The 60,948-nt window shown below is 53.3% G+C and overlaps 1 protein-coding gene across 1 annotated transcript; it reads right to left on the bottom strand.

Moving 5' to 3' along the window:
- Nucleotides 1–1,482: 1,482 nt before the first annotated feature.
- On the bottom strand, nt 1,483–40,405 carry LOC147110271 (epithelial sodium channel subunit beta-like). Its single transcript, XM_086000067.1, has 13 exons — nt 40,309–40,405; nt 32,805–33,125; nt 29,934–30,207; nt 21,512–21,702; nt 18,984–19,087; nt 18,062–18,225; nt 16,914–17,012; nt 13,089–13,206; nt 11,373–11,451; nt 8,557–8,614; nt 5,046–5,107; nt 3,891–3,966; nt 1,483–2,284 (listed from the first exon to the last, which is right to left on the bottom strand). The coding sequence occupies exons 2-13, from the start codon at nt 33,122–33,124 to the stop codon at nt 1,919–1,921; spliced, it is 1,911 nt and encodes a 636-aa protein (XP_085856193.1). The 5' UTR covers nt 33,125; nt 40,309–40,405; the 3' UTR covers nt 1,483–1,918.
- Nucleotides 40,406–60,948: the final 20,543 nt, after the last annotated feature.

Raw genomic sequence — 60,948 nt, 5'->3', positions numbered from 1 at the left:
TACACACTGCAGCCACGGTGCGCCGGTGGTGGAGGGAGTGAATGTTTAAGGTGGTGGATGGGGTGCCAATCAAGCGGGCTGCTTTGTCCTGGATGGTGTCGAGCTTCTTGAGTGTTGTTGGAGCTGCACTCATCCAGGCAAGTGGAGAGTATTCCATCACACTCCTGACTTGTGCCTTGTAGATTGGAGTCCCATGTAGGTCAGACCAGATAGGGGTTGGCAGGATCCCTTCCCTGAAGTGCATTAGACAACCAGTTTGGGCTTTTTACGACAATCCGGCACTTTTCGGGATCATTTTCCATGGCGCCGTCCCACAAATGACCACATTCAGCAAATTCCAGTTGCCGGGTTGGGAGTTGATCTCCAGAATCAAACCCACTGCCCTGCCCGTGTGGACAGCCCGTGCACTGCAGTAACGTTGTGGTTGGTCCTGGCAATGCCCAAGGTCGGTTTGGTTTCCCCCAAACTTGTCAGAAGTTTCTGGAATGTTGACGCCAACAAGAAACACACTGCGTCAGACTCTCGGGAATACTCATTTATTTCCATCTTATCCAATAATGCGTTTTCAACAAATAGATACATTTTTTTTTTATTCTCTCGAAGCAAGCAAGTTTTAAAAACCCTTATTTTTAAAATTAGCCTGGGTCCCTGTTCAATCCATCAAGATTTGAAGTATATTTGTGGCTAACTATGTCAAACTACAAGATTGTGTACTTTCAATATAGTCAATATTCACTACATTCAATATAGTGTCAGCTGGGGCTCAGTGGGGCAGCACTCTCGCCTCCGAGTCAGAAGGTTGTGGGTTCAAGTCCCACTCCAGAGACCTGAGCCCATAATCCAGGCTGACACCCCAGGGCAGTACTGAGGGAGCGCTGCACTGTCGGAGGGGCAGTACTGAGGGAGTGCCGCACTGTCGGAGGGGCAGTACTGAGGGAGCGCCGCACTGTCGGAGGGGCAGTACTGAGGGAGTGCCGCACTGTCGGAGGGGCAGTACTGAGGGAGCGCTGCACTGTCGGAGGGGCAGTACTGAGGGAGCGCTGCACTGTCGGAGGGGCAGTACTGAGGGAGCGCTGCACTGTCGGAGGGGCAGTACTGAGGGAGCGCTGCACTGTCGGAGGGGCAGTACTGAGGGAGCGCTGCACTGTCGGAGGGGCAGTACTGAGGGAGCGCTGCACTGTCGGAGGGGCAGTACTGAGGGAGCGCTGCACTGTCGGAGGGGCAGTACTGAGGGAGCGCTGCACTGTCGGAGGGGCAGTACTGAGGGAGCGCTGCACTGTCGGAGGGGCAGTACTGAGGGAGCGCTGCACTGTCGGAGGGGCAGTACTGAGGGAGCGCTGCACTGTCGGAGGGGCAGTACTGAGGGAGCGCTGCACTGTCGGAGGGGCAGTACTGAGGGAGCGCTGCACTGTCGGAGGGGCAGTACTGAGGGAGCGCTGCACTGTCGGAGGGGCAGTACTGAGGGAGCGCTGCACTGTCGGAGGGGCAGTACTGAGGGAGCGCTGCACTGTCGGAGGGGCAGTACTGAGGGAGCGCTGCACTGTCGGAGGGGCAGTACTGAGGGAGCGCTGCACTGTCGGAGGGGCAGTACTGAGGGAGTGCTGCACTGTCGGAGGTGCCGTCTTTCGGATAAGACATTAAGCTGAGGCCCCGTCTGCCCTTGATGGCACTATACTAAGTAGAGCAGGGGAGTTTGTCCTGGGGCCAATATTTATCCCTCAACCAACATCACTAAAACAGATTATCTGGTTATTTATCTCAGTGCTGTTTGTGGGAGCTTGCTATGCGCAAACTGGCTGCTGTGTTTCCTAAATTACAGCAGTGACTACACTTCAGTAAGGTCGTAAATGTTTTTTCTCAAGCCCGTTGGGAAGTCCACCACCAACGTCTGCAGAACGTGGCTCAAAACATCCCTCTCTTAACTCTCGTCACAATCCCAAGTCTTGGCGCCCTGGTTGATCGGGTGGATCTGGAGCGAGTCGTACTGAGGAGGGGGCGTCCCCGGGATCGCCAGGGCACACGGCCTTTCTATACGGGCTTCAGTGTGGTCTGGTTGGAACGCGGCATTTGTGTGGTCTTCGGTCGACTGGGCCACGGTTGGCGGAGGGTCGGAGTAGTGCACCCGAGCTCGACGGGACCTGCGCTCCGCGGACCACTTCACCACCTTGATGACGGTGATCCACAGGCAGTCGATGATGATCTCGGTCAGCTCGATGATGCACAGGATGGAGCCACCCATCCAGAACCCAAACTGGCCGCCCAGTTTGGAGGGAAGCCAATCAATCTGGAAAAGAGTCAGAGAACCATCAGGAAAAGCTTTCTCTTACAGTATAAATGTATACAGGGAACGTGAAGAGGCTATTTGGACCATCAAGCCATACCCCATGTACAGTCTCCTCTACCTACTCATTGAATCTCCTCCCACACCCCATGTACAATCTCCCCTATCACAGACTCTACCCACCCATTGAATCTCCTCCCACACCCCATGTACAATCTCCCCTATCACAGACTCTACCCACCCATTGAATCTCCTCCCACACCTGGGTAAAAGGAAACAATTCACTCTCATCTGGTACTGTGCACCCAGTGTGTGTCCCGGTGTCTGGTACTGTGCCCGTGTGTGTGTCCCGGTGTCTGGTACTGTGCCCGTGTGTGTGTCCCGGTGTCTGGTACTGTGCCCATGTGTGTGTCCCGGTGTCTGGTACTGTACGTGTTGTGTGTCCCGGTGTCTGGTACTGTACGTGTGTGTCCCGGTATCTGGTACTGTGCCCGTGTGTGTGTCCCGGTGTCTGGTACTGTATGTGTTGTGTGTCCCGGTGTCTGGTACTGTATGTTGTGTGTCCCGGTGTCTGGTACTGTATGTGTTGTGTGTCCCGGTGTCTGGTACTGTGCCCGTGTGTGTGTCCCGGTGTCTGGTACTGTACGTGTTGTGTGTCCCGGTGTCTGGTACTGTACGTGTTGTGTGTCCCGGTGTCTGGTACTGTATGCGTTGTGTGTCCCGGTGTCTGGTACTGTATGTGTTGTGTGTCCCGGTGTCTGGTACTGTGCCCGTGTGTGTGTCCCGGTGTCTGGTACTGTACGTGTTGTGTGTCCCGGTGTCTGGTACTGTATGCGTTGTGTGTCCCGGTGTCTGGTACTGTACGTGTTGTGTGTCCCGGTGTCTGGTACTGTACGTGTTGTGTGTCCCGGTGTCTGGTACTGTATGTGTTGTGTGTCCCGGTGTCTGGTACTGTATGTGTTGTGTGTCCCGGTGTCTGGTACTGTACGTGTTGTGTGTCCCGGTGTCTGGTACTGTACGTGTTGTGTGTCCCGGTGTCTGGTACTGTACGTGTGTGTCCCGGTGTCTGGTACTGTATGTTGTGTGTCCCGGTGTCTGGTACTGTACGTGTTGTGTGTCCCGGTGTCTGGTACTGTGCCCGTGTGTGTGTGCCGGTGTCTGGTACTGTATGTGTTGTGTGTCCCGGTGTCTGGTACTGTACGTGTGTGTCCCGGTGTCTGGTACTGTGCCCGTGTGTGTGTCCCGGTGTCTGGTACTGTACGTGTTGTGTGTGCCGGTGTCTGGTACTGTACGTGTGTGTGTCCCGGTGTCTGGTACTGTATGTGTTGTGTGTCCCGGTGTCTGGTACTGTACGTGTTGTGTGTCCCGGTGTCTGGTACTGTACGTGTGTGTGCCGGTGTCTGGTACTGTACGTGTGTGTGCCGGTGTCTGGTACTGTATGTGTTGTGTGTCCCGGTGTCTGGTACTGTATGTTGTGTGTCCCGGTGTCTGGTACTGTACGTGTTGTGTGTGCCTCCTGCACACCTACACTGTGAAGGATGTGTGGAGCCCACCGATACTGGGGAAGGAATGAGGATTGCAGAGGGTGATGTACACTGTAGGAACTTACTGTCAGGGCAGGGTCCTCCTGTATTGTCCTGTAATTAATCTCTTGGAAGTAGAGGTTTAATTTCAGGATGCTTTTCCTGTAAAACAGTTAAAGTCATGATTAAATGCTGTTTCAGACAGTTTTATTCTCAGATATTCTGCCCACTTACATGTTGAAGCAGTGTCTGTTATCTATCTCCTCAACGCTCCAGTACATTATTTCCCATTTTCCCCGAGGTCAAATTTTAAGGTTCTGCCCCCTTTGTGCTGGACTTCCCCCACCAGAGGAAATAGCTTCTCTCGAATTTTTTAATCATTTTAAACACCCCAATTAAGTCAACCATGGCAGTCAAATGTTTTGATATCGCACCTGCGAAGCACCTTGGGACGTTTTTCTACATTAAAGGCACTATATAAATGCAAGTTGTTGTAAACCCTAATCTTTGGGGTTCAGCTGTATATTGGAGCGTGCATTCCCCACTGTGTCTGCTCCTCGCCGCTCCCGGGCAGGTCACCAGTACAGGATAGCAAGTGTCCTCTCCAGAATGCTCCTAATATATAATAGCTGCTCACGATGCGGTGGTCTCTACATTGGGGAGACCAAACGCAGATTGGGCGACCGCTTTGCGGAACACCTCCGTTCAGTCCGTAAGGGTGACCCTGAGCTTCCGGTCGCCTGTCACTTTAATTCACCGCTTCACTCCCGCTCTGATCTCTCTGTCCTCGGCCTATTGCATTGTTCCAATGAAGCTCAACGTAAGCTCGAGGAACGGCACCTCATCTTTCGATTGGGCACTTTGCAGTCTGCCGGACTCAACATTGAGTTCAACAATTTCAGATAATTATCCCTGCCCCCATTTTTCATGCAGTATGATTTTTGCCACTCCCATTTGCAACTTTTTATCTTTCCTGCCTAAAGCACAGGATGTTCTTTCAATTCCTTCCTCCCCTCCGAACCCCCCCCCCCGCCCCCGTCTCTGCACCTGTTTAATATCTGTTACATCTCCAGCTTTTTCCAGTTCTGAAGAAGGGTCCCAGATCTGAAACGTTAACTCTGTTTCTCTCTCCACGGATGCTGCCTGGCCTGCTGAGTGTTTCCAGCATTTTCTGTTGCTCCAAATATATTTCAGGTTGTGGGAGCCTGCACCCAGATATTGGGCTAACTCCGGCAACTCACCTGTTCACGGTCACAGTGGTTGAGTAATCCCTCTCGTAGGACAAGACGTGGTAAATCCAGTCCTGCAATTCAGATCAAGAAACACATTGAGAGACTTTTCTTGAAAGGTTTTTGGAGCAAATGCTCCGATGGGGCACCAGGTTTATCTGGCGGCTCGCTGAGTCTCAAAGACCAGCACCCCCGCTCCCCCCACCCCAGTTTCCGTCCCTGGGCTGTGCTGAGATTGCTGAGGACAGAATAAGTTCTATACCTGGCGATAACCTTGAGTCAGGGAAAGGAGAAATCAGCCAAGCTTGTCGCCCTGGGTCATTAGTACATTAAGGAGAGCTTGCTGTGCACAAATTGGCTGCAGCACTTCCCACATTACACCAGTGACCGCACTTTAAATGTACTTTATTGACTGTAAAGCGCTTTGGGACGTCCGGAGGTACGCGAAAGCTGCTCATATAAATGCAGGTTCGTTCTTGTTTAGCCAGTGCCTCTGTTTGGACAGTGTGTGCGTGCTCACTCTCAGACCACCTGACCAGGGAATGAACGACAGATGCAGCAAGTGGGCCTGGCTGGGCCGAGGTGTAACTGGCAGGTCCCGGACACTGAATTCACAATCAGTGCAACGCAGGGAGGCAACCTGCACTCGGACTGTCTGTTTAAAAAGAAATAAATGTCAGTGGAGTGCTCCAGGAGTGGCTCATTCACACAGCCTCGGGCTGTGGATTATCTCTTTAGAGCCATAGAAATTTTAGCACTGAAGGAGGCCATTTAGCCCATCGTGTCTGAGCTGGACCTTTGTTGTATCAGTCCAACACTAATCCCACTGCCCCGCTCTCTCCCCATAGCCCTGTATCAATCCCAAACTAATCCCACTGCCCCGCTCTCTCCCCATAGCCCTGTATCAACCCCTAAACTAATCCCACTGCCCCGCTCTCTCCCCATAGCCCTGTATCAATCCAACACTAATCCCACTGCCCCACTCTCTCCCCATAGCCCTGTATTAATCCCAAACTAATCCCACTGCCCTGCTCTCTCCCCATCACCCTGTATCAATCCCAAACTAATCCCACTGCCCTGCTCTCTCCCCATAGCCCTGTATCAATCCCAAACTAATCCCACTGCCCCACTCTCTCCCCAGAGCCCTGTATCAATCCCCAAACTAATCCCACTGCCCCACTCTCTCCCCAGAGCCCTGTATCAATCCCCAAACTAATCCCACTGCCCCACTCTCTCCCCAGAGCCCTGAAGTAATCCCACTGTCCTGCTCTCCCCATAGCCCTGTATCAATCCCAAACTAATCCCACTGCCCCGCTCTCTCCACATAGCCCTGTATCAATCCAACACTAATCCCACTGCCCCGCTCTCTCCCCAGAGCCCTGTATCAATCCCCAAACTAATCCCACTGCCCCACTCTCTCCCCAGAGCCCTGTATCAATCCCCAAACTAATCCCACTGCCCCACTCTCTCCCCAGAGCCCTGTATCAATCCCCAAACTAATCCCACTGCCCCACTCTCTCCCCAGAGCCCTGAAGTAATCCCACTGTCCTGCTCTCCCCATAGCCCTGTATCAATCCCAAACTAATCCCACTGCCCCGCTCTCTCCCCATAGCCCTGTATCAATCGGCAAACTAATCCCACTGCCCCGCTCTCTCCCCATTGCCCTGTATCAATCCCCAAACTAATCCCACTGCCCCGCTCTCTCCCCAGAGCCCTGAAGTAATCCCACTGTCCTGCTCTCCCCATAGCCCTGTATCAATCCCAAACTAATCCCACTGCCCCACTCTCTCCCCATAGCCCTGTATCAATCCCAAACTAATCCCACTGCCCCGCTCTCTCCCCATAGCCCTGTATCAATCGGCAAACTAATCCCACTGCCCCGCTCTCTCCCCATTGCCCTGTATCAATCCCAAACTAATCCCACTGCCCCGCTCTCTTCCCATAGCCCTGTATCAATCCCCAAACTAGTCCCACTGCCCCGCTCTCTCCCCATAGCCCTGTATCAATCCCAAACTAATCCCACTGCCCCGCTCTCTCCCCATAGCCCTGTATCAATCCAACACTAATCCCACTGACCCGCTCTCTCCCCATAGCCCTGTATCAATCCAACACTAATCCCACTGCCCCGCTCTCTCCCCATAGCCCTGTATCAATCCCAAACTAATCCCACTGCCCCGCTCTCTCCCCATAGCCCTGTATCAATCCAACACTAATCCCACTGACCCGCTCTCTCCCCATAGCCCTGTATCAATCCAATACTAATCCCACTGCCCCGCTCTCTCCCCATAGCCCTGTATCAATCCCAAACTAATCCCACTGACCCGCTCTCTCCCCATAGCCCTGTATCAGTCCCAAACTAATCCCACTCTCTCCCCAGAGCCCTGTATCAATCCCCAAACTAATCCCATTGCCCCGCTCTCTCCCCAGAGCCCTGTATCAATCCCCAAACTAATCCCACTGCCCCACTCTCTCCCCAGAGCCCTGTATCAATCGCCAAACTAATCCCACTGCCCCGCTCTCTCCCCATTGCCCTGTATCAATCCCAAACTAGTCCCACTGCCCCGCTCTCTCCCCATAGCTCTGTATCAATCCCCAAACTAATCCCATTGCCCCACTCTCTCCCCATAGCCCTGTATCAATCCCAAACTAATCCCACTGCCCCGCTCTCTCCCCATAGTTCTGTATCAATCCCCAAACTAATCCCATTGCCCCGCTCTCTCCCCATAGCCCTGTATCAATCCCAAACTAATCCCACTGCCTCGCTCTCTCCCCATAGCCCTGTATCGATCCCCAAACTAATCCCACTGCCCCACTCTCTCCCCATAGCTCTGTATCGATCCCCAAACTAATCCCATTGCCCCACTCTCTCCCCATAGCCCTGTATCAATCCCAAACTAGTCCCACTGCCCCGTTCTCTTTCCATAGCGCTGTATCTTCCTCTGCTTCCAATGTTCCCTTAAAAGATCCAATAGTCTCGCGACTTCAACCACTCCCTGTGGCGAAGCATTTGAAGCTCCAATAACTCAGAGTAAAGAAATGTCTCCTAACCTCTCCCTCACTCTCCGTGATAATTGTAAATTTAATTTAGAATCCCTTTCCTAGTTTGCGCGAAGTTGCTGGGATGCAACAAGCTCTTGACCCCGCTCAGTGACCCCCCTCCCCCGAGACGTGCAGCTGTGTCGCGGTCCCTGTACCGTCCCCTCCCTGGGTGGCCGTGTGTGACCTGAGTGTTGGCAGCACTGGTGAGGCTGGCCTGGTCCCCACCACTGCTCCACCTCCCAGCAACAGCCGGGAGCAGGAACCCCGGCTGATCTCTTTTCCCCCCCCCCCCCTCAGACCAGGGGCACTGACAATAACCATCCTCATGATATCAGTGCAAGCTGGGGGTTGGGGGCGGGGAATGAACCCTGGGATCCTCCTGGTCCGAATAACTCAGTACCACACAAGGCGGCGCAGTTACTGACTGAGCCACTGGGGGCGGCGATGAGATATTCTTCAAGATGCGCTGGGAGCTCCGGCCTACCTCAGAGGATTCGGATGGCCAATCTGCCATAGAGATGGTCAGTCTGTACTGGGTCTCACTGTAGGGAAAGAAGATGCTTGAGTGAGTTACGCCAAACACATCTCGGGCTGTCTTTATCCCTCAGCCATTCTTAGTCAATTCGTCTTAGTATCTCTTATTCTTTCTTACTACTCCCCATTGTCTGTCTCTCTTTCTCTCCCATCCTCTCTCAATCTCTCCTCCCTGCTCTCATTTTCCCTGTCTCTCATTCATCCTTTCCCACTCGCTCTTCAGCTCTCTCATTCACTCTTCATTCCTCCTCTCGCTTCCATTTCTGCTCATGAAACCTTCATAATATCCCCAAAATACAATGACTTCACAATTCTTCTCCTGATTTACAAGCCCCTCCATTGCCTCGCCTCCCCATGGCCTCGCCCCCCCATGTCCTCGCCCCCATAGCCTCGCCCCTCCATGGCCTCGCCCCCCATGTCCTCGCCCCCTCCATGGCCTCGCCCTCCCTGCCCCTGTAACCTCCATCCGCCCTATATCCCAGCATGCACTCTCTACGCTTATGACACTGGCCTCTGTTTCTCATCTCGAGGGGCACTGAGGTTAGTTGTCGTACCTGTGCTGCCGCCCTGGCTAAGACCGGCTATCGCTGCACAGACTATGGATGGAAGCTGGGATCTTGCTGCTGTGTGTGACTCAGTACCAGTCGTGTATTCACCACTCTGAGCTCTGGGGAGACCCCAACAGGTGCTATTTTTAATGGTCGCAATGGGGCAATTAAAGATTACTCAACGAGCTTGTGCAATAAGTCTTGGCGTATTGGGCCCAAAGACCCTTGAGCCTGTTGTGCGGGAGTTTAGGGAGAAGTGGGAATCCCAATACATAAGAACATAAGAAATAGGAGCAGGAGTAGGCCTTTCGGCCCTTCGAGCCTGCTCCGTATTCAATGAGATCATGGCTGATCTTCTGCCTCAACTCCATTCACCGGCCCTATCGCCATATCCCTTGATGCCCTTACTAGTCAGAAATCTATCGACTTCTGTTTTGAATCTACCCAATGACTGAGCCTCCACAGCCCCCTGGGGTAGAGAATTCCAAAGATTCACCACCCTCTGTGTGAAGAAATTTCTTCTCATCTCAGTCCTGAATGGCCTACCCTTTATCCTGAGGATGTGGCCCCTGGTTCTAGACTCCCCAGCTAAGGGAAACATTCTCCCACCATCCATCCTATCAAGCCCGGTAATAATTTTGTATGCTTCAATGAGATCCCTTCTCATTCTTCTGAATTCAGGAGAATACAGGCCTAGTTTACGCAATCTCTTGTCATACGACAGTCCTGCCATCCCAGGAATCAACCTCGTGAACCTTTGCTGCACTCCCTCTATGGCAAGTATATCCTTCCTTAGGTAAGGAGACCAAAATTGTACACAGTACTCCAGGTGTGGTCTCACCAAGGCCCTATATAATTGGAGTAAGACTTCTTTACTCCTGTACTCAAATCCTCTTGTAATGAAGGCCAGCATACCATTTGCCTTCCTAATGGCTTGCTGCACCTGCACATTCACTTTCAGTGACTCATGTACAAGGACACCCAGGTCCCTTTGAGCATCTGCATTCCCCAATCTTTCACCACTTAGGAAATACACTGCCTTTCTGTTTTTTCTACAAAAGTGAATAACTTCACATTTATCCACATTATATTCCATCTGCCATGTTCTCGCCCACTCTCTGAGCCTGTCGAGATCCCCTTGAAGCCTCTTCACATCCTCTTTGCAACTGACACTGCCACCTAGCTTTGTATCATCAGCAAATTTGGAAATATTACATTTAGTTCCCTCATCCAAATCATTGATATAGATTGTGACTAGCTGGGGCCCAAGCACCGATCCTTGCGGTACCCCACTAGTCACAGCCTGCCATCCTGAAAAAGACCCGTTTATCCCTACTCTTTGTTTCCTGTCTGTTAACTAATTCTCAATCCATGCTAGTATATTACCCCCAATTCCATGTGCCCTAATTTTGTTCACCAACCTCTTGTGTGGGACCTTATCGAAGGCCTTCTGAAAATCCAAATACACCACATCTACTGCCCCTTTGTCTACTCCACTAGTTACATCCTCAAAGAACTCCAATAGGTTTGTCAAACAGGACTTCCCTTCCATAAATCCATGTTGACTCTGCCCAATCTTACTATTAGTTTCGAAGTGCCCAGTTATTGCATCCTTTATAATAGATTCCAGCATTTTCCCAACTACTGATGTGAGGCTAACAGGTCTGTAGATCCCCGTTTTCTCTCTCCCTCCTTTCTTAAATAGCGGGGTTACATTTGCTATCCTCCAATCTGCAGGAACCGTCCCACCTGATCTACCCCCCACCCCGAGTATTGGGGCTCGTCAGCTTTACATATTTGGGGGGGAGGCACGTGGATGCGCCCGCTGTGGGGGGTGCGGGGAAAGATGGGGGCCCGAGGACATGGGGTTCGGCACTGGTGCCCCCCCCCCCCAAAGTTTCAAGCTCTTTGGCTGATTGGTTCCCTTTTTAACGGGGCTGATCTGAAAAATTGGTCGGCACCAGTTGTGGGGTCTTGCCGTCCCTGACCAAGTCTCGGGGGGGGGGGGTCGGCGGGTGGCGTTTTGGGGGGGGGGGGCACTGCTTCGCTCAGAGAGTGACCCAACCTTGAATGGAATCCAGGAGTGGAGGCAAAAATCTCTCGAGTCATTCAGGAGGCTGTGCACCGGGGTGGAGGAGGGGCATAGGCTTCTACGGAAAGATGGCCCGAATGGCCGCCCTGGACTGTGTGTGTGGGAGTTGAACAGGGCAGTACTCACTTGCAGGGCTGCTTGCAGTTCTCCAGACAGTCTGAATCCTCTGCTTCTATCTGCTCCTTCAGAAGGTAATAACAGTAACCTAGTGGATATGGAACAGTAGAGTTTAGAATTCACAAAATCACAGCACAGGAGATGGTCATTCAGCCCGATCTCTGCAACTGGTGCTCGCTCCACTAATCCCAGTCACCTGACTTATTCCCATAATCGTTTATATTTTCCTTCTTTGAGTGTTGTTGTTATCTAATTCCCCCATCTGGGAATGAATGCCATAATCCAATAACTCCCTGAAAAATATCCTCCTCCCTTCCCACTTTATACGGCCACTTCTAAGCCTGAGTTTTTCCCTCTTTTATTGGTCATTGATCAGTGAAAATAATCTTTCAGTATTTCAAATATTCACAACAACCCTTATCTACACCAGCCAGGTGTAAGACACTCTCTATATGCAGAGACGGGACCCTGCCAGTTTAAGACACCCTCTATATGCAGAGACGGGACCCTGCCAGCTTAAGACACCCTCTATATGCAGAGACGGGACCCTGCCAGCTTAAGACACCCTCTATATGCAGAGACGGGACCCTGCCAGCTTAAGACACTCTCTATATGCAGAGACGGGACCCTGCCAGTTTAAGACACCCCCTATATGCAGAGACGGGACCCTGCCAGTTTAAGACACCCTCTATATGCAGAGACGGGACCCTGCCAGTTTAAGACACCCTCTATATGCAGAGACGGGACCCTGCCAGTTTAAGACACTCTCTATATGCAGAGACGGGACCCTGCCAGTTTAAGACACCCTCTATATGCAGAGACGGGACCCTGCCAGTTTAAGACACCCTCTATATGCAGAGACAGGACCCTGCCAGTTTAAGACACACTCTATATGCAGAGACGGGACCCTGCCAGCTTAAGACACACTCTATATGCAGAGACGGGACCCTGCCAGTTTAAGACACTCTCTATATGCAGAGACGGGACCCTGCCAGTTTAAGACACACTCTATATGCAGAGACGGGACCCTGCCAGCTTAAGACACACTCTATATGCAGAGACGGGACCCTGCCAGTTTAAGACACTCTCTATATGCAGAGACGGGACCCTGCCAGTTTAAGACACACTCTATATGCAGAGACGGGACCCTGCCAGTTTAAGACACCCTCTATATGCAGAGACGGGACCCTGCCAGTTTAAGACACTCTCTATATGCAGAGACGGGACCCTGCCAGTTTAAGACACTCTCTATGCAGAGACGGGACCCTGCCAGTTTAAGACACCCTCTATATGCAGAGACGGGACCCTGCCAGTTTAAGACACTCTCTATATGCAGAGACAGGACCCTGCCAGTTTAAGACACTCTCTATATGCAGAGACGGGACCCTGCCAGTTTAAGACACTCTCTATATGCAGAGACAGGACCCTGCCAGTTTAAGACACTCTCTATATGCAGAGACAGGACCCTGCCAGTTTAAGACACTCTCTATATGCAGAGACGGGACCCTGCCAGTTTAAGACACTCTCTATATGCAGAGACGGGACCCTGCCAGTTTAAGACACTCTCTATGCAGAGACGGGACCCTGCCAGTTTAAGACACCCTCTATATGCAGAGACAGGACCCTGCCAGTTTAAGACACCCTCTATATGCAGAGACGGGACCCTGCCAGTTTAAGACACTATATGCAGAGACGGGACCCTGCCAGTTTAAGACACTGACTTACCCCAGTTTGGGTGGTCCTTGTTGTTGCAGTAACGTGCCCCCTCTGGGAGAGGGTAGTTGTGATAGCCACACCCACAGTACTTCACCATGTGATCCTGGAGACAGGACCGGAGACAGGTCTGAGGATAGAATACAAACAGAACATTAGAGAAACCAACATCATAGAGGCTTCATTCCCAGAGTACACTGGAAGTAAATTTACTACAGTTTACTGACCTCCCAATAAAGGTACACAACTCTATTTCAAATGGCCTCTGTCACTTCCCTCCCTTCCCCTAGCCTACTGGGCCAAACTTCCTCTAAGGTTCCCCCCTGCCCTAGCCCTGAACTCGCATCTTTCTCCAGTTTCTCTCCGATCTCCCCTCTTGCTCTCTCTGCGCTCATCTTGTCTATGAGATCCACCTCCTGCTCCCTCGACCCTATTCCCACCAAACTGCTGACCACCCAACTTCCTTTTCTGGCTCCCATGTTAGCTGATATTGTTAACGGTTCTCTCTCCTCAGGTACTGACCCCCCTCTCCCTCAAATCTGCCGTCATCACCCCTCTCCTATAAAAACCAACCCTTGACCCCTCCATCCTTGCAAACTACCGCCCCATCTCCAACCTCCCTTTCCTCTCCAAAGTCCTTGAACGTGTTGTCACCTCCCAAATCCGTGCCCATCTTTCCCGGAACTCCATGTTTGAATCCCTCCAATCAGGTTTCCGTCCTTGCCACAGTACCGAAATGGCTCTCATCAAAGTCACAAATGACATCCTTTGTGACTGTGACAAAGGTAAACTATCCTTCCTGGTCCTTCTCGATCTGTCTGCAGCCTTTGACACGGTTGACCACTCCATCCTCCAACGCCTCTCCACCGTTGTCCAGCTGGGTGGGACTGCACTCACCTGGTTCTATTCTTATCTATCTAATCGTAGCCAGAGAATCACCTGCAACGGCTTCTCTTCCCGCTCCCGCATCGTTACCTCTGCTGTCCCCTGAGGATCGATCCTTGGCCCCCTCCTATTTCTCATCTACATGCTGCCCCTTGGAGACATCATCCGAAAACACAGCATCAGTTTCCACATGTACGCTGACGACACCCAGCTCTACCTCACCACCACTTCTCTCGACCCCTCCACTAATTTGTCAGACTGCTTGTCCAACATCCAGTACTGGATAGAAACATAGAAGATAGGAGCAGGAGTCGGCCATTCGGCCCTTCGAGCCTGCTCCGCCATTCAACGAGATCATGGCTGATCATCCAAACCCTAGCACCCGGTCCCTACACCGACAGCCATCCCACCCAAGCCCTATCCCCGTAACCCCACGTATTTAATCCCCCCTAACACTAAGGGCCAATTTTTTTTTATCATGGCCAATCAACCTAACCCGCACATCTTTGGACCGTGGGAGGAAACCGGAGCACCCGGAGGAAACCCACGCAAACACGGGGAGAATGTGCAAACTCCACACAGACAGTCACCCGAGGCCGGATTTGAACCCGGGTCCCTGGCGCTGTGAGGCAACAGTGCTAACCACTATGCCACCGTGCCGCCCTGAGTAGAAATTTCCTCCAATTAAATATTGGGAAGACCGAAGCCATTGTTTTCAGTCCCCGCCACAAACTCCGTTCCCGAGCCACTGACTCCATCCCTCTCCCTAACATCTGTCTGAGGCTGAACCAGACTGTTCGCAACCTTGGTGTCATATTTGACCCTGAAATGAGTTTCTGAACACATATCCACAGCATAACTAAGACCGCCTATTTCCACCTCCATAACATCGCCCGTCTCCGCCCTTGCCTCAGCTCATCCGCTGCTGAAACCCTCATCCATGCCTTTGTTACCTCTAGACTTGACTATTCCAACGCACTCCTGGCTGGCCTCCCACATTCTACCCGACGTAAACTTGAGGTCATCCAAAACTCAGCTGCCCGTGTCCTAACTCGCACCAAGTCCCGTTCACCCATCACCCCTGTGCTCGCTGACCTACATTGGCTCCCTGTTAAGTAACGCCTCGATTTCAAAATTCTCATCCTTGTTTTCAAATCCCTCCATGGCCTCAACCCTCCCTATCTCTGTAACCTCCTCCAGCCCCACAACCCCCCCCCGAGATATCTGCGCTCCTCTAATTCTGCCCTCTTGAGCATCCCTGATTATAATCGCCCCACCATTGGTGACCGTGCCTTCAGTTGCCTGGGTCCTAAACTCCGGAATTCCCTCCCTAAACCGCTCCGCCTCACTACCTCTCTTTCCTCCTTCAGGACGCTCCTTAAAACCTACCTCTTTGACCAAGCTTTCGGTCACCTGCCCTAATGTATCCTTATGTGGCTCGGTGTCAGATTTTGTCTTATAACACTCCTTGTGAAGTGCCTTTGGATGTTTTACTATGTTGAAGGTGCTACATAAATACAAGTTGTTGTTGTTGTTGGAACAAATCCCTTCCCATTCATTCCCACTGTACAGAATCCCAACGTACCAAACCCCTTCCCAATGAAAGTCAGTGTCTGTGGAACTGTACCCCAGTGAGAGTCAGTGTCTGTGGAACCCGTACCCCAGTGAGAGTCAGTGTCTGTGGAACCCGTACCCCAGTGAGAGTCAGTGTCTGTGGAACCCGTACCCCAGTGAGAGTCAGTGTCTGTGGAACCCATACCCCAGTGAGAGTCAGTGTCTGTGGAACCCGTACCCCAGTGAGAGTCAGTGTCTGTGGAACCCGTACCCCAGTGAGAGTCAGTGTCTGTGGAACCCGTACCCCAGTGAGAGTCAGTGTCTGTGGAACCCGTACCCCAGTGAGAGTCAGTGTCTGTGGAACCCGTACCCCAGTGAGAGTCAGTGTCTGTGGAACCCGTACCCCAGTGAGAGTCAGTGTCTGTGGAACCCGTACCCCAGTGAGAGTCAGTGTCTGTGGAACCCGTACCCCAGTGAGAGTCAGTGTCTGTGGAACCCGTACCCCAGTGAGAGTCAGTGTCTGTGGAACCCGTACCCCAGTGAGAGTCAGTGTCTGTGGAACCCGTACCCCAGTGAGAGTCAGTGTCTGTGGAACCCGTACCCCAGTGAGAGTCAGTGTCTGTGGAACCCGTACCCCAGTGAGAGTCAGTGTCTGTGGAACCCGTACCCCAGTGAGAGTCAGTGTCTGTGGAACCCGTACCCCAGTGAGAGTCAGTGTCTGTGGAACCCGTACCCCAGTGAGAGTCAGTGTCTGTGGAACCCGTACCCCAGTGAGAGTCAGTGTCTGTGGAACTGTACCCCAGTGAGAGTCCGTGTCTGTGGAACCCGTACCCCAGTGAGAGTCAGTGTCTGTGGGACTGTACCCCAGTGAGAGTCAGTGTCTGTGGAACCTGTACCCCAGTGAGTGTCAGTGTCTGTGGAACCTGTACCCCAGTGAGAGTCAGTGTCTGTGGAACCTGTACCCCAGTGAGAGTCAGTGTCTGTGGAACTGTACCCCAGTGAGAGTCAGTGTCTGTGGAACTGTACCCCACTGAGAGTCAGTGTCTGTGGAACCTGTACCCCAGTGAGTGTCAGTGTCTGTGGAACTGTACCCCAGTGAGAGTCAGTGTCTGTGGAACTGTACCCCAGTGAGAGTCAGTGTCTGTGGAACCTGTACCCCACTGAGAGTCAGTGTCTGTGGAACTGTACCCCAGTGAGAGTCTGTGGAACTGTACCCCAGTGAGTCAGTGTCTGTGGAACCTGTACCCCAGTGAGAGTCAGTGTCTGTGGAACTGTATCCCAGAAAGACTTGCCTCTTGAGAACAGTCGCTGGGTTGTGTGTGAGGCGGCACCTTCAGGAGGGGAGAGGAAGAGCTGGAAAATGAGACCGGAATGTGTCTGATTAAAGGGCTGTGGTACCTGCATTGTGTAGGTGGTGTTGTAAAGGGTCTTCACATTCACATCTGATCCATCAAACGTACAGTGACTGTAGGAACCACCCAGACGCACTATTTCATCCTGGCCAGAGACAGAAGACATAAGAACATAAGAAATAAAAGCAGGAGTAGGCCATTCGGCCCCTCGAGCCTGCTCCGCCATTCAGTAAGATCATGGCTGATCATCGACCTCAACTCCACTTTCCCGCCCGATATCCACATCCTTCGATTCCCCTAGAGTCCAAAAATCTATCAATCTCTGCCTTGAATATACTCAATGACTGAGCCTCCACAGCCCTCTGGGGTAAAGAATTCCAAAGATTCACCACCCTCTGAGTGAAGAAATTCCTCCTCATCTCAGTCTTAAATGGCCGACCCCTTATCCTGAGACTGTGCCCCCAAGTAACATATGAACAGTTAAGAAAGACTTGCATTTCTATAGCGCCTTTCACGACCTCTGGATGTCCAAAGCGCTTTACAGCCAATGAAGGACTTTTGAAGTGTAGTCACTGTTGTAGTGTAGGAAACGTGGCAGCCAATGAGTGCACAGCAAGCTTCCACAAACAGCACTGTGATAATGACCAGATAATCTGTTTTAGTGATGTTGGTTGAGGGATAATTATTGGCCCCAGGACACCGTGGAGAACTCTCCCTGCTCATCTTCAAAATAGTGCCATGGGATCTTTTACATCCACCTGAGAGAGCAGACGGGGCCTCAGTTTAACGTCTCATCCGAAAGACGGCACCTCCGACACTGCAGCACTCCCTCAGCACTGCACTGGAGCATCAGCCTGGATTTTTGTGTTCAAGTCTCTGGCAGTGAGGCCTACTCTCACCGAATGCCGGGGAGGATGGGTGAACCCGATGGCTCAAGAGAGTGTGGCACTGAGTCAAACAGGCTAAGGAAGATCCCGGTCTGTGCTGACTTGGCTGTTGTCAGTGGGGCCAGTGCTCCAATTGAGAAGCCAAAATGGAGGGGTGGCGAGCTGTAGAAAGGATCATCTCTCCTTCCCCTCACCTCCGCTGCCTGGTTTGTATTTCGCCCCAGCTCCTAGAGGTCAAAGGGCCGAGCCCCCCACCCACAGGCCCCACCCCCCCAATCTGTCACCCAATGCCGAGCGCTAGTCCTACCACAAAGATGCCAATGGAGGTCTCTGTGCCTGCCCTGGCGTACAGGCCCAGGTCCTGGAGGAACGGGTGGGTGTTCTGCTGGTGCAGCATGAGCCTGGCTCCAGCAGCGATGGAGAGGAAGGGGTTGTAATCCTCCTGAGAGATATCCAGCACCAGCTTCAGCCCTGCATACGAAGATCAACAATCATTTCAGGACAGATCCTCTTGGCTCTGTCACCAGGAAGACTGGAAGAACATTCATCTCCACGCATACACTAACACTGGGTAAAAAAATGCTTTTATTCATTCTCGGCCTCTATTACCCATCCCCAGTGACTGTGAGAAGGTGGTTTGATATGACTGAGTGCCTCGCTCGGCCACTTCAGAGGGGCAGTTAGTCAACCACGTTGGTGTGGGACTGGAGTCACATGTAGGCCCAGACTGGGCAAGGACAGCAAGTTTTTCCTGGGTCTCTCAATTGGACACTGGCACTTGATTTGACACGAGAGAGAGAGCGAGAGAGAAATAGATGTAAAGAGAGAGATGAACAGAGAGATGGAGAGAAAAGGAGGGAGAGACACAGAGAGAGCAAGAGGCGGAGGTGGGGAGAAACAGAGAAAGACGTGGATAGACAGAGCGAGAGAGACAGATAGAGAGGAGAGACACAGAGAGCAAGAGGCAGAGGGGAGAAACCGAGAGAGACGTGGACAGAGAGACGGAGAGAAAGAGAAATGGAGAGAGAGACAGATGGACACACACACACAAAACACAGTGCAAGTGTTTCTGAAGTGGAAGATGAGGATTATTTTAAAGCTATGAAGAGAGACTGGACACTTCGGGCCGTCACTGGTGGATTATGGGACTGTTCCGCTGGTGCAATGAACGTGAAACCTCGGATCGGAGAAAGTGTAATCGCCGGCACAAAAACAAAGGCAGATTGTACCGAACTCTGCGCCGGGATTGGATGTTACCAGTGCCTCTCCGTCTGAGCCCCAGTTGAAGATGTAACAGTTTCCGTAAGTCGGATGCATCAACTGCGTGAAGTTCCTGAAAGACGAGAGAGCAGAAAGAGGCGGTTTTATTCTCGGTTTTCGTCCCCGTCCCCTGCTGACGTTCTTGGCTCTTGCTGTGCTGAATTCCTATTGGACACGCTGCTCCTATTCCCCCATTGGCTCAGTGACCATCCTGGTCTGCATTGTGTTGGCTGGCAGCAGCCGAGAGGGCGGTGGGAGCGCCGAGAGGGTGGTGGGAGCACCGGGAGGGCGGTGGGAGCAGCCGAGAGGGTGGTGGGAGCGGCGAGGGGGTGGTGGGAGCACCGGGAGGGCGGTGGGAGCAGCCGAGAGGGTGGTGGGAGCGGCGAGGGGGTGGTGGGAGCACTGGGAGGGCGGTGGGAGCGGCGCGAGGGCGGTGGGAGCGGCCGAGAGGGCGGTGGGGGCGGCCGAGAGGGCGGTGGGGGCGGCCGAGAGGGCGGTGGGGGCGGCCGAGAGGGCGGTGGGAGCAGCCGAGAGGGCGGTGGGAGCGGCGAGGGGGCGGTGGGAGCACCGGGAGGGCGGTGGGAGCGGCGGGAGGGCGGTGGGGGCGGCCGAGAGGGCGGTGGGAGCGTGGCGAGGGGGCGGTGGGAGCACCGGGAGGGCGGTGGGAGCGGCGGGAGGGCGGTGGGGGCGGCCGAGAGGGCGGTGGGAGCGGCGAGGGGGCGGTGGGAGCACCGGGAGGGCGGTGGGAGCGGCGGGAGGGCGGTGGGGGCGGCCGAGAGGGCGGTGGGAGCGGCGAGGGGGCGGTGGGAGCACCGGGAGGGCGGTGGGAGCGGCGGGAGGGCGGTGGGGGCGGCCGAGAGGGTGGTGGGAGCGTGGCGAGGGGGCGGTGGGAGCGGCGAGGGGGCGGTGGGAGCGGCGAGGGGGCGCCGAGGGGGGTGGGAGCACCGAGGGGGCGGTGTAAGCGTCGAGGGGGGGTGGGAGCGCCGCGAGGGCGATGGGAGCGGCGAGGGGGCGCCAAGGGGGGTGGGAGCACCGAGGGGGTGGTGTAAGCGCCGAGGGGGGGTGGGAGCGCCGAGGGGGGGTGGGAGCGCCGAGGGGGGGTGGGAGCGCTGAGGGGGGGTGGGAGCGCCGCGAGGGCGATGGGAGCGGCGGGGGGGCGGCGGGAGCAGCGAGGGGGGCGGCGGGAGCGCCGAGGGGGCGGTGTAAGCGCCGAGGGGGGGTGGCAGCGCCGCGAGGGTGATGGGAGCGGCGAGAGGGCGGTGGGAGCACCGGGAGGGCGGTGGGAGCGGCGAGGGGGCGGTGTAAGCGCCAAGGGGGGGTGGGAGCGCCGCGAGGGCGATGGGAGCACCGGGAGGGCGGTGGGAGCGGCGAGGGGGCGGCGGGAGCGGCGAGGGGGCGGCGGGAGCGCCGAGGGGGGTGGGAGCACCAAGGGGGCGGTGTAAGCGCCGAGGGGGGGTGGGAGCGCCGCGAGGGCGATGGGAGCGGCGAGGGGGCGGTGGCAGCGGCGAGAGGGCGATGGGAGCGGCGAGGGGGCGGTGGCAGCGGCGAGAGGGCGGTGGGAGCACTGGGAGGGCGGTGGGAGCGGCGCGAGGGCGGTGGGAGCGGCGCGAGGGCGGTGGCAGCGCCGAGATTGGGGTCAATACCCCAGGGGTGGAGAGGCTCTGTCAGGGGTGAGCCCTCTATGCACTCTGCTTGGACAGCAACGAGGGAATCCCATCCCATTGAATCATGGAATTCAGCCCGTGCAGTGCTGGTGCTAGCCCTTGACTGGAACCACCTGTCCACAGTGGTCACTTGTGCGGGGGACTGGATTTCAGGGGGTACCCATGGAGCCGTGCCTAACGGAATGGAACCCCGGAGGACAGGACCTGGGGAGAATATCAAATACCCTTCCTCTAAGACTTGGGCACCTCACGTCTTTATTCTTTTCCTATCATTCTCGGGGTATGGCTGTCGCTGGCAAGGCCGGCATTTATTGCCCGTCCCTAGTTGCCCCTTGAGAAGGTGGTGGTGAGCTGCCTTCTTGAACCGCTGCAGTCCGTGTGGCGAAGGTACTCCCACAGTGCTGTTGGGGAGGGAGTTCCAGGATTTTGACCCAGCGACGATGAAGGATCGGCGATATAGTTCCCAATCAGGATGGTGTGTGACTTGGAGGGGAACTTGGAGGTGGTGGTGTTCCCATGCGCCTGCTGCCCTTGTCCTTCTAGGTGGTAGAGGCTGCAGGTTTGGGAGGTGCTGCTGAAGAAGCCTTGGTGAGTTGCTGCAGTGCATCTTGTAGATGGTGCACACTGCAGCCACGGTGCGCCGGTGGTGGAGGGAGTGAATGTTTAATCTTTATGGAATTGGGAAATTACTGATCCCGTCAGTGAAATGGTGCAAAACCAGTGTTAGGAATATCACGCCCTCAGTGACCCTCCCCCATGTGGCGGTCCAGTGGCTTAAGACCCTTTAAGACATGGTGCTTCCTTCCAGTGGCGGAGGGGGTCCCAGAACTTACTCAAGGTTACAGGGCTGCCCACCGAACAGGCAGGTCAGAATGAAATCCTCGCCCCGCTCGCCCATTGCCAGGCGGTCTGATGGAGGCACGTTTGACAGGATGCTCATGTAGTGCAGGGAGTACCACTCACTCATCACCTCGAGCACTGTGCTGAAGTTCCTGTATATACAGCCCGACCGGTCCTCATTGCACTAGAAGGAAAGCCCAAACACGGAGTCACACTCACTGTGCACACTGCACCCATCGTACCTACACTGTGCCCACTGCACCCGTCGTACCTACACTGTGCCCACTGTACTCATCGTACCTACACTGTGCACACTGTACTCATCGTACCCAAACTGTGCACACTGCACCCATCGTACCTACACTGTGCCCACGGCACCCATCGTACCTACACTGTGCACACTGCACCCGTCGTACCCACACTGTGCCCACTGCACCCGTCGTACCTACACTGTGCACACTGCACCCGTCGTACCTACACTGTGCACACTGCACCCGTCATACCTACACTGTGCCCACTGCACCCGTCGTACCTACACTGTGCACACTGCACCCATCGTACCTACACTGTGCCCACTGCACCCGTCGTACCCACACTGTGCACACTGCACCCATCGTACCTACACTGTGCACACTGCACCCGTCGTACCCACACTGTGCCCACTGCACCCGTCGTACCTACACTGTGCACACTGCACCCGTCGTACCTACACTGTGCCCACTGTACTCGTCGTACCCACACTGTGCACACTGCACCCATCATACCGACACTGTGCACACTGCACCCGTCGTACCTACACTGTGCCCACTGTACTCGTCGTACCCACACTGTGCACACTGCACCCGTCGTACCTACACTGTGCACACTGCACCCGTCGTACCTACACTGTGCACACTGCACCCGTCGTACCTACACTGTGCACACTGCACCCCTCGTACCTACACTGTGCACACTGCACCCGTCGTACCCACACTGTGCCCACTGCACCCGTCGTACCTACACTGTGCACACTGCACCCGTCGTACCTACACTGTGCACACTGCACCCGTCGTACCCACACTGTGCACACTGCACCCGTCGTACCTACACTGTGCACACTGCACCCGTCGTACCTACACTGTGCACACTGCACCCGTCGTACCTACACTGTGCACACTGCACCCATCGTACCCACACTGTGCCCACTGCACCCGTCGTACCTACACTGTGCACACTGCACCCATCGTACCCACACTGTGCACACTGCACCCATCGTACCCACACTGTGCACACTGCACCCATCGTACCCACACTGTGCACACTGCACCCGTCGTACCTACACTGTGCACACTGCACCTGTCGTACCAACACTGTGCACACTGCACCCATCGTACCCACACTGTGCCCACTGCACCCGTCGTACCCACACTGTGCCCACTGCACCCGTCGTACCTACACTGTGCACACTGCACCCATCGTACCTACACTGTGCCCACTGCACCCATCGTACCGACACTGTGCCCACTGCACCCATCATACCTACACTGTGCACACTGCACCCGTCATACCTACACTGTGCACACTGCACCCATCGTACCCACACTGTGCACACTGCACCCATCGTACCTACACTGTGCATACTGCACTCATCGTACCTACACTGTGCACACTGCACCCATCGTACCCACACTGTGCACACTGCACCCATCGTACCTACACTGTGCATACTGCACTCATCGTACCTACACTGTGCCCACTGCACCCGTCGTACCTACACTGTGCACACTGCACCCGTCGTACCTACACTGTGCCCACTGCACCCATCGTACCTACACTGTGCACACTGCACCCGTCGTACCCACACTGTGCCCACTGCACCTGTCGTACCTACACTGTGCACACTGCACCCGTCGTACCCACACTGTGCACACTGCACCCGTCGTACCCACACTGTGCACACTGCACCCGTCGTACCTACACTGTGCCCACTGCACCCGTCGTACCTACACTGTGCCCACTGCACCCGTCGTACCTACACTGTGCCCACTGCACCCGTCGTACCTACACTGTGCCCACTGCACCCGTCGTACCCACACTGTGCCCACTGCACCCGTCGTACCCACACTGTGCACACTGCACCCGTCGTACCTACACTGTGCCCACTGCACCCGTCGTACCTACACTGTGCCCACTGCACCCGTCGTACCTACACTGTGCCCACTGCACCCGTCGTACCTACACTGTGCCCACTGCACCCATCGTACCTACACTGTGCCCACTGCACCCGTCGTACCTACACTGTGCACACTGCACCCGTCGTACCTACACTGTGCCCACTGCACCCGTCGTACCTACACTGTGCACACTGCACCCGTCGTACCGACACTGTGCACACTGCACCCGTCGTACCTACACTGTGCACACTGCACCCGTCGTACCTACACTGTGCACACTGCACCCGTCGTACCTACACTGTGCCCACTGCACCCGTCGTACCTACACTGTGCACACTGCACCCGTCGTACCTACACTGTGCACACTGCACCCGTCGTACCTACACTGTGCCCACTGCACCCGTCGTACCTACACTGTGCCCACTGTACTCATCGTACCTACACTGTGCACACTGTACTCATCGTACCCAAACTGTGCACACTGCACCCATCGTACCTACACTGTGCCCACGGCACCCATCGTACCTACACTGTGCACACTGCACCCGTCGTACCCACACTGTGCCCACTGCACCCGTCGTACCTACACTGTGCACACTGCACCCGTCGTACCTACACTGTGCACACTGCACCCGTCATACCTACACTGTGCCCACTGCACCCGTCGTACCTACACTGTGCACACTGCACCCATCGTACCTACACTGTGCCCACTGCACCCGTCGTACCCACACTGTGCACACTGCACCCATCGTACCTACACTGTGCACACTGCACCCGTCGTACCCACACTGTGCCCACTGCACCCGTCGTACCTACACTGTGCACACTGCACCCGTCGTACCTACACTGTGCCCACTGTACTCGTCGTACCCACACTGTGCACACTGCACCCATCATACCGACACTGTGCACACTGCACCCGTCGTACCTACACTGTGCCCACTGTACTCGTCGTACCCACACTGTGCACACTGCACCCGTCGTACCTACACTGTGCACACTGCACCCGTCGTACCTACACTGTGCACACTGCACCCGTCGTACCTACACTGTGCACACTGCACCCCTCGTACCTACACTGTGCACACTGCACCCGTCGTACCCACACTGTGCCCACTGCACCCGTCGTACCTACACTGTGCACACTGCACCCGTCGTACCTACACTGTGCACACTGCACCCGTCGTACCCACACTGTGCACACTGCACCCGTCGTACCTACACTGTGCACACTGCACCCGTCGTACCTACACTGTGCACACTGCACCCGTCGTACCTACACTGTGCACACTGCACCCATCGTACCCACACTGTGCCCACTGCACCCGTCGTACCTACACTGTGCACACTGCACCCATCGTACCCACACTGTGCACACTGCACCCATCGTACCCACACTGTGCACACTGCACCCATCGTACCCACACTGTGCACACTGCACCCGTCGTACCTACACTGTGCACACTGCACCTGTCGTACCAACACTGTGCACACTGCACCCATCGTACCCACACTGTGCCCACTGCACCCGTCGTACCCACACTGTGCCCACTGCACCCGTCGTACCTACACTGTGCACACTGCACCCATCGTACCTACACTGTGCCCACTGCACCCATCGTACCGACACTGTGCCCACTGCACCCATCATACCTACACTGTGCACACTGCACCCGTCATACCTACACTGTGCACACTGCACCCATCGTACCCACACTGTGCACACTGCACCCATCGTACCTACACTGTGCATACTGCACTCATCGTACCTACACTGTGCACACTGCACCCATCGTACCCACACTGTGCACACTGCACCCATCGTACCTACACTGTGCATACTGCACTCATCGTACCTACACTGTGCCCACTGCACCCGTCGTACCTACACTGTGCACACTGCACCCGTCGTACCTACACTGTGCCCACTGCACCCATCGTACCTACACTGTGCACACTGCACCCGTCGTACCCACACTGTGCCCACTGCACCTGTCGTACCTACACTGTGCACACTGCACCCGTCGTACCCACACTGTGCACACTGCACCCGTCGTACCCACACTGTGCACACTGCACCCGTCGTACCTACACTGTGCCCACTGCACCCGTCGTACCTACACTGTGCCCACTGCACCCGTCGTACCTACACTGTGCCCACTGCACCCGTCGTACCTACACTGTGCCCACTGCACCCGTCGTACCCACACTGTGCCCACTGCACCCGTCGTACCCACACTGTGCACACTGCACCCGTCGTACCTACACTGTGCCCACTGCACCCGTCGTACCTACACTGTGCCCACTGCACCCGTCGTACCTACACTGTGCCCACTGCACCCGTCGTACCTACACTGTGCCCACTGCACCCATCGTACCTACACTGTGCCCACTGCACCCGTCGTACCTACACTGTGCACACTGCACCCGTCGTACCTACACTGTGCCCACTGCACCCGTCGTACCTACACTGTGCACACTGCACCCGTCGTACCGACACTGTGCACACTGCACCCGTCGTACCTACACTGTGCACACTGCACCCGTCGTACCTACACTGTGCACACTGCACCCGTCGTACCTACACTGTGCCCACTGCACCCGTCGTACCTACACTGTGCACACTGCACCCGTCGTACCTACACTGTGCACACTGCACCCGTCGTACCTACACTGTGCCCACTGCACCCATCGTACCTACACTGTGCACACTGCACCCATCGTACCTACACTGTGCACACTGCACCCGTCGTACCCACACTGTGCCCACTGCACCCGTCGTACCTACACTGTGCACACTGCACCCGTCGTACCTACACTGTGCCCACTGCACCCGTCGTACCTACACTGTGCACACTGCACCCGTCGTACCCACACTGTGCCCACTGCACCCGTCGTACCTACACTGTGCACACTGCACCCGTCGTACCTACACTGTGCCCACTGCACTCATCGTACCTACACTGTGCACACTGCACCCGTCGTACCCACACTGTGCCCACTGCACCCGTCGTACCTACACTGTGCACACTGCACCCATCGTACCTACACTGTGCACACTGCACCCGTCGTACCCACACTGTGCCCACTGCACCCGTCGTACCTACACTGTGCACACTGCACCCGTCGTACCTACACTGTGCCCACTGCACTCATCGTACCTACACTGTGCACACTGCACCCGTCGTACCCACACTGTGCCCACTGCACCCGTCGTACCTACACTGTGCACACTGCACCCATCGTACCCACACTGTGCCCACTGCACCCGTCGTACCCACACTGTTCACACTGCACCCATCGTATCTACACTGTGCACACTGCACCCATCGTACCTACCCTGTGCCCACTGCACCCATCGTACCTACACTGTGCCCACTGCACCCATCGTACCTACACTGTGCCCACTGCACCCGTCGTACCTACACTGTGCCCACTGCACCCGTCGTACCTACACTGTGCCCACTGCACCCATCGTACCTACACTGTGCACACTGCACTCATCGTACCTACACTGTGCCCACTGCACCCGTCGTACCTACACTGTGCACACTGCACTCCTCGTACCCACACTGTGCCCACTGCACCCGTCGTACCCACACTGTGCCCACTGCACCCGTCGTACCTACACTGTGCACACTGCACCCGTCGTACCCACACTGTGCCCACTGCACCCGTCGTACCTACACTGTGCACACTGCACCCGTCGTACCGACACTGTGCACACTGCACCCGTCGTACCTATACTGTGCCCACTGCACCCGTCGTACCTACACTGTGCCCACTGCACCCGTCGTACCGACACTGTGCACACTGCACCCGTCGTACCGACACTGTGCACACTGCACCCGTCGTCCCTACACTGTGCACACTGCACCCGTCGTACCTACGCTGTGCCCACTGCACCCGTCGTACCTACACTGTGCCCACTGCACCCGTCGTACCTACCCTGTGCCCACTGCACCCGTCGTACCTACACTGTGCCCACTGCACCCATCGTACCTACACTGTGCCCACTGCACCCATCGTACCTACTGTGCCCACTGCACCCGTCGTATCTACACTGTGCACACTGCACCCGTCGTACCGACACTGTGCACACTGCACCCGTTGTACCTACACTGTGCACACTGCACCCGTCGTACCTACACTGTGCACACTGCACCCGTCGTACCTACACTGTGCCCACTGCACCCGTCGTACCTACACTGTGCACACTGCACCCATCGTACCTACACTGTGCACACTGCACCCGTCGTACCTACACTGTGCCCACTGCACCCATCGTACCTACACTGTGCACACTGCACCCATCGTACCTACACTGTGCACACTGCACCCGTCGTACCCACACTGTGCCCACTGCACCCGTCGTACCTACACTGTGCCCACTGCACCCGTCGTACCTACACTGTGCACACTGCACCCGTCGTACCTACACTGTGCACACTGCACTCATCGTACCTACACTGTGCCCACTGCACCCGTCGTACCTACACTGTGCACACTGCACTCCTCGTACCCACACTGTGCCCACTGCACCCGTCGTACCCACACTGTGCCCACTGCACCCGTCGTACCTACACTGTGCACACTGCACCCGTCGTACCCACACTGTGCCCACTGCACCCGTCGTACCTACACTGTGCACACTGCACCCGTCGTACCGACACTTTGCACACTGCACCCGTTGTACCTACACTGTGCACACTGCACCCGTCGTACCTATACTGTGCCCACTGCACCCGTCGTACCTACACTGTGCCCACTGCACCCGTCGTACCGACACTGTGCACACTGCACCCGTCGTACCGACACTGTGCACACTGCACCCGTCGTCCCTACACTGTGCACACTGCACCCGTCGTACCTACGCTGTGCCCACTGCACCCGTCGTACCTACGCTGTGCCCACTGCACCCGTCGTACCTACACTGTGCCCACTGCACCCGTCGTACCTACACTGTGCCCACTGCACCCGTCGTACCTACACTGTGCCCACTGCACCCATCGTACCTACACTGTGCCCACTGCACCCGTCGTACCTACACTGTGCACACTGCACCCGTCGTACCGACACTGTGCACACTGCACCCGTCGTACCTACACTGTGCACACTGCACCCGTCGTACCTACACTGTGCACACTGCACCCGTCGTACCTACACTGTGCCCACTGCACCCGTCGTACCTACACTGTGCACACTGCACCCATCGTACCTACACTGTGCACACTGCACCCGTCGTACCTACACTGTGCCCACTGCACCCATCGTACCTACACTGTGCACACTGCACCCGTCGTACCCACACTGTGCCCACTGCACCCGTCGTACCTACACTGTGCACACTGCACCCGTCGTACCTACACTGTGCCCACTGCACCCGTCGTATCTACACTGTGCACACTGCACCCGTCGTACCCACACTGTGCACACTGCACCCATCGTACCTACACTGTGCCCACTGCACCCGTCGTACCTACACTGTGCCCACTGCACTCATCGTACCTACACTGTGCACACTGCACCCGTCGTACCCACACTGTGCCCACTGCACCCGTCGTACCTACACTGTGCACACTGCACCCGTCGTACCTACACTGTGCCCACTGCACCCCTCGTACCTACACTGTGCACACTGCACCCGTCGTACCTACACTGTGCCCACTGCACCCGTCGTACCTACACTATGCACACTGCACCCGTCGTACCTACACTGTGTCCACTGCACCCATCGTACCTACACTGTGCACACTGCACCCGTCGTACCTACACTGTGCCCACTGCACCCGTCGTACCCACACTGTGCACACTGCACCCGTCGTACCTACACTGTGCACACTGCACCCGTCGTACCTGCACTGTGCACACTGCACCCGTCGTACCTACACTGTGCCCACTGCACCCGTCGTACCTACACTGTGCCCACTGCACCCGTCGTACCTACACTGTGCACACTGCACTCATTGTACCTGCACTGTGCACACTACGCACTATACAAGCACCACTCATACTGTACATACTCATTTTAACACAATGTATGCACACACTGCACTCACCAATACTGCACTAATACTGCTTGAAATGCTGCAAACACGTGCACACCCACATAGGCACACACACATGTGCGCACACACACAGGCACACGCACACACACATGTACACACACACAGGCACACACGTGCACACACATGCAGGCACGCGCACACAGACACACACGTGCGCGCACACACACACACATTGCAGTGCCTTTACTCACCAGTTGCAGTGCCACCTTGTAGCCCCTTGCCCGTGACCTCTTCTGTGTTGGTGAGTGGGTTTGACTTTGAGCCGGTCCCAGGACGTGCAGAACCCTCTCCTCCCCCTGCTCACCCTCCTCAATGATCACCAACGATGCTACCTTGCTCCAGTTAGTCTGTGATTGCGGGAGGTCCCCGGGAATGGTTCCGTTCTGGTTGTAAATATAAATCCGTTCCAGTGCAAGTTTGGCAAACCCATCCAGATGCTGCAACAGCTCCTTGGACCTTGTGTACCTGAAACAGGGAACAGGCCATGTGAACACCACGGACCAGGAGATCCTACCACAGCTTGCTCTCCAGCTGGGGAAGAAACCGACAGTCCCTCAGGATTATCGGAACAGGAGGAGGCCATACAGCCTCTCAAGCTTGTTCCGCCATTCAATTAAATTATGGCTGGTCTGTAACTCCACTTACCCGCCTTAGCTCCTGAGGAAGGGTTTTGATCCGATCGGGAGAAACGGTTTCCAGTGACAGGAGGGTCGGTAACCAGAGGACACAGATTGAAGAGAATTGGCCAAAGAACCAGAGGGGAGATGAGGAGAATTTACGCAGCGAGTTGTTGTGATCTGGAATATATATTAATGATCTAGACGAGGGAACTAGATGTAATATCTCCAAGTTTGCAGACGACACAAAGCTGGGTGGGCGTGTGTGCTGTGAGGAGGATGCCGAGAAACTCCAGTATGATTTGGACAGGTTGGGTGATTGGGCAGAAACATGGCAGATGCAGTATAACGTGGATAAATGTGAGGTTATCCACTTTGGTGCCAAAAACAGGAAGGCAGATTATTATCTGAACGGCAATAGATTGGGAGAAGGGGAAGTGCAATGAGACCTGGGTGTCCTTGTGCACCAGTCGTTGAAGGTAAGCATGCCGGTGCAGCAGGTGGTTAAGAAGGCAGATGGTATGTTGGCCTTCGTAGTGAGAGGGTTTGAGTACAGGAACAAGGATGTCTTGCTGCAGTTGTACAGGGCCTTGGTGAGACCACATCTTGAGTATTGTGTGCAGTTTTGGTCACCTTATCTGAGGAAGGATGTTCTTGCCATGGAAGGAGTGCAGCGAAGATTCACCACTGATACCTGGGATGGCAGGAATGACGTATGAGGAGAGATTGGATCGATTGGGCTTGTACTCGCTGGAGTTTAGAAGAATGAGAGGGGATCTCATCGAAACTTATAAAATTCTAACAGGACTAGACAGACTAGATGCTGGAAGGATGTTCCCGATGGCGGGGGAGTCCAGAACCAGGGGTCACAATCTAAGGATAAGGGGTAAGCCATTTAGGACAGAAATGAGGAGGAATTTCTTCACCCAGAGAGTGGTGAACCAGTGGAATTCTCTACCACAGAAGGCAGTAGAGGCCAATTCATTAAATATATTCAAGAAGGAGTTGGATATATTTCTCAAGGGATCAAGGGGTATGGGGAGAAGGCAGGGACAGGGTACTGAATTTGGATGATCAGCCATGATCGCATTAAATGGTGGAGCAGGCTCGAGGGGCCGAATGGCCTACTCCTGCTCCTATCTTCTATGTTTGTTTCTATGGAATGCGCTGCCTGAAAAGGCGGTGGAAGCAGATTCAATAATAACTTAAAAAGGGGAATTGGGTAAATACTGGAAGGGGAGAAATGTGCAGGGCTCTGGGGAAAGAGCAGGGGGGAGTGGGACTAATTGGAGAGTTCTTCCAAAGAGCCGGCACAGGGTCGATGGGCCGAATGGCCCCCCCGTGCTGTATCCCTTGATACCCTTACTCAACAAAAAGCTATCAAACTCAGCCCGGAAAGCTCCAATTGACCCCCAGCTTCCACAGCCTTTTGGGGCAGAGAGTTCTGGATTTCCACTCCCCTTTGTGTGGAGGAATGTTTCCTGATTTCATTCCTGAACGGCCCGGCTCTAATTTCACCCATTTTCCCAAGTGCCAATTTTTGATTGGGCGAGTCTAGACAGAGAGTTGGTGCAGGTTTCAGATCACAGGAAAAGCTGATAATGTTCTCACCCGATGTCCTCTCGGGTGTGTTTTCCACCGGGAGTCAATGGGCCGTGATCAGGAAGCAGGAATCTTGCCCGATTAACCCCTCGCTGGCCTGCGGGCACTGAGGCCAATGGCAATGGTCCAATCACTGCCACCCGGCTGAGGCCTGGTCACTCAGCACAGGCGGGAGACGGGTGGGGGGGAGACGGGTGGGGGGAGACGGGCGGGGGGGAGACGGGCGGGGGGGAGACGGGCGGGGGGGAGACGGGCGGGGGGAGACGGGCGGGGGGGAGACGGGCGGGGGGGAGACGGGCGGGGGGAGACGGGCGTGGGGGAGACGGGCGGGGGGAGACGGGCGGGGGGAGACGGGCGGGGGGGAGACGGGCGGGGGGGAGACGGGCGGGGGGAGACGGGCGGGGGGAGACGGGCGGGGGGGAGACGGGCGGTGGGAGACGGGCGGGGGAGACGGGCGGGGGGAGACGGGCAGGGGGGAGACGGGCGGGGGTGATGGGCAGGGGGGAGACGGGCAGGGGGGAGACGGGCGGGGGGAGACGGGCGGGGGAGACGGGCAGGGGGGAGACGGGCAGGGGGGAGACGGGCGGGGGGAGACGGGCGGGGGGGAGACGGGCGGGGGGGAGACGGGCGGGGGAGACGGGCAGGGGGGAGACGGGCAGGGGGGAGACGGGCGGGGGGAGACGAGCGGGGGGAGACGGGCAGGGGGGGAGACAGGCGGGGGGAGACGGGCGGGGGGAGACGGGCGTGGGGAGACGGGCAGGGGGGAGACGGGAGACGGGCGGGGGGAGACAGGTGGGGGCGAGGGGAGCCCCTGGGTGAAATATTCCGACAGCGCGGTTTTACCTGAAAGGGTTGGTGTTGCAGACAGTGACGGCGGGGAACTCCATCGCTCTGAATCCAGTCCACAGGTTGACACTGACCTCCCAGGCCAGGTAGCTCTGGATCAGGATCCCCCACTGCCAACAGACCAGCCCCGTGAATACCAGAGTCAGCACGAACCACACCAGCCGTTTCTTGGGCCCCTCGGTCACAATGCGCTTGGGCCCGTGTGTGTTGGTGTTCTCACAGTACCAGACCAGGAGCCCAGTGTAGGTGTAACCTGGTCCTTTCTGCAGCCGGTGCAGTGCGCGGGTGAAATATTGCCGCACCTTCAGACAAGCCATCCTGCTGGGCACAGTGGGAAAGATCGGGTCATTCAGGTTCTCACAGTCACAATGCTTCACTTTACTGAGCACATAAACCAAGTTCATAATCTCAAACTAATCCCACTGCCCCGCTCTCTCCCCATAGCCCTGTATCAATCCCAAACTAATCCCACTGCCCCGCTCTCTCCCCATAGCCCTGTATCAATCCCAAACTAATCCCACTGCCCCGCTCACTCCCCATAGCCCTGTATCAATCCCAAACTAATCCCACTGCTCCGCTCTCTCCCCATAGCCCTATCAATCCCAAACTAATCCCACTGCTCCGCTCTCTCCCCATAGCCCTGTATCAATCCCAAACTAATCCCACTGCCCCGCTCACTCCCCATAGCCCTGTATCAATCCCAAACTAATCCCACTGCCCCGCTCTCTCCCCATAGCCCTGTATCAATCCCAAACTAATCCCACTGCTCCGCTCTCTCCCCATAGCCCTATCAATCCCAAACTAATCCCACTGCTCCGCTCTCTCCCCATAGCCCTGTATCAATCCCAAACTAATCCCACTGCCCCGCTCTCTCCCCATAGCCCTATCAATCCCAAACTAATCCCACTGCCCCGCTCTCTCGCCATAGCCCTGTATCAATCCCAAACTAATCCCACTGCCCCGCTCACTCCCCATAGCCCTGTATCAATCCCAAACTAATCCCACTGCCCCGCTCTCTCCCCATAGCCCTGTATCAATCCCAAACTAATCCCACTGCTCCGCTCTCTCCCCATAGCCCTATCAATCCCAAACTAATCCCACTGCTCCGCTCTCTCCCCATAGCCCTGTATCAATCCCAAACTAATCCCACTGCCCCGCTCTCTCCCCATAGCCCTGTATCAATCCCAAACTAATCCCACTGCCCCGCTCGATCCCCATAGACCTGTATCAATCCCAAACTAATCCCACTGCCCCGCTCTCTCCCACAGCCCTGTATCAATCCCAAACTAATCCCACTGCCCCACTCTCTCCACATAGCCCTGTATCAATCCCAAGCTAATCCCACTGCTCCACTCTCTCCCCATAGCCCTGTATCAATCCCAAACTAATCCCACTGCCCCGCTCTCTCCCCATAGACCTGTATCAATCCCAAACTAATCCCACTGCCCCGCTCTCTCCCCATAGTCCTGTATCAATCCCAAACTAATCCCACTGCTCCACTCTCTCCACATAGCCCTGTATCAATCCCAAACTAATCCCACTGCCGCGCTCTCCCCATAGCCCTGTATCAATCCCTAAGTAATCCCACTGCCCCGCTCTCTCCCCATAGCCCTGTATCAACCCCAAACTAATCCCACTGCCCCGCTCTCTCCCCATAGCCCTGTATCAATCCCAAACTAATCCCACTGCCCCACTCTCTCCCCATAGCCCTGTATCAATCCCAAACTAATCCCACTGCTCCACTCTCTCCCCATAGCCCTGTATCAATCCCAAACTAATCCCACTGCTCCACTCTCTCCCCATAGCCCTGTATCAATCCCAAACTAATCCCACTGCCCCGCTCTCTCCTCATAGCCCTATCAATCCCAAACTAATCCCACTGCTCCACTCTCTCCCCATAGCCCTGTATCAATCCCAAACTAATCCCACTGCTCCGCTCTCTCCCCATAGCCCTATCAATCCCAAACTAATCCCACTGCTCCGCTCTCTCCCCATAGCCCTGTATCAATCCCAAACTAATCCCACTGCCCCGCTCTCTCCCCATAGCCCTGTATCAATCCCAAACTAATCCCACTGCCCCGCTCTCTCCCCATAGACCTGTATCAATCCCAAACTAATCCCACTGCCCCGCTCTCTCCCCATAGTCCTGTGTCAATCCCAAACTAATCCCACTGCCCCGCTCTCTCCCCATAGCCCTGTATCAATCCCCAAACTAATCCCACTGCCCCGCTCTCTCCCATAGCCCTGTATCAATCCCAAACTAATCCCACAGTCCCGCGCTCTCCCCATAGCCCTGTATCAATCCCAAACTAATCCCACTGCCCCGCTCTCTCGCCATAGCCCTGTATCAATCCCAAACTAATCCCACTGCCCCGCTCACTCCCCATAGCCCTGTATCAATCCCAAACTAATCCCACTGCCCCGCTCTCTCCCCATAGCCCTGTATCAATCCCAAACTAATCCCACTGCTCCGCTCTCTCCCCATAGCCCTATCAATCCCAAACTAATCCCACTGCTCCGCTCTCTCCCCATAGCCCTGTATCAATCCCAAACTAATCCCACTGCCCCGCTCTCTCCCCATAGCCCTGTATCAATCCCAAACTAATCCCACTGCCCCGCTCGATCCCCATAGACCTGTATCAATCCCAAACTAATCCCACTGCCCCGCTCTCTCCCACAGCCCTGTATCAATCCCAAACTAATCCCACTGCCCCACTCTCTCCACATAGCCCTGTATCAATCCCAAGCTAATCCCACTGCTCCACTCTCTCCCCATAGCCCTGTATCAATCCCAACCTAATCCCACTGCCCCGCTCTCTCCCCATAGACCTGTATCAATCCCAAACTAATCCCACTGCCCCGCTCTCTCCCCATAGTCCTGTATCAATCCCAAACTAATCCCACTGCCCCACTCTCTCCCCATAGCCCTGTATCAATCCCAAACTAATCCCACTGCCCCACTCTCTCCACATAGCCCTGTATCAATCCCAAACTAATCCCACTGCCGCGCTCTCCCCCTAGCCCTGTATCAATCCCTAAGTAATCCCACTGCCCCGCTCTCTCCCCATAGCCCTGTATCAACCCCAAACTAATCCCACTGCCCCGCTCTCTCCCCATAGCCCTGTATCAATCCCAAACTAATCCCACTGCCCCACTCTCTCCCCATAGCCCTGTATCAATCCCAAACTAATCCCACTGCTCCACTCTCTCCCCATAGCCCTGTATCAATCCCAAACTAATCCCACTGCTCCACTCTCTCCCCATAGCCCTGTATCAATCCCAAACTAATCCCACTGCCCCGCTCTCTCCTCATAGCCCTGTATCAATCCCAAACTAATCCCACTGCTCCGCTCTCTCCCCATAGCCCTATCAATCCCAAACTAATCCCACTGCTCCGCTCTCTCCCCATAGCCCTGTATCAATCCCAAACTAATCCCACTGCCCCGCTCTCTCCCCATAGCCCTGTATCAATCCCAAACTAATCCCACTGCCCCGCTCTCTCCCCATAGACCTGTATCAATCCCAAACTAATCCCACTGCCCCGCTCTCTCCCCATAGTCCTGTGTCAATCCCAAACTAATCCCACTGCCCCGCTCTCTCCCCATAGCCCTGTATCAATCCCCAAACTAATCCCACTGCCCCGCTCTCTCCCATAGCCCTGTATCAATCCCAAACTAATCCCACAGTCCCGCGCTCTCCCCATAGCCCTGTATCAATCCCAAACTAATCCCACTGCCCCGCTCTCTCGCCATAGCCCTGTATCAATCCCAAACTAATCCCACTGCCCCGCTCACTCCCCATAGCCCTGTATCAATCCCAAACTAATCCCACTGCCCCGCTCTCTCCCCATAGCCCTGTATCAATCCCAAACTAATCCCACTGCTCCGCTCTCTCCCCATAGCCCTATCAATCCCAAACTAATCCCACTGCTCCGCTCTCTCCCCATAGCCCTGTATCAATCCCAAACTGATCCCACTGCCCCGCTCTCTCCCCATAGCCCTGTATCAATCCCAAACTAATCCCACTGCCCCGCTCGATCCCCATAGACCTGTATCAATCCCAAACTAATCCCACTGCCCCGCTCTCTCCCACAGCCCTGTATCAATCCCAAACTAATCCCACTGCCCCACTCTCTCCACATAGCCCTGTATCAATCCCAAGCTAATCCCACTGCTCCACTCTCTCCCCATAGCCCTGTATCAATCCCAAACTAATCCCACTGCCCCGCTCTCTCCCCATAGACCTGTATCAATCCCAAACTAATCCCACTGCCCCGCTCTCTCCCCATAGTCCTGTATCAATCCCAAACTAATCCCACTGCCCCACTCTCTCCCCATAGCCCTGTATCAATCCCAAACTAATCCCACTGCCCCACTCTCTCCACATAGCCCTGTATCAATCCCAAACTAATCCCACTGCCGCGCTCTCCCCCTAGCCCTGTATCAATCCCTAAGTAATCCCACTGCCCCGCTCTCTCCCCATAGCCCTGTATCAACCCCAAACTAATCCCACTGCCCCGCTCTCTCCCCATAGCCCTGTATCAATCCCAAACTAATCCCACTGCCCCACTCTCTCCCCATAGCCCTGTATCAATCCCAAACTAATCCCACTGCTCCACTCTCTCCCCATAGCCCTGTATCAATCCCAAACTAATCCCACTGCTCCACTCTCTCCCCATAGCCCTGTATCAATCCCAAACTAATCCCACTGCCCCGCTCTCTCCTCATAGCCCTGTATCAATCCCAAACTAATCCCACTGCTCCGCTCTCTCCCCATAGCCCTATCAATCCCAAACTAATCCCACTGCTCCGCTCTCTCCCCATAGCCCTGTATCAATCCCAAACTAATCCCACTGCCCCGCTCTCTCCCCATAGCCCTGTATCAATCCCAAACTAATCCCACTGCCCCGCTCTCTCCCCATAGACCTGTATCAATCCCAAACTAATCCCACTGCCCCGCTCTCTCCCCATAGTCCTGTGTCAATCCCAAACTAATCCCACTGCCCCGCTCTCTCCCCATAGCCCTGTATCAATCCCCAAACTAATCCCACTGCCCCGCTCTCTCCCATAGCCCTGTATCAATCCCAAACTAATCCCACTGCCCCACTCTCTCCCCATAACCCTGTATCAATCCCAAACTAATCCCACTGCTCCACTCTCTCCCCATAGCCCTGCATCAATCCCAAACTAATCCCACTGCCCCGCTCTCTCCCCATAGCCCTGTATCAATCCCAAACTAATCCCACTGCTCCGCTCTCTCCCCATAGCCCTGTATCAATCCCAAACAAATCCCACTGCTCCGCTCTCTCCCCATAGCCCTGTATCAATCCCAAACTAATCCCACTGCCCCGCTCTCTCCCCATAGCCCTGTATCAATCCCCAAACTAATCCCACTGCCCCGCTCTCTCCCATAGCCCTGTATCAATCCCAAACTAATCCCACTGCCCCACTCTCTCCCCATAGCCCTGTATCAATCCCAAACTAATCCCACTGCTCCACTCTCTCCCCATAGCCCTGCATCAATCCCAAACTAATCCCACTGCCCCGCTCTCTCCCCATAGCCCTGTATCAATCCCAAACTAATCCCACTGCCCCGCTCCCTCCCCATAGACCTGTATCAATCCCAAACTAATCCCACTGCCCTGCTCTCTCCCCATAGACCTGTATCAATCCCAAACTAATCCCACTGCCCCGCTCTCTCCCCATAGTCCTGTATCAATCCCAAACTAATCCCACTGCCCCACTCTCTCCCCATAGCCCTGTATCAATCCCAAACTAATCCCACTGCCCCACTCTCTCCACATAGCCCTATATCAATCCCAAACTAATCCCACTGCCGCGCTCTCCCCATAGCCCTGTATCAATCCCAAAGTAATCCCACTGCCCCGCTCTCTCCCCATAGCCCTGTATCAATCCCAAACTAATCCCACTGCCCCGCTCTCTCCCCATAGCCCTGTATCAATCCCAAACTAATCCCACTGCCCCACTCTCTCCCCATAGCCCTGTATCAATCCCAAACTAATCCCACTGCCCCGCTCCCTCCCCATAGCCCTGTATCAATCTCAAACTAATCACACTGCCCCGCTCTCTCCCATAGCCCTGTATCAATCCCAAACTAATCCCACTGACCCACTCTCTCCCCATAGCCCTGTATCAATCCCAAACTAATCCCACTGACCCACTCTCTCCATAGCCCTGTATCAATCCGAAACTAATGCTGCTGCCCTGTTCTCTCCCCATAGCCCTGTATCAATCTTTGTTTGAAATATTTATCCAACGTTCCCTATAAACTTTGCTCTCTCCCTGTGTTAAACATCTCCCGCTGTAACAATCTGTGTCAGGAAGTTGTTCCTAATCTCTCTCCTTACTCTGAGTGAGTCCTCACTCACTTCCCAACCACAGGGAATGTTCTTTTCTGATTCACTCTATGGAAACAACATCATGATTTTAACCAGCTCGGTTAAACCTCCCCCCAGCTCTCTCCGCTCCAGTATCTCAAGTCTCTGCCCAGAGCTCGAGTTTCTGGCTTGATTCATACTCCCGGTCTAGTTCCCCTCCAGTTGTGTTGAGTGTCTGGGAGGTTGGTTTGACCGCTTGATTTGTGGTGTGGTTAAATCTGGAGTGGGATGGGATGGAATGGGATGGGATGGAGTGGGATGGGCGAGTGTTTAACCTCCCGGCTCCTCGAATCCCGTTCGTTCGGGAGCCGAGAGCGGGACACTGGCGGGGTGGTCTTTGATTGCGGGAGAATCGCTCAGTGCTCCGGCCAGTCACCCTCCTGTCCCCGGGGAGCCGCAGCACTCGCGGCCGCTGCAGGAGCTCCCAGCCCCGGACAGGGCGGACAGGGCGAGCCGCTGAACCTTCCCGCCGGCAATCAGGCTCCTGGAGCCGGATACTCGCACTCATCCCCCCGGGCACAAAGAACTCGCCTGTTGAACATTTTAGAAACACTACAAATCCATAAAATGTCTAAAAACACAGCTATAAGATACAATTAAAACATTTACACAATTTCCATACTTTAGTATAACAAATGAGCTTTATACATTTAACATTTCAGTGCAATATATAATGATAAAAGTAAATTTATAATCATGCAATTTCTAAGGAATTTGTGGTGTATTTAACAAACCCAGCAGAGATGCATTTATTTGCAGTTGATGCGAGTATTTGTTGAATATTGGCAGATGTTTGCTCAGGTTTTTGAGTTTTTTATGAGCAGTTTTTTAAAACTAAATATTAATGTTAATCATTTTATGGATTTTTGATTTGAAAATTCTGCTTGATCGCAATTGGAAATTCTCTGTTTTACCCAAACTGGTCCGGGTTCAATCACAGAGAATCTCGCCGCCAGACACAGGCGGGTCCTGTAAATAATCTTCATTCTCAACCCACGGAGTCGCCCCACAACCTCGTCCCAAAACACCAGACACAAACCCAGCAGACCCGGGAGGGGGAGAGGGATAGGGAGAGAGGGAGGGAGGGAGGGAGACCAGCCTCACCTGCTCTGCTCCAGTCTGTGGACCGGCGCCGGATGAACAACTCCAACCAAACCCGGCTCATCAGCGTGACCCTGTCAGCAAGTCACCCAGAACAAACTGCTGCTACTCTCACTCACTCTCACACACACACTCACTCTCACTCTCACTCACTCACTCTCACACACACTCTCTCACACTCACTCACTCTCACTCACTCACACACACTCTCTCGCACTCACTCACTCTCACTCACTCACACACACTCTCTCACACTCACTCTCTCACACTCACACACACTCACTCTCTCACACTCACTCTCACACTCACACACAATTCACAATCACACTCTCTCACACTCACTCTCTCACACACTCTCACACTCACTCTCACACTCTCACACACACTCTCTCACACTCACTCTCACACACACTCTCACACTCACTCTCTCACACTCACTCTCACACTCACACACAATTCACAATCACACTCTCTCACACTCACTCTCTCACACTCACTCTCACACACACTCTCTCACACTCACTCTCACACACACTCTCTCACACTCACTCTCACACACACTCTCACACACACTCTCTCACACTCACTCTCACACACACTCTCTCACACTCACTCTCTCACACTCACTCTCACACACACTCTCACACTCACTCTCACACACACTCTCTCACACTCACTCTCACACACACTCTCACTCACTCACTCACACTCTCTCACACTCACTCTCTCACACTCACTCTCACACACACTCTCACACTCACTCTCACACTCACTCTCTCACACTCACTCTCACACACTCTCTCACACTCACTCTCTCACACTCACTCTCACTCACTCACTCACACACACACTCTCTCACACTCACTCTCTCACACACTCACACTCACTCACTCTCACACACACTCTCACTCACTCTCACACACACTCTCTCACACTCACTCTCACACACACTCACACTCACTCACACACACTCACTCACTCACTCTCTCACTCTCACACTCACTGTCTCTCTCACTCACTCACTCACACACACTCAATTCAATTTTTTCAATTCAAATCGCTTTATTGGCATGACAAGGTACATCTTATGTTGCCAAAGCATCGAAAAATATTCATGTTTGTACACAAAAATACAGATCTATCCATACAGTGTATAAACAGATATATCCCTGAGTGTATAAATATACATTCATATAATTTGTATATACTCTTTTCTTATATTTAGTGGCTGTCCCTCTGTTTATGGCAAGCTGTAACATAGTGTGCCGCTAAGGTTACACAATTTCTCTCTTCCCCTAGTAGGTATGGGAGTTTTTGGTCGTCATTCAAATTTCTGAATTCCGGGCATATTTTTGTGAATTTTGGGTAGAAATTCTCCCTTATGCCCTGATATTTTCCACAAGCTGTGAGGAAGTGCATCTCTGTCTCCACCACTCCCTGACTGCAGTGGGAGCATATCCTGTCCTCTCTTGGTAGCCGGGTCTGCCTGTGTCTACCTTTTTCAATCGCCAGGCTATGTTCACTAAGTCTGTACATTGTCAAGGTTCTTCTCAGTTTGCTATCCTTTACCATGGTCAGGTAATCAGCCATGTTGTATTGTCTGTTTAGGGCCAAGTAGCAATTGAGTTTGCTTTGGGTTTTTCTTGTTTCTGTCCAATATGACAGATATTTTTCCTTTTGCTTAGCGACGATTGTGTTGGGTCGGATTCTTTGTGTTACGCTGTCACTGTCCTGGGGCTGGTTATTGTTAGTAGTGTTAGTAGTTACTTCACTGAGTCCCAGGACTAGTTGACTGAGGGTATTCTTCTTTATGGTCCTCTCTTGGCATTTCAGGGCTTCGTAATGATAGCATTGGGGGTTGCTCATTTCTAAGTGTTTCCAAAATTTGGTGGCTCTTTTTTGGATAGTGATTATTAATGGATATTGGCCTAGTTCTGCCCTGCATGCATTGTTTACAGTTTTCCTTTGAGTCCGGAGGATACTTTTACAGAATTCTGCATGCAGGATCTCAATTGGGTGTTTGTCCCATTTTGCAAATTCTTGTTGTGTTAGCGGTCCCCACGCCTCACTGCCATAGAGTGCAATTGGTTCAATTACTGATTTAAAAATTTTGAGCCAAATGCTAATTGGGATTTCTATTTGGATTGATTTTTAATGGCATAGAAAGCCCTTCTTGCTTTTTCTTTCAGTTCATTCACAGCCAGGTGAAAATTTCCCGTAGAACTGATTTTTAAGCCCAAGTATGTGTAGTTAGTGATTTGTTCAATTTTGGTTGTTCCTAGTGTGAAATTTGTTTTGGGTCCCTGATGTCTGGATCTTTGCTGGAACACAAGGACTTTGGTTTTTTGGGAATTTATTGTCAGGGCCCAGGTCTGGCAGAGCGACTCCAGCAGATCCAGGTTCTGCTGTAGACCCTCCTTAGTTGGTGACAGCAGAACCAGGTCATCTGCATAGAGGAGGAATTTAACCTTGGATTCATATAGGGTGAGGCCGGGTGCTGTAGATTGTTCAAGTAGTTTTGCCAGTTCATTTATGTAAATATTAAAGAGTGTCGGTGAGATGGGCGTCACCCCCCGCCCCTGTGGGAAGTATTTTGTTTGTTTGTCTCCAATTTTAACTGCACATTTGTTGTTTGTATAAATTGATTTAATTACATCATATGTTTTTCCCCCTACCCCGCTTTCGATAAGTTTCAGGAATAAACCGTCGTGCCAGATGGAATCGAAAGCCTTCTGGAAATCTATAAAGCATGCGTAGATTTTGCTTTTGTTTTGATGAACGTGTTTGTCAATTAGGGTCTGTAGGATGAAGATATGATCTGATGTTCTATAGTTTGGCAGGAATCCAATTTGGCTTTTACTCAAGACATTGTGCTCCTCAAGGAAGTTTATAAGTCTTTTGTTTATGATACTACAGAATACCTTCCCCAGGTTACTGTTTACACAGATGCCTCGATAGTTATTTGGGTCGACTTTGTCCCCACTTCTGTATATGGGCGTTATGAGTCCTTTGTTCCAGATATCAGGGAAGTAACCGACACTCAGAACCAAGTTGAAGAGTTTTAGGATAGCCAGTTTCATTTTATCGTCTGTGTGTTTAATCATCTCGCTTAGTATGCCGTCTGCACCGCAAGCTTTTCCTGGTCGCAGGTCCTTGAGTTTTTCAACTAGTTCTTTTTCTGTTATTATGGAGTCTAGCGGGTTTTGGTTATCTTTTATGGCCATTTCGAGCTTTTCCAGGTTTTTGCATATTTGGTGTTGCTCTGACCTTAGTGTGTTTTTCTGGTATAATTTTTCAAAGTGGTTTTCCCATGTGTCTCCATTTTGAATGGCCAATTCGTCGTGTTGTTTTTTGTGTAATGTATTCCAGTTGTCCCAGAAACAATTGGAATCAATGGATTCCTCAATGGAGCTGAGTGTATTCTTAATATACTGCTCTTTTTTGGTTCTGAGTGTGTTTCTGTATTGTGTTAGTGTCTGACAATAAGTAAGGCGTGATTCCTCATTTTCTGGCTGTCTGTGTTTTTGGTTTGATATTTTTCTAAGTTTTTTCCTCATGTTATGGCAATCTGGGTCAAACCATTTTTCATAGTTTTTTGTTTTGGGTTTGTTCTTGCGAGCTTTCAAGTTTGACCTTGTTGCCAAATTATCAAAAATATTGTTTAGGTTATTCACGCCTTCTTTATTGTGAGTGTATATGTTATCCAGAAAGGTGTCCAATAGAGCTTGAGTTGATTCATTGCTAATTGCTTTCTGGTATTTTTCCGTGCTGTTTTTGGCCCATCTGTACGATTATTTGGTGTTGTACAGCTTACTGGGTTGTGTTTCTGTGTTGGTTGTTTCTGTCTTTTTAAGATACATAGTAATTTGACTGTGGTCTGACAGTGTTGTTTGTGGTTTGACTGTGAATGCTCTGAAAGAGGATGGGTCCAAATCCGTAATCATATAGTCTACGGTGCTACAGCCAAGAGGTGAGCAATAGGTCGATCTTCCTAGGAGGTCTCCCATGAACCTACCATTGACAATGTACAGACCCAGGCTTCGACAGAGCTGCAGGAGCTGTTTTCCGTTGGTATTTGTCTGCTTGTCGCAGTTATGCCTGTATGGATGGGAAGGGATATCGAAGTGGTTATTCCCGAATATGTAATTGTTTCCCTGATTATTGGTGAAGTCTGGTTCTTCGCCAGTTCTTGAGTTGAGGTCACCACAGATCAACACGTTCCCCTGGGCCTGGAATTGGATAATCTCCCTCTCTATGTTGGAGAAGGTGTCCTCTTTAAAGTACGGGGATTCCAATAGGGGGATATAGAGTGCGCAAATGAAAACATCTTGGGGGTTAGAGATAATCCCCCTCTCAATTTTGAGCCACATGTGGTTTTCGCCCTTTTTTATAAATTTGATGCAATTCTTAAGCTCTGTTTTATACCAAATCAGTATGCCTCCGGAGTCTCTGCCTTGGGTTACTCCTGGCAATTTATTGGAGGGGACCACCAGCTCTGTGTACCCTTGGGGACGGCCAGTGTGTCCTTCTCCTCTTTACCAAGTTTCCTGTAAAATGATGATATCCAGATCTTTAGTTTCATCTATGAACTCTGGGGTCCTACTCTTCACGTCGAGCACTGAAGAGCGTAGACCTTGGATATTCCAGGTCGAAATATATAAGGATTTCATGTTAAGTTTGATCTTTTACTATGATAGGTTAAGGAATGATATGTGTTTGTCGTGTCTAAATGGGGGAGAAAAAGATCATCTCAATTGTCTATAAACGCTAATACTACTTGGTTACAATTCATTCTAGTAATTAGTCCTTGATTTTTTAATTTTTTTTTCATTTTCTGATGCATAAGGCAGAAGTAGATGCTGCTGCCGTCTGCTTAGTGTCTCTTAATGGATTGTCTCTGCCTGAGGTATTGCGTACGCCCTGTGCATCTCTCCCTCTGTCTGGCTGGGGGCGGTCCTGTTCCCCTATAGGACAGGAGTGGTGCAGGTCTGAAATTGTTGTTCTGCATGGGGATCCTCTCTGGTCCTGGTTGGTGTGGTGATGGTCTCTGTAGTAGTCCTGGTATGTACCCCGCTGATCTCTGGTGGTCGGGGGGGGGGTCCTCCTGGAGTCTGGGTATGGACCCGGTTAAAAGCGACGTCCTTCAGGGCTTTAGCAAAGATCGATATTCGTTTCTTGTGGATGTGGACGCGGTCGTGAAGACATTCCTCATCGAGGGTGGGGTGTTGGGCCAGGTGCACGTTGTGTTTTAATTCACAGTCTCTTGCTATGCTGGCATTTATCTCACGAATTGTTTTGTTGTTAAAGTCTGTTCTCGGCAATATTGTGGAAACAGTGATTCTAGTGTTTGGGAATGTATTGCTTGCCTTCTCAATCACTGCTCTGAGCGATGTTGCTACCCCTTTCTGCTGGGCCTTTAGGTCATTTGTGCCAGTGTGTATTATTATGTGTTGGGGGGAGCCTAATCGGGCTTTGGTCAGCCATTCCAGGGCTCTGTCTGTTGTTGGGCACCGGATCTTTTTTACTATATGTCTAGGGAAGAGCTTTTTCTCCCATAGAAATTTCCCATTTGAGTCTATGAGTATTACGATGTCAGCCTTGTTGGTGTTTACTGTCTGGTGGCTTTCGCCTGAACTCATAGGGTGTGTGTTGGGCTGGGGTGGTCGTGTCTGGTGTGTGCGCTCCTCTTGTGAGCGGCTCGCTTGTGGTCCCACAGTGGTGGGGGAAGACTGAGCTTCAGTATGCTGGTCGGTCTGTGTGGCACCCCTTGTATTGTGTGTCTGCTGCTGTTGTTCAGTGTGGGAGTGCAGCTGTTCAGTCGGGCTCTGTATTGTCTTATCTCTAGCCTCTGGCTGCTGGTCTAATGGTGCTAACTCTCCTCTATGGCTCTCTTTGTTTTCCTGCAGCTCTTTCACCTGATTCCCAAGTAGATTCACCTGATTCTCAAGTAGATTCAGCTCTCTCCTGTATCTCTCCCTCTCTTGCTTTTGTTCATGTTTCAGTTTAAGGACCTCCTCTCTAAGTTTAACCAGCTCTGTCTCCAACTGGTTAAATTTATCCTTTAGTTGTATCTGGCTGTGTGATCCCAGGGTGTGTGTCCGGTCGGCGCTGGAGGGCTCACTCACTTCTTGGCTAGGCTGCTCTTCTCTTGGTGAGCTGGAAGTGGTAGGGGGAGTATGTGTGGCTTCCTCCCTGGTAATTACGCTGGGGTTAGTCAGCTGTACCATGTGGCTGTGGGGCCCCGGGGTGAGTGTCTGGTTAGAACTGTGTGGCTCGTTCACCTCCTGACCAGGCTGATTTACTCCTGCTGAGTTGTCAATGGTGGGGGGAGTGCGAGTCGCTTTTCTCCTGTTAGCCACTCTGGGGCTGTTCCTTCCCCTCTCAGTTATTTCTTTCAGTGTCTCGAAGGCCGTTTCAAAGCCGTCGAGGTTGCCTTGCACCAATATTGTTCCGTTATTGTACATGTTGACAGTCGTGGTTGCACTGTCCGGGTCCCCTGGTTTCTTAATGTTCAGTTTGGACCCATTAGCGGTTCTTTCCTGCTTAACCCTGGTATAGTGTGATTTTATTGCTCTGATCCAAGCCGCTGACTGGTCTGAGTAAAAAATGAGATTACACTTTTTCCCAGTGCTGTACCAGTCAGCAAAAAGAGTTTCTGGTTTTTCTCTCAGCTGCTTCTGCTTGATCGATTTTTTAGCATTTTTTTTGGTGTTGGGGGAATCTGGAAGAGTTTGCTCTCAGCGTGCCTCGGGAGCTGCTGTGGCTCCTCCGATTCGCTCATTTTTAGTATTGTTGAGGTAGAAATTATTGTTGACTTTAGAATAAGCTTTTCTGGGGCCCCGGGTTTGGTGTTTCCCTCTCCCGGCTCGCGAACTTTCCCAGGCCCCGGACTCGCTCGCTCTCCAGGCCCTACCCAGGCCCCGTACTCACTGTCCTGGTCTGCGTCTGGGATTTGCTGTTTCCCGGTGTCTCCCGGCTGCTCCCCTCCCCCTCAGAGGTCTCTGGGCCTCTGTCTTGGCCCGGCTCCTCGGGCCTTCCCCTGGCTTCAGGCTCCCTCCCCAGGACCCGTACTCGCTGTCTGCGTCTGGGAGCTGCTGCCTTATGGTGCCTTTGGGCTGCTCCCCTCTCCCTCAGAGGTCTCCAGGCCTCTGTCTCGGCCTGGCTCTTCGGGCCTTTCCCGGACTTCTGACTTAGTGTCCCGGCCGCCGCTCCGGCTGTGTCCCGGCCGCCGCTCGGGCTCTGTGTGTGGCCGCCGCTCAGCTGTGTCCTGGCCGCCACTCGGGCTCTGTGTGTGGCCACCACTCGGGCTCTGTGTGCGGCCGCCACTCGGGCTCTGTGTGCGGCCGCTGCTCCGGCTGTGTCCCGGCCGCCGCTCACTCACTCACTCACTCACACACACTCTCTCACTCTCACACTCTCACTCTCACTCTCACTCTCACTCTCTCTCACTCTCACTCTCACTCTCTCGCTAAGTCTCACTCTCACTCTCACTCTCTCTCACTCTCACTCTCACTCTCTCGCTCACTTTCACTCTCACTCTCACTCACTCACTCACACACACTTACTCACACTCACTCACTATCACTCACTCACACTCACACACACTCACTCACTCTCACTCACACACACTCACATCACACACTCATTCTCACTCACACACATACACATAACTGCCAGTCTGGGCCTGCGACAGGTGGTGTGAGAATCAACACGAGGGAAAAACCTACTTGACCTCGTCCTCACCAATCTACCTGTCGCAGATGCGTCTGTCCATGACAGTATTGGTAGCAGTGACCACCGCACAGTCATAGTGGAGACGAAGTCCCGTCTTCACACTGAGGACACCCTCCATTGTGTTGTGTGGCACTACCACTGTGCTAAATGGGATAGATTCAGAACAGATCTAGCAGCTCAAAACTGGGCATCCATGAGGCACGGTGGGTCATCAGCAGCAGCAGAATTGTATTACGCCACAATCTGTAACCTCATGGCCTGGCATATCCCTCACTCTACCATTACCATCAAGCCAGGGGACCAACCCTGGTTCAATAAGGGGTGTAGAAGAGCATGCCAGGAGCAGCACCAGGCGTACCTAAAAATGAGGTGCTAACCTGGGGAAGCTGCAACACAGGACTACATGTGTGCTAAAAAGCGGAAGCAGCATGCTATAGACAGAGCTAAGCGATCCCACAATCAACGGATCAGATCAAAGCTCTGCAGTCCTGCCACATCCAGTTGTGAATGGTGGTGGACCATTAAACAACTAACGGGAGGAGGAGGCTCCATGAATATCCCCATCCTCAATGATGGTGGAGCCCAGCACGTGAGTGCAAAAGACAAGGCTGAAGCGTTTGCAACCATCTTCAGCCAGAAGTACCGAGTGGATGATATATATCAGCCTCCTCCTGAGGTCCCGACCATCACAGAAGCCAGTCTTCAGTCAACTCGATTCACTCCATGTGATATCAAGAAACGGCTGAGCGCACTGGATACAGCAAAGGCTGTGGGCCTCAACAACTGAAGTCAATGGGAATCGGGGGGAAAACTCTCCACTGGTTGGAGTCATACCTAGCACACAGGAAGCTGGTTGTGGTGGTTCAAGGTCAATCATCACAGCCCCAGGGCATCGCTGCAGCAGTTCCTCAGGGCAGTGTCCTCGGCCCAACCATCTTCAGCTGCTTCATCAATGACCTTCGCTTCAACATAAGGTCAGAAATGGGGATGTTCGCTGATGACTGCACAGTGTTCAGCGCCATTCGCAACTCCTCAGATAATGAAGCAGTCCATGCCCGCATGCAGCAAGATCTGGATGACGTTCAGGCTTGTGCTGGTAGGTGGCAGGTAACATTCGCACCACAGAAGTGCCAGGCAATGACTATCTCCAACAAGCGAGAGTCTAACCACCGCCCATTCAACGGCATTACCATCGTCGAATCCCATTGACCAAAAACTTAGCTGGACCAGCCACATAAATACTGTGGCAACAAGAGCAGGTCAGAGGCTGGGTATTCTGCGGCGAGTGTCTCACCTCCTGACTCCCCAAAGCCTTTCCACCATCTACAAGGCACAAGTCAGGAGTGTGATGGAATACTCTCCACTTGCCTGGATGAGTGCAGCTCCAACAACACTCAAGAAGCTCGACACCATCCAGGACAAAGCAGCCCACTTGATTGGCACCCCATCCACCACCTTAAACATTCACTCCCTCCACCACCGGCATACCGTGGCTGCAGTGTGTACCATCTACAAGATGCACTGCAGCAATTCACTAAGGCTTCTTCGGCAGCACCTCCCAAACTTGCCACCTCTTCCACCTAGAAGGACAAGGGCAGCAGGCGCATGGGAACACCACCACCTCCAAGCTCCCCTCCAAGTCACACACCATCCTGGCTTAGAAGTATATCGCCGATCTTTCATCGCCGCTGGGTCAAAATCCTGGAACTCCCTCCCTAACAGCACTGTGGGAGCACCTTCACCACACGGACTGCAGCGGTTCAAGAAGGCAGCTCACCACCACCTTCTCAAGGGCAACTAGGGATGGGCAATAAATGCTGGCCTTGCCCACGACGCCCACATCTCATAAATGAATTTTAAAAAATACACACTCACTCACACACACACTCACTCACACACTCACACACACACTCAGCCAGTAATGACACACCGTGGATGAATAAAGAAATAAGGGCAAAATCGAAGCTAAAGAAACAGGCAGACACTGAGTACAGAGACAACAAAGGAGAGGATGACAAAAGGGAATACAAAAAGATTAGGAGAGAAGTCAAAAAATAATTCTAGAAGTCACACAACACCAGGTTATAGTCCAACAGTTTTATTTGAAATCACAAGCTTTCGGAGCGCTGCTCCTTCATCAGGTGAAGTCTCCGAAAGCTTGTGATTTCAAATAAAACTGTTGGACTATAACCTGGTGTTGTGTGACTTCTTACATTTGTCCACCCCAGTCCAACACCGGCATCTCCACACCAAAAAATAATTAGGAAGGCAAAGAGAAACTGCGAAATTAAATTATCAAGGAATATAGAAAGAAATAGTGAAGTTTTCTACAGATACATAAATAACTAAAGAAAAACCAGGCTCGGGATCGGACCACTCAGGGACACACACGATAAACTCACAGGTGATGAGAGTGAAATGGCAGAAATATGAAATAATGACTTTCCTCGGTGTTTACCAGGGAGACTAACAGGGTGGACATGACATTAGAAGAAGAGAACAAGCAAGATATCAAGACGTATAAAAGAGGTAATGTTACACAGAATTACGCCGGATATACGGCACAACCAGCCCGTGCCAGCGTTTATGCTCCACACGAGCCTCCTCCCACCCCTCTTCATCTCACCCCATCACCATATCCTTCTATTCATTTCTCCCTCATGTGTTTATCCAGCCTCCGCTTAAATGTATCGATACTATTCGCCTCAACCACTCCCTGTGGTAGCGAGTTCCACATTCTCACCACTCTCTGGGTAAAGAAGTTTCTTCTGAATTCCCTGTTGGATTTATTGCTGACGATCTTATATTGATGGCCTCTAGTTTTGCTCTTCCCCACAAGTGGAAACATTCTCTCTACGTCTACCCTATCAAACCCTTTCATGATTCTAAAGACCTCTATCAGGTCACCCCTCAGTCTTCTACTTTCGAGAGAACAATGCCCCAGCAGAGACGGCCGGTGGTCGTGAAAGGCGCTATAGAAATGCAAGTCTTTCTTTTCCGTTCTGGTATCTTTCTCGTAGATCTTTTTTGCACCTTCTCCAGTGCCTCTATATCCTTTTTATAATATGGAGACCTGAACTGTTCACAGTACTCCAAGTGTGGTCTAACCAAGGTTCTATAAAAGGCCAAAGGCTCGCTGCTTTACAGGAATGTAACATCTCAGCTATAAGCGGGAGATTTCTTACCGAAATATTAACCGGAACCTACAAAAAGAGATGCCTCTCGCTATTTTGTGGGTTTATTTTCCCACTCCTCCTCTTTCTCCCCTGTTCTATCCTCTCCCCACCCCCACCCCGACAGCACTGACTCTTGCTGGGGTACAGATCCACAGACACTGGGGCTCACTTCAGTGCCTCAGCCTAAGTGGCCGTTATTCACGTGTGAATCTGGACAGTAAGACTCGGCACGCTATTTGACTGCAGAGGGCTTCACACCACAAGCCTGACATCCTCAGGAGTGAGAGCTGAGGCTGATTATTTTCCCCACTCTCTCCCTTGCTCTCAGTGACGAAACCGGGGACCGGCCAGTATAGCTCAGTGCCACTGGGAGAATCCCTGGGGTTAAGAAGAACCATGGCTTCGCTGCAGATGGAGTTGGAAGCATTTTCGTCACTCTGACTGAGCTCTGACCCCCTCCCCCCCCCCCCCGCTGCCTGAGCAGAACATCTCCCCTCTCCGGAACCTGCTGGTCCTCCGCCTCATGGCCACACGGGAAGGTGCCTTTCACCACAGAGCCAGCGGGAGGGGGAGGAGGAGGGCTTTGCTCACGTGATCTCCGGCAATCAGTCAGAAACACGAGGCATTGGGTAACACAGGCGGCGGCTTTGGTCACTTTGACTGGGTTTCCACACCGCCAGTCACAATCAGACCGGCAACAGTTAGTGTCGGGATTTACTGTGGCAAACGGAGGCAATAATCCCACCTTGCTCCCACCCTCTGTAAACTACACCTGTGAAGCTCATCCAAAACTCGGCTGCCCGTGTCCTAACTCGCACCAAGTCCCGTTCGTCCATCACCCCCTGTGCTCGCTGACCTACATTGGCTCCCAGTCCGGCAACACCTCGATTTTAAAATTCTCATCCTTGTTTTCAAATCCCTCCATGGCCTCGCCCCTCCCTATCTCTGTAATCTCCTCCAGCACCACAACCCCCTGAGATATCTGCACTCCTCTAATTCTACCCTCTTGATCATCCCTGATTATAATCGCTCCGCCATTGGCGGCCGTGCCTTCTGTTGCTGAGGCCCTAAGCTCTGGAATTCCCTCCCTAAACCTCTCCGCCTCGCTATCTCTCTCTTCTCCTTTAAGACGCTCCTTAAAACCTACCTCTTTGACCAAGCCTTTGGTCACCTGCCCTAATATCTCCTTATGTGGCTCGGTGTCAAATTTTGTTTGATAATCGCTCCTGTGAAGCGCCTCGGGACGTTTCACTACATTGAGTACAAGTTGTTGTTGAGATCAGTCTCCGACCACTATTTTCTATTTTTTGGCTTTGCCTGAACTGTGACCTACTTGTGAGATGCACTTTGTTCTAAGCAGGACAAGGGGGACGATGATCTCGAGCTAGCGCTGAGTGCGAGGGGGAAGATTGAGAGACGCAATGCGATCCAAATCTCCAAACTGCTGAAGACATTATTGTCAGTGGATTACTTAACTTTGAGTACAACCGAATGAAAAAAGGAAGGTGTGGTGTATGTGCCTTTAAGAGCAATTATGGTGTATGTGCCTTTAAGAGCCCCAGGTGTGCGTAATGCCGGTAATTGCCACTTGGGCTATATAAGCCTGTGTATTGTGTATATCCTTTAGAAGCCCCCCCCAGACTTGCTTAGTAAATACCTATGAACCAACTCCTGTCTTCAGTGTCTTTATCTACACACGGACACTACAGAAGGCTTGCATTTATATAGCGCCTTTCGTGATTTCAGGACATCCCAAAGCACTTTACAGCCAATGAGGTACTTTTGAAGTGTAGTCACTGTTGTAATGTAAGAAACGCGGCAGCCAATTTGCGCACAGCAAGCTCCCACAAACAGCAATGTGATAATGACCAGATCATCTGTTTTAGTGATGTTGGTTGAGGTATAAATATTGGCCCCAGGACACCGGGGAGAACTCCCCCCCGCTCTTCTTCGAAATAGTGCCGTGGGGTCTTTTACATCCACCTGAGAGAGCAGACGAGGCCTCGGTTTAACGCCTCATCCAAAAGACGGCACCTCCGACAGTGCAGCGCTCCCTCAGCACTGCACTGGGAGTGTCAACCTAGATTCTGTGTTCAAGTCTCTGGAGTGGGACTTGAGCCTCACAAGCTTCTGACCCAGAGGCAAGGGTGCAACCCACTGAGCCAATAAAACACAAAGAATTAACAAGACCGCACCTGGAATACTGCGTACAGTTTTGGTGTCCATACTTAAGAAAGGACATACTTGCTCTCGAGTCAGTACAAAGAAGGTTCACTCGGTTAATCCCGGGGATGAGGGGATGAACATATGAGGAGAGGTTGAGTAGATTGGGACTCTACTCATTGGAGTTCAGAAGAATGAGAGGCGATCTTATTGAAACATATAAGATTGTGAAGGGGTTGGATCGGGTGGATGCGGGGAGGATGTTCCCGATGATGGGTGAAACTAGAACTAGGGGGCATAGTCTTAGAATAAGGGGCTGCTCTTTCAAAACTGAGATGAGGAGGAACTACTTCACTCAGAGGGTGGTAGGTCCATGGAATATGCTGCCCCAAAAAGCTGTAGAAGCTACATCATTACATAAATTTAAAACATAAATAGACAGTTTCCTAGAAGTAAAGGGAATAAAGGGTTACGGGGAGCGGGCAGGAATTTGGACATGAGTCTAGGTTCGGATCGGTCATGGCCCTGTGGGTAGCGGAGCGGGCCCAGGGGCCGTGTAGCCTGATCCTGCTCCTATTTCGTGTGTCTAATTCTGTTAGATTCAGGAGATGGTTCTGTGATAGTGGATTGGCGGTTAGGATCAGATCAGCCATGATCTTATTGAATGGCGGAGCAGGCTCGAGGGGCCGATTGGCCTACTCCTGCTCCTATTTCTTATGTTCTCTTATGTTTAAACAAGATAGTTTGGTCCTCATCAGAGTACATGAGTGAACACACTCGCTGAAGCAATGAAACCTATCTTATAAGGAGCTGAATGAATATGTGGTTCCACACGTAGAGACGACTGAGCTGGCATCTTTGGAATGCCACTGATCAGGGTGGAGTAGATTCAGATTGAGATCTCGGAGTTTGTGTCCCTCAGGGGGACTTGCTTTGCTCAGGGTTCCATCACTTTGCTGGTTTTTCCCTGGGGCTGTTCACGGATTGAAACATACTTCATTTACATAACACTTTTCACAAGTTCAGGACGTCCCAAAGCGCTTCACAGCCAATGAATTACTTTTGAAGTGTAGTCACTGTTGTTTTGTACACAGTTGGGACAGCATGTTTGTGCACAGCAACATCCCGCATACAGCAAAGGAATGAGTAAGCAGATGTTTTGGCGGTGTTGGCTGATGAAGGAACTATTGCAGGGAACCGGGAGAACTCCCTTGCCCTTCTTTGAATAAGACCATGGCCCTTTTAAATGCATCCGAACAGGCAGCTGGGGTCTTTCAATGTATCATTTGAAAGACGGCACCTCCGACAGTGCAGCACTCCCTCAGTACTGCCCCTCCGACAGTGCAGCACTCCCTCAGTATCGCCCCTCCGACAGTGCAGCACTCCCTCAGTACTGACCCTCCGACAGTGCAGCACTCCCTCAGTACTACTCCTCCGACAGTGCGGCACTCCCTCAGTACTGCCTCTCCGACAGTGCAGTGCTCCCTCAGTACTGCCCCTCCGACAGTGCAGCACTCCCTCAGTACTGCCCCTCCGACAGTGCAGCACTCCCTCAGTACTGCCCCTCCGACAGTGCAGCACTCCCTCAGTACTGCCTCTCCGACAGTGCAGTGCTCCCTCAATACTGCCCCTCCGACAGTGCGGCGCTCCCTCAGTACTGCCCCTCCGACAGTGCGGCGCTCCCTCAGTACCGCCCCTCCGACAGTGCGGCGCTCCCTCAGTACTGCCCCTCCGACAGTGCAGCACTCCCTCAGTACTGCACTGAAACATCACCTTGGATTACGTGCTCACCAACGTTCCCTCTAAGCTGCGCAGCAGTCGGCTTTTCCAGTGTTAAACTCCGCGCATACTGGAAACTGTGAATGGGACGCACCGCCCCTTAAAGGGACCGAGCGCCCCCCAAAAAAAGGGGAAACATTGGTGCTCATGTCTCTGGAGTGGGACTTGCACCCATGACCTTCTAACTCGGATTGAGAGTGGGACCCACTGATCCAAGCTTCAGGAGCACAGCAACCACAAACCAGCTCCCTTATCACAACTCATGGATCCAAGAAGCACTGGATCTATGATCTCGACTGGATCAGGAAGCTGGATTTGACAGTATAAACACCACGAGCTGGCTCCCAGAATCCAAATTAAACAAGTGCCTGCACCTTTATACAGATTCCAGAGAGTTTGCCTTCACTCCTCTAAATAGAAAGACTTGCATTTCTCCAGCACCTTTCACCACCTCAGGACGTCCCAAAGCGCTTTACAGCCAATGAAGTGTGGTCACTGTTGTAATGTAGGAAACGCAGTAGCCAATTTGCGCACAGCAAGCTCCCACAAACAGCAATGTGAGAATGACCAGATAATCTGTTTCAGTGATGTTGATTGAGGGATAAATATTTGCCCCAGGACACCGGGGAGAACTCCCCCCTGCTCTTCTTCAAAATAGTGCCATGGGATCTTTTACATCCACCTGAGAGAGCAGACGAAGTGTGGGAGAGTGCCCGAGGGGTAGACTGTCAGTGGGGGGGGGAGTCCCCGAGGGGTAGACTGTCAGTGGGGGGGGGGGGGAGTCCCCGAGGGGTAGACTGTCAGTGGGGGGGAGTCCCCGAGGGGTAGACTGTCAGTGGGGGGGGAGTCCCTGAGGGGTAGTCTGTCAGTGGGGGGGAGTCCCCGAGGGGTAGACTGTCAGTGGGGGGGGAGTCCCCAAGGGGTAGACTGTGGGGGGGGGGGAAGTCCACGAGGGGTAGACACTGGGGGGAGGGGGAGAGTCCCTGAGGGGTAGACTGTGGGGGGGGGGGAAGTCCACGAGGGGTAGACTGTCAGTGGGGGGAGGGGGAGAGTCCCCGAGGGGTAGACTGTCGGGGGTGGGGGAGTCCCCGAGGGGTAGACTGTCAGAGGCCGGGGGGGGAAGGAGTCCCCGAGGGGTAGACTGTCAGTGGTGGGGAGGGGAGTCCCTGAGGAGTAGACTGTCAGGGGTGGGGGGGAGTCCCCGAGGGGTAGACTGTTGGTGGGGGGGAGGGGGAGTCCCCCGAGGGGTAGACTGTTGGTGGGGGGGAGGCCCCGAGGGGTAGACTGTCGGGGGTGGGTGGGAGTCCCCGAGGGGTAGACTGTCGGTGGGGGGAGGGGGAGAGTCCCCGAGGGGTAGACTGTCGGGGGTGGGGGAGTCCCCGAGGGGTAGACTGTCAGTGGGGGGGGGGGGAGTCCCCGAGGGGTAGACTGTCGGGGGTGGGGGGAGTCCCCGAGGGGTAGACTGGCGGGGGTGTGGCCTTTTCTTTCCCCATTTGGTACTTGTGTTAAATTGAGAGGAATGTGGAGCGACCTGTCATAATCTGCTGAGTGTTGACATCGTGACAGTGTCACAAACCCATCCAGTCCTGAATGAGCTGGGGCTGCATTCACAGCTCCTCCCCAGGCAACTGGTTCTGTTGTGACTGGGAACAGAGCTAGCAATGGCAATGGACAAAACTCTCTTTAAAAAAAACTAGATAAACATCAGAGCTGCCTAAGGCTATTGGTTACCTTTTGCAAATGAATAGAAGTTGAACGCTCTTCATAGAATCACAGAATCTCACAGCACTGAAGGAGGCCATTCGGCCCATCATGCCTGTGCCGGCTCTTTGAAAGAGCTCTCCAATTAGCCCCACTCCCCCCTACTGTTTCCCCATTGCCCTGCAAATTCCCCCCTCCCCTTCAAGTATTTCTCCAATTGCCTTTTGAAAGTTACTATTGAATCTGCTTCCACCGCCCTTTCAGGCAGCGCGTTCCAGATCACAACAACTCGCTGCATAAAGACAATTCTCCTCCTCTCCCCCCAGTTCTTTTGCCAATTCCCTTCAATCGGTGTCCTCTGGTTACCGACCCTCCTGCCACTGGAAACAATTTCTCCTTAGTTACCCTTCATGATTTTGAACAACTCTACCAAATCTCCCCTTGACCTTCTCTGCTCTAAAGAAAACAATCCCAGCTGTTGGTTCACGTTTGCAGCCATAGGCCTAGAAATTGAGTTGACGCCGCGCCAGGGCTTTAGCGCCGGAAATTTAGCGCCGGCGCTAATTCCCTTGCGCGCGCCAAAAATTCAGTAGCGCCGCGCCCAGACGGCTGCCGGCGCTACTGGCGGGCGTGAGTGCCTCCCAATGGGCGCTGAGTGCCGCATTGCGGCGCTAATCCGGCGCTGCGGCACCCGATGCGGTGCGGCAGGCTGGGGAAGTGCAGGCCTCCTCCTCCCGTTAAGGAGGCGCTGCCTTCACCCGATCGCTGGCCGTTTGATTTTTTCAAAAATGAGCCCGGCACCTGGGACAAGTGCCGGACTTGCAGGCTAGACGCATCTGTTCCGCGGGGGGGGGGTGGAGGAGTCCGGGGAGGGAGGTGCGGGCAGGCGGCCGGCGGGAAAGCGGCCGGCCGCCACGCGACCTTAATGCGCCGGCGCTAACTTGTGTAAGACTCGGTTGCCAGAGTCTTAGTTGCGGCTGCCACGGGCGAGGCGGCCGCAACTGAATTTCGGCGTTCGGGCGCGTTGCCACGGCAACCGGGACGCTGCGCACACCGATGACGTCATCGGTGCCGGCGCAGCGCAACCGGCTAACGCCGATGGCAGCGCCGAAGTGAATTTCAGAAACGGCTATCATTGCGGCGCTAGGCCCTCTAGCGCCGCAAAATGGCCGCTAACCCTACTGAATTTTCAGCCCATAGAGTCATAACGGCACTGAAGGAGGCCATTCGGCCCATCGAGTCCGCGCCGGCTCTCTGCAGAGCAACCCAGTGAGTCCCATTCCCCCGCTCTATCCCCCCTGGCCCTGCTAGTTTATTTCCCTCCAGTGCCTCTCCAATTTCCTTTTGAAATCATTGATCGTCTCCGCTTCCACTGCCCTCGTCGGCAGCGAGTTCCAGGTCCTCACCACTCGCTGCATAAAAAAGTTCTTCCTCACATCCCCCCTGTATCTCTTGTCCAAAACCATAAATCTGTGACCCCGAGTCCTTGTATCATCAGCTAGTGGGAACAACCTTTCCCCGTCTAGCCTATCCAAACCTGTCATAATCTTGTACGCCTCTATCAAATCTCCCCTTAACCTCCTTTGCTCCAAGGAGAACAACCCCAGCTTCTCCAACCTAACCTTGTAGCTAAAATCCCTCATCCCTAGTAATCCCGAGGCCTGGACTAATGATCCAGAGACGTGAGTTCGAATCCCACCACGGCAGCTGGGGAATTTAAATTCAGTTAATTAAATAAATCTGGAATAAAAAGCCAGTATCAGTGATGGTGACCATGAAACTATAGGATTGTTGTAAAAACCCATCTGGTTCACTAATGCCCTTTAAAGAAGGAAATCTGCCGTCCTTACCCGGTCTGGCCTATATGTGACTCCAGACCCACAGCAATGTGATTGTCTCTTAACTGCCCTCTGAAATGGCCCAGCAAGCCACAAAGTTGTAACAAACCGCTGCAAGAAACAATAAGAATAAGATCAGATGGACCACCCGGCTTCGACCTCGGCACTGGCTACCGACACGACAACGGCACATCCAGCCCAGTTAACCCTGCAAAGTCCTCCTCACCAACATCTGGGAGGGAAAGTAGTGAGTGAGGAGGACATAAAAAACCTGCAAGGGGACATAGACAGGCTAAGTAAGTGGGCAGAGATTTGGCAGATGGAATACAATACTGGAAAGTGTGAGGTTATGCACTTTGGCAGGAAAAATCATAGAGCAAGTTATTATCTTAATGGCAAGAAACTGGAAAGTACTGTAGTACAAAGGGATCTGGGGGTCCTGGTGCACGAAACTCAAAAGGTTAGTATGCAGGTGCAGCAAGTGATTAAGAAGGCCAATGGAATGTTGGCTTTCATTGCTAGGGGGATAGAATATAAAAATAGGGAGGTATTGCTTCAGTTGTACAAGGTATTGGTGAGGCCGCACCTGGAATACTGCATACAGTTTTGGTGTCCATACTTAAGAAAAGACATACTTGCTCTCGAGTCAGTACAAAGAAGGTTCACTCAGTTAATCCCGGGGATGAGGGGATGGACATATGAGGAGAGGTTGAGTAGATTGGGACTCTACTCATTGGAGTTCAGAAGAATGAGAGGCGATCTTATTGAAACATATAAGATTGTGAAGGGGTTGGATCGGGTGGATGCGGGGAGGATGTTCCCGATGATGGGTGAAACTAGAACTAGGGGGCATAGTCTTAGAATAAGGGGCTGCTCTTTCAAAACTGAGATGAGGAGGAACTACTTCACTCAGAGGGTGGTAGGTCCATGGAATATGCTGCCCCAAAAAGCTGTAGAAGCTACATCATTACATAAATTTAAAACAGAAATAGACAGTTTCCTAGAAGTAAAGGGAATTAAGGGTTATGGGGAGCGGGCAGGAATTTGGACATGAGTCTAGGTCGGATCGGACGTGGCCCTGTGGGTAGCGGAGCGGGCCCAGGGGCCGTGTAGCCTGATCCTGCTCCTATTTAGTGTGTCTAATTCTGTTAGATTCAGGAGATGGTTCTGTGATAGTGGATTGGCGGTTAGGATCAGATCAGCCATGATCTTATTGAATGGCGGAGCAGGCTCGAGGGGCCAATTGGCCTACTCCTGCTCCTATTTCTTATGTTCTTATGTTCTTATGTTGTGACCACCTAGGGCAGCAGGCGCATGGGAACCCCACCACCTCCAAGTCACACACCATCCTGACTTGGAAATATATCGGGCGTTTCTTCATCGTCACTGGGCCAAAATCCTGGAACTCCCTCCCTCCCTAACAGCACTGCGGGAGCACCTTCACCACACAGACTGCAGCAGTTCAAGAAGGCAGCTCACTATCACCTTCTCAAGGGCAATTAGGGATGGGCAATAAATGCTGGCCTTGTCAGCGACGCCCACATCCCAGGAACAAATTTTAAAAAAATCCCTGGAACCATTCTGGTAAATCTCCTCTGCACCCTCTCAAGGACCTTCATATCCTTCCTAAAGTGTGGTGACCAGAACTGGACACAATACACCAGTTGTGGCCTAACCAGAGCTTTATAAAGGTTCAGCCTGTTAGATATTCCTTGCCAGAGATTCTAATCTGACCTATTATCGATGTATGCCGAGTTTGTGACTGGGGAGTGGAGGAACAGAGGTCAGGAAGCACCTCAACCCTAAGGGGCAGTACATAACCCGCACCTAGCATTCTCTGGCACCCTGAGTACAAAACAAAAGTTCACCAATTGTTTAAACAGATAGTCAAACTGAGACACACATAGTAACAGACAGGAGTGAATCGGTCCCTTTTACCCGCTGTGTGCTGTACATGTACAGGAGACACTGAGACACACACGGGCCATACAGTACCAGACGGGAGTGAATCGTTCCCTTTTACCCGCTGTGTGCTGTACATGTACAGGAGACACTGAGACACACACGGGCCGTACAGTACCAGACAGGAGTGAATCGTTCCCTTTTACCCACTGTGTACTGTACATGTACAGGAGACACTGAGACACACACGGGCCGTACAGTCCCAGACGGGAGTGAATCGTTCCCTTTTACCCACTGTGTACTGTACATGTACAGGAGACACTGACACACACGGGCCGTACAGTACCAGA

Source organism: Somniosus microcephalus, chromosome 11 (genome assembly GCF_052327205.1).
Source record: "Somniosus microcephalus isolate GS21.2 chromosome 11, FLI_Smic_1.0, whole genome shotgun sequence".
Taxonomy (NCBI): domain Eukaryota; kingdom Metazoa; phylum Chordata; class Chondrichthyes; order Squaliformes; family Somniosidae; genus Somniosus; species Somniosus microcephalus.
The sequence above is the reverse complement of the archived record's forward strand: the minus strand, read 5'-3'. Positions and strand labels throughout refer to the sequence as shown.

What these genes read in the sequence shown, in the direction of transcription:
- LOC147110271 (XM_086000067.1), bottom strand. Translation starts at nt 33,124, where the DNA reads ATGGCTTGTCTGAAGGTGCGGCAATATTTCACCCGCGCACTGCACCGG. An exon ending in TGCAACACCAACCCTTTCAG is followed by an intron (nt 30,208 to 32,804) that starts GTAAAACCGCGC and finishes TCCCTGTTTCAG; the next exon opens with GTACACAAGGTCCAAGGAGC. An exon ending in CCTCCATTGGCATCTTTGTG is followed by an intron (nt 17,013 to 18,061) that starts GTAGGACTAGCG and finishes GTCTCTGGCCAG; the next exon opens with GATGAAATAGTGCGTCTGGG.